Source organism: Corapipo altera, unplaced genomic scaffold, assembly GCF_003945725.1.
Source record: "Corapipo altera isolate COAL_440 unplaced genomic scaffold, ASM394572v1 49, whole genome shotgun sequence".
NCBI lineage: Eukaryota > Metazoa > Chordata > Aves > Passeriformes > Pipridae > Corapipo > Corapipo altera.
Genome location: NW_020884879.1, coordinates 10,153,350 through 10,214,297, shown reverse-complemented (window position 1 = coordinate 10,214,297; position 60,948 = coordinate 10,153,350). Strand labels below are relative to the sequence as shown.

The 60,948-nt window shown below is 39.6% G+C and overlaps 1 protein-coding gene across 2 annotated transcripts; it reads right to left on the bottom strand.

Annotated features, from left to right (window-relative positions):
• Positions 1 to 4,893: 4,893 nt before the first annotated feature.
• On the bottom strand, positions 4,894 to 29,028 carry TGS1 (trimethylguanosine synthase 1). 2 transcript variants are annotated; one of them, XM_027638827.1, is made up of 13 exons: positions 28,899 to 29,028; positions 28,079 to 28,143; positions 26,148 to 26,323; positions 23,439 to 24,291; positions 21,888 to 22,005; positions 20,847 to 20,933; positions 19,620 to 19,791; positions 17,907 to 18,261; positions 16,878 to 17,051; positions 15,793 to 15,936; positions 14,357 to 14,573; positions 13,192 to 13,270; positions 4,894 to 5,181 (listed from the first exon to the last, which is right to left on the bottom strand). In XM_027638827.1, the coding sequence occupies exons 1-13, from the start codon at positions 28,994 to 28,996 to the stop codon at positions 5,065 to 5,067; spliced, it is 2,655 nt and encodes an 884-aa protein (XP_027494628.1). In that variant the 5' UTR covers positions 28,997 to 29,028; the 3' UTR covers positions 4,894 to 5,064. The 2 variants fall into 2 exon arrangements, with proteins under 2 accessions (XP_027494628.1, XP_027494629.1); XM_027638828.1 differs by having other exon boundaries at positions 26,148 to 26,320.
• Between the last annotated feature and the right edge of the window lie 31,920 nt (positions 29,029 to 60,948).

Here is a 60,948-nt window from a genome sequence, read left to right as displayed (position 1 = left end):
GGCAGATTTTCAGATTAAGTTCGCACATACCAGGAAAGCAGAGTGTACAATTTGCTCCCTTGTTTGACATAATCATAGGCTGTCCCAGTGCCTGGAACAATTTAATGAATACTTAGGACAGGTTTTGCTGTCAGATCATAATACCGCCTTTCACAAAAGCTCTTGCCAGTGTTACCATCACTGTGTCTGACACTGTGACAACGTGAAAGAACCCCCAGAGGTCTAGGTAGTAGTGCACTAATATGATAAATGTGTTTATTCAACCTGCATCAATCTGTGATAACTGCGCAGAGGAATATCCTCCCTAATGTCCATTCTTTGGACATCCTATTTTTAGGATAGAACATTAGGGAAAAGCACTTCATTGCTCCCAAAACACCAAAGGCACACTGTGTGCCTCTGTACTCATGTTTATGCAGTGCTAAAAGCTCTGGTGCTGCCATTACACTCCCCTAATAAACCACAGGGGTTTCACAAGAAGGTTGCAGAGCAGTCTTGAGAAAAAGTAAGATAATGAGTTGAGGCACAGAGAGAGACAGGAAGGATCGCGCTGTCATCATACCCAGACTGCCACCAACAGCACTTTTTTTTCCCTCAGCGGTCTGAGAACCCAGAACCCAGAAACCCAGAGGGACATTTTAGGTTTTCAGTGAAGCCTGTGTTGCTGGGAAGCACCTTGAAATTTGCTCTGGTTTTGGAACTTTGCAAGGTGGCAGGCCAAAACCTCAAAATGCGGAAAGGAGGAGCTCACAAAATACATTTGCATGAGCCTTGAAGAAGGGTCCACAAGGGGTTGATGGCAAAACCAGGCTCCCTGACACCCAGAGATGCACCTGGTGTGACCACGTGCTAAAAAGACACTGATCCTTGGGTCTTTATATGAAGAAATCTGGGGCTGACCCTTACTTTGCAGAGAGTGTTTCACAGAGCTGTGTGTGCAACTTGACTGGGAATTCCCCCGGTTGAGGAAACTTGAGCAGAGCCCAGTGCTGTCAGAGCTCCCTGATGGGCTGCTGCTTGCCCCACCTCCACCCTGGGCAACAGCCCTGCTCACAGTATCAACAGGCACTGCCAAAGCCTCAGGCGTTTGTAAGAGACACCACAGGACCATGCTGAGTAGAGGTGGAAACCAAACTCTGGGGTGGACAAGCCTGTTTGCAGACTCAGCCTTTACTTCAGCAACCTCTCTGTATGGTTGCAGCTAGGATTTTCACTGCTCAGGTGAATATCCAGCCTCACTAGATTCAGTCACTTCAGCTGGCTTTAGCCATTCCTATTGCTTCCTCTCAGCTAGCGGTAACTTCTGCAGCCTCCAAGTAATGAATTGCTTTTTTATTTTTTTTTTTTGTATGAATAAATATGGGTATTTGGGGGACTTCACTTAACTGAATCAACACAGCATCACTCTTAAAAGTATTTTGCTGGAGTGTGGATATCAATAATACTCTGCCCTGATCCAGCAGGCTGGACTGCTTGACAGCTTCGTCATCTGACAACTGAAACAGAACAGGGTCTGAATTGATTTCGAGCCTGGTTTTAGAGCACTTAGTCTCTTGCCGCTGCAACACACACCTGCAAAGATCTCTCTTCTGTCTTCATAAAGAAATCTAAAACTTCCTCACACTGAAAATCAACTTTTTGTAAGCACTCTAGACCACACAAAGATATTCCAGTGACAGAAATACTAAGATACCTGCGTTGGAAAGGCTATACTAGCAATGGTAAATCAGTTCATACTACACGATAGGATTACCCTCCTTCCTTCGTATTTGGAGGTGGGAAGATTTATCACAGAATATGCTGAGTTGGAAGGGACCTACAAGAATCATCAAGTCCAACTCTTAGGCCCACATAGGACCATCCCCAAGAGTCACACTATGTATGAGGGGAGGACAGCTAAAACAAACAGTGACCATGAGGCATATGAAATCTGAGAGAGTAAACCAAGTGAAAATGACTCAATTTTCTACTGTGATTCGTTCAATGAGTTACTGCAAGTAGTTTTTCCCTTCTGCTATTTAAGGGGTTTCCCTCTGCTAAATATTACCATGGTCACTGTAGCGTAACATTAATTTGTTTATATAACCCCTGAGCTGCACATATAGACCCAGATGTTATTTCAGAAACGTTACACTTGGGGAAGATTTTCTAAAATGTGTAAATGAAAACTTCATGGAACAGTTAATTTTTTACCTTAACACTAATGGGGCCTCCTTCAGAGAAGGGCACAATGCTAACTGTCCTACCATGAGTAGACAGTTGCTCAGCCCTGATGATGCTCTGCTCTGGTCCCCCTGAACCTAAAATTAAGCTTCAGCCTTGTAATGTACTTACTCCTTGTTCCGTTGCATCTCCTTATACCATACACCAGAAAAAGAAACTGATTGGCTTGGTTTAATTCTGGATTTAATTAAGATAAACCAAAAGAGATGTGTTCAAGAGCACACTGGAAAGTGTAACACTGTATGTATTTATTGCATTTAGTTCAAATATTAGTTAACTTCCAAACCAAAAGTCTGCATTTTTCTATAGCTTATTCTGTAGCTTAAAATGGGTAAAAGACCAAACCTCTATGAATATTTACAGTAGCAATATAATTTCTTTGCTGCCCAATGCATAATTTACAAAATACTGCTTAAATCCCAAAAGGGTACTTAAGCATTGGCTATGAGCTGTCCAGAAATTTAACAGCATCTCAGCCCATGTTAATTTTTTCTGCAATAAAAAGCAAAATAAAATTTTATAAAAACTCGTATCATAATTTAGGCTGTCCTCCATGAAGTGCTTGTTGGTTGAATTTACTAACAAAAAAGTAAAAATAGTCATATATGTATTTTAGGCTTAACAGATTGATAGATTCAAAGCCCTGGGGAACTTCACCAGTTCTGTACAAGTGGAAAGCTGAGGGCAAACACTTATCACAACCCAGCAGAGTGGATTCCAACTTCAAGTTGTATTTTAAGAAAAAAAGACCTTTTTTACTTCTTGGTTAGAGACAGGAACAGCTATGAACAAAGATACTCTTCTGCTTTTGATGCTTCATGTGCTTGCAAAGCTTAGCAGAGACCTTTGAGAAATTGTTCCTTTTTACCATGAAGTTCTCAATCCTGGAAGTAAATATTAAAACAGTAAATGATGTACCTTTTATATTTCAGCCTCCACATTTTGTATACTGGGCATTGAACTACTTTTTGGAAAGTAAACGTAAATTCAGGGGCCTTTCCCCCTCAAAGCTTCCTTTTATAGAAGTAGCGTCAGCAAGATCTCAAAATGCCTCTAAGGCACCCCCTTAACTTTAGGGAGGGAAAGAGGACCAAACAATAAGACAAGGGTATTTCTATAAGCAGCAATAAGCCAAATACAATAAAATTTCAGTGTACAGAGTACTGTGACACATACAGTATAAATTAATCTAATCTTCATTTGGCCTCATGACTTTCTTGCATTTTTGTTTGTGGCTTGTAGTGAAAATTTAACAGCATCATGACATTCATATGCCACTGCCACAGTAGATTTGGAGCTCCTGTAATACTAGCACTCTCGCCAACTTCCCTTATCACCTAATAGCAAACTTCTAAGAAATACTATTTCCTTAATAATTCCCTTTAAATATTGATACAGAGTCCAGCACTATCACAACACTTCCTCCTCACTGTAGCACTGTGGCAAAATGTAGTGATGCAAATTAGCCAAATTATCTTCAAAGTAAACTAAAATACATTACATAAAGCATGGATGTAACAGTCATTAACAGTTTAGCACTTGTCAGATACCAGACGGATGGTAGAGTTTGAAAAAAATTATTTCCCAAGTGCTATTTTACTGCACTGTGAACTTGCACCAAGTCAGCCTGCATGTTTTTTAACGTCCCATATGCACACAAACACTTTGTTCTCTTGAATGATTTGAAGAGTTGGGTTTCATTCCTTAAGGGGGAAAATAGATCCTCTTATTTGGTTATTCTACAGTTATGCTATACTTTTCTTTGATAGCACTAATGCACGGTTTAGTGCTTAGTCTCTGCTGCCTTCAGCATCCTGCTGCACTCCAAGCAGAGGAGAAGCAGCACTAACCTGTCTTAAAAATTATTATTCCTACACTCTTATGTCAGAAACAAGCTCAACATTGAGACTGGGGACTTACTGCACAAGCATTTCAGTGAGAATGCCATATCCATGCCCTAGGCACTTCTTGCCTGCCTCCTTTTCTGCTTGGAGAAGTGGCCAAAAGCCACTCTTCCCCTCCAAACCACAAGTAGGAGCAGGGAGGCCTCACCAGGAAGAGCTGGGTTCCCTCTGCCTCCCTGAAGCCTGTGTGAGGATCCAAAATTTCTCAAAAACAGTACCTCTGTTTACTGGTACAAACTTCCAGTCAGGTTTCTTCAAAATATCTTTGCAATGAAGAGGACTGGCAAGGAGGAAGAAAATTAAATTTAATAAAATGGCAAAACCCAGAGAGTAGAGCTTTGCCTCCAGACACAAACAGGCCCAGTTCTCTCCTTGTGCTGCAACAATCCAGAGCACTCACTGGAAGTAACGTGTGAACCCTCATCCTACAAAGAAAACCTGGAAAGGTTTCCCAATGAGCATGGAGCCAGAGAGGTGTACTGGGGTTAACCTCTCATGGTGTACCTGACCATCTAGTTCCACCTGATGTTCAGGCACTTATGCTTCTCAAGCACAGACAACAGCTCCTGAAACACCTGGCAGCTTTCAGGCTTTTCTTCCTGACCCTCTGGATGCTTAAAAACAGAGCAAGCACAGAAGTACCACCTGTGAGAGCTGCAAAGAAATCATGAGTGCCCCTTCCATGGGTAGGGCTCAAACCTTGCAAGACTGCATTTTATAAAGATCTTTTTTCAAAAATTCACAGCTTCTCTACATTGACAAATTTGCCAAAATTGTTATAAAACATTTATTGACAGTAGCAATAAACAGACGAAATTTCTGTAAACAGAAATTAAAGTGGAAAATGGCTTTAAGTCATTTCTGACCAGCCAGCTGTACAAAAGCTTAAGCAAAGCAGCAGTCAGGGTGGTTGGGCTTGGAAGAATCCACACTGAGTTCAGGAGATGTCATGTCTTATTAGATCACCAAAATAAGCTGTTATTGTCTTCAGTTTGTTATTGAGAAAATTTTGTTCTATTTCAACTTTCCCTCCTGGGCCTGCTAAGGAAGCCACCTGAAAAACAAAGAATGAGAAGTAAAGCAATCAACGCATGGGAAAAGAGACAAAACTCCAAACCTTTTATTTACATGAAATAATCACCTAAAACTCATCTCTGCTCTTTTAATACTGGTGGGAAATTTTCCTTGGCACCTAATGCCTCTGATCCTCCTTCTACGCCTCCTTTAACTCACAGAAGTGGTTTGTGGTTTTCTTGTGATTGAAAAACCCTCATCACTCAAATCATGAAAATAAGAGGATTTCAGAACCAAAGATAAATACTCATAATTTTACATGCTGTGCTGAGAAAGAGATCCTAAATTCTGGTTTACAGGGTACTTGGCACTTGAGACACCCAGTTGTGGCAAGTTGTAAACTGTGCTTTAAAAGACTTCAAATCCTAAATTTTGGAGGAAGAGTAAAACCAATTTTAGGAATTAGAATTAGGAAGCATAAAGGTTGCACTGAAGAGCGGGAGGGTGGAGGGGAACAACCCAAACAAAACCAACCCCCAAACAGGCAGAGAAACTCACAAAAAACAGTTACTGTTTTTTGTTGTTGCTATTGTAACCAAAAAAAGAGCTGTTGTGTGCATTGATTGGAGTTGCAGGCAGTGCGGAAGGTAAGGCTGGGGGCAGCAGTGTATCTGCAGGCAGGGAAAGCCCGTCAAGGCAGTGCTGGTCCCAACTTCGTGTTTACAATCACTGGAGTGAGAATTTCACCATTCATGCTCCGTTGACCAAGCCTGGTGCACACCTTTAATGCTTAATGATTCCAGACAGACAGCAGATTTTGCATTTTGGACTGGAGCATGCAATACTCTCCCCTCTCCTGTTCCTACTCATGATACCTATAGTACAATCCCTCTCAGGAACATCAGCCTACAGGCTACCAATTCCTCATCAGGACAGACCGCACAGTCAGAAGGAAAAACACTAAAACTGAACATTGACTGCTTTTTTTTTTTTCCCCTCCATCTTGGACCCCAAGGACCTGTCCTGTAGTGGGGGTCCCTGCTCCACAGCCAGTTCTGTTTTCCCAGGCTGCCGCAGGAAAATTATTCCTGCAGTTTTCCTCTGCAGGGAAACTTCCCCGGTGGACAAAGTGAAGCCTTTGGTCTAGAAGCCTGCAGTGGATTTTAACTGATCTTTAAACCAAGATGTTAGCAGCTGAAACTTAAAGTTCAGGCTGAGTTATTAACACTGCTAAACTCCCTTGAGACTTGACTCCGTTGTGCAGGTTTAAACATAAACATGCTGAACTTCCTCTATTTTACTGTAAGTAAAAAATCAACCTACTATCAGGAGAAAATAACAGATTAATTTAAATTATACTCTGAGCCTTTATTGACTTGCCCAGAAAATCGCCACACTTATCTAGATCAAGCATTTACTTTTCTGTTTTGGTTTTATTTTCCCCCTTTTCATTTTTTTGTTTCTGTAGACAAAAACAGAAGTGAGAGGTTTCTTCATCCTTCAATTTAACAGTGATAGGAAAAACCCCTCCACGTTCTTGTCAGAGAGGAACCTGCCACTTAAGTAAAAAAGCAGAGGCTGGCTGACTTATAAATAGCACAAGAATCTGAAATTGGCAAGTGATCAGGAATGTTAATTTTACAACTTATCTGCTCGTACTTGAAATCCTAAAAGCAGTTAACATTCTGCGGTGATCCGTATCTTTATTTTAGGAAGATGTTAAGATTATACTTTTAATTTATTACAAACAAAAGCTGGATTGTCCCTTCCAAATAGCATTAAGAGGCTTTGCACTTTATAGCTAGTGTCATTTAAGTATTCTAAAATATTACTTGGATTAGTCAACTTAATACAATATTGAAATGACTGTCTTGGGGTTGTGCACTCCTGTTTGCAGGGCACAGTTTGTGTCACTTGCATATCTAAGTATGACTAATGCATTGATATTAAACACTAGTGTTTACTACATATTTCTCTTAGAAGACCAAGTAAAACAAGATGCTTCATCACCATGCAGACAAATGTTGCTCCTACGCTGATGGGTCACGTCCACCAAAGGGCAGCCGAGAATGTACATATGCCATGTCTAGTCTCTAAGTGCTAAATCCAGGATAACTAAGACTATTTCAAACAATGACTAGGAGTATTAGACAAACCCAAAGGTGACAAAAATTTAAATGAGCACATGGGCACAGGCTCCACAGTGACAGATCTGGCAAAGTACGCTCTTCAAGCCAGCCCAATATTCAGAAGAGACAAATGCAAATCCTCTGCAATGATGTTTATTTGTAAATTGCTGGTGGTTGCAAATTTGATTACATGGGAGTTGCCAAGTTTTCCTCAGAAGGGCTTAGTCAACCCTGACGGTGTGAGGGAAAGCTGCCACACACCAAGCTTCAGAAAGCTGCCAGATTGGCAGAGGGACGCCCTCTAAAAATAACAGCAGATTGAGGAACGATGCTTTGAGAAAAACAAAGGTGCTCACCTATTTTTAGAGATACTGACACACATCTCCTGGTTTTGCAGTGAATGGTAATTACAAAAAGGCTTTTTAATTTCTTTTAAAAACTGGACTATTCCAAAGTTTCTTTATTTTGCATTTTCCTGTGCAAATACAATGATTTCCTGCTGGCAACTCTCCTTATCCTGGTTTGTTCTTTAGTCCAAACCCATGTATGTAAGTGGACAGATATTGCCTCCTTTGCTGTGCTAGATAATTCTGCACATGCCACACGCTTCCCTAGGCAGAGGAAAAGGATGCAGCTTCAGTCATCGTCTCTTTGCATCCCTCTCACCTGGATGCTTCATCCTTCAGTTCAGTGACTACTGACAGAAGAAGTCCACAGCTACAGACACAGCCACAGAGCATTAAAAAAGCAGCCAACAGGTTTGGTCTGAAGTTTAAAACAGGAGACATTGGGAAAAAAATATGAAAGGGAAATGAACATAGAAGATTATTTCAGGAGCACAAGCTGTTTGAGGTGCAAACCTGCTTTATATTCTTCTTCTGTACTTTTGAATTTAAAGGTTTACTTGTTGGTCTCGCAGTTTTCATTTTGTTTCTTTTTTTTTTTAATCATACTGAAATTCCTTTAGTAAAGTGACTTCCTATCTGTTCTAGCCATCTTACTCCTAAGGTAACTGGACAAAAAGTTTATCCCCATTTTTTTCTCCCCTCCTAAAAACTTTTCTGATGGATAAGAAATACGAGCTTTTTGGCTTGACAGGCAAAAGCTTGTGAAGTCAAAAAGTGTGAAGCTTTTTGGCTTCACACATGGACACTGTGACTCAATTAATTTTACAGGTCTAGTAAAAAGAGGATTCCCCTCCCCCTGCAAACAACCTAAAGGCTAGGGGAAAAAAACTCCAAACTACTTAAAAAAAGGTAATGGTATTCTTTACACTGAACGTAAGAAAATAAAATGCTCTCAGGCAGCATTTTTCATATCGTACAGGTCTGCAGGTGAATTATGCCACTATTACAGTGATGCTGCCACCTTTTGACAGGCCAGATGTTTATTTATTTATCTATTTATTTATTTATTTACTGTTAACTTGGAGTAGGCAAACTACAGTTCAGAATTTAAGCACTATGAGCTTTAGGAAGATTGAAGTCCAGAAGTGTCACTGGCTCGGTATATGCTGTGGGTAACTTCTGGCTTTACCTCTTACCAAGGACAGAAAACAGATGTGAGTCTAAAGTGGGCTGCTTAAAAGCTGTCATTATTAACATGATAGTCACAGCTGAGGTGTATGCAGTTATGTTCACTTAGAAATGATCAGCCTGCAAAACACATCAACCCACAGTCCTTTACCTGCTAACTCCCCTAATATCCAAGCATCTTAAAAACATGATCAGATTAATCTGAGTTCATCTCCTGGCCTCTCATTCCCCGCTTTGCTCATTGTTCTGTTTACTCCTAAATAAAGATGCCATTGCTTGGTGGGTCTCATTTGGCAAGGTCTTCAGTCTAAACTCACAGCTAAATGAACAGGGTCAGTAATAGTCTTACTACCCAGCCTCCCATCAAATTTCTTAATTCACAGAGGTTACCATATGTTCATTTATTAAACTGGTCTCTCTGGTATGATCTTCTGTTCTCTGAAGGACACCAGAGAGAATTAAAATAAATAAATGAGCTTTACCCATCTTTACACTCCCTTCATTGAGCAGCCACTTTTAACAAGAGGACTTGCAAAAACAGAAACACAGCAAACATTTTCCCATCCAGGTACTAGACTTGCAGACAGAACAAGATTTCAGTGTCTAACTCCAGATTTTCTCAGAATGATTGATGAAGATGAGGTGGGAACAAAGACAAGAAAAAAAGGAAAATACCAGCATAATGTGGATTTTTTGTAGGACTATCAAGGTCAAGAGCACTTTACTTAATTCTAGGCTCAGACAAGAAACAAAAAAGCCATTCCTATCTTCTAGCAGTATTTGGAATATAAGACAGGTCTGAGACACAAACATTAAGGGCAGAAAAATCTGCAACAACAGTAAAGTTTCACAAAGTTAGGCATACCTATCACAAACAACAGTATGCCTGTCTTCAAGGCATGGTGAAGTTTTATATAATCAATAAGGCACAATACAGTATCTGAGCCACTAATGATCCACAGTCAGGATAATTAATAATCTCCTGATTCCTCAGTACTCTGTCTCTCAATCATGGTTAGGCTGGTAAAGATGCTGATGTGGACATCTGTAGCACAACATACCAGGTCACCAACATTTTAGGCTCATCACTTCATTGGGGGGAGCCATCATGCATCCTGACTCCATTCTGACCATCAGTGAGAGATCAACAGTAACTGAGTGTGCCTTCTGCAATGAGGTGATAGGAATATATACCACCGTTAGGAAGAAGGCCCTACACCAACAATTCTCAGGTTCCCCGTTCTTTGCTGTACATATTAAGATATAGAAGTATTACATGGCACAGAAAACAGTCCATGAAAGAGACTGGACTACCAGAGATGAATCCTTGTCTCTGAGGTGAGTATACACTTTTCACTCTGCACAATGAGGCAGAGCACAGCTTGTTAAACACTTCATAAACTACATTTAATCATCCTGTCTCAACAAGCATGCTTCTTAAGGCACTGGTGGAAGTCTCTGTTACAATGTTCCCTTTTTCTCTTTTTTTTTTTTTAAGGGTGTAAAAAAAACTTATAGAAAGAAAAGACTAAGGGAAAGATGCTGCAGAGAGATGGGTATCAGTAAGGGTATCACATGTGAGCTACATCATAGGCATTAATAAACCAATATTTTTTAATGTATGTGCATGCATATATATATAATTCCTGATTTTTCCTTAACAAGAAAGAATACTGTTAAAGACTGATTCAACCTAAAAATGGTCCTGCAAACATTACATTTTTTCTAATAAGTACATGTTTGTAATCAAGGAAATTTAATGCAATTCAGGGAAATGTTTTACATTTCTTGTAAATGCACCGACCATATTCCACTGGTTCGCTGCTCCCTCTTGAGGCAGAAGTACAAAAATACAATTCTCTTCGATCTCAGTGATTTTTTTCATAAGGAAATTAAAAGAACCCCCTGTCTCTCTGCAGCACTAACTCTACACAGAAAAGGCATTGCCTGCAGACATAATAAGCACTGTTTTTGCAATAAAATCGTGTGGAACAAGGCTGGATCTCTTGTCTGCTAAGAAAGCAATGAACACAGAGTTCTTCAACACAGCTAAGTCAAGGTCAGTTACCACCTGCTTTCTCACCACCAGCACGATCCCCGTTCTCCTTTAGCTATCTAACAGCTATCTTTCATAAAAAGAAAAAGCTAAGTGATCTCTGAAAGCCTTACATATGTGTAGGAGCATACTAAATTAACTTCTGAAGACACAGAGGAGGCAAATCCTACATGCCTGAGCAATGTTATCAGAAATCAAACTTAGGTTTTTAAGCTTCCATTCAAATCTAAGGCAGTAGATAATCTGTTCAGCAAATATCATTGTATCCGTTATTCAGTTTTTGGGTGTTAGTCTTCTGCAAAAAGTTTACTTCATTAAGTTTAAAGTTTACTCTATCAAGCTTTTATAGGTCCCTGGAGCTTATGGAGTACATTCACCCCCCAAGCTACATCACTACACCCCTGCAGTGGTGCCCACAGGCCCTTGCCAAGGCAGTTGATGCAGCAGAAATCGCCCTATCTGGTCCATGAGAAAAGTAAGATAGATAAGAACTGTGGGCAAAACCATGAGCAAACTGAGAAGAAAACTGCCTGTATTAAGGAACTTCAACAATAAAGGTTTTTTTCTGGAGATTCACGGTTGTGGAAGTGTAGTGGCAGTAAATTCAGAAGCTTCACTCTTAAATACAGCCAGAGATGTTGGCAGCCAAATCCATAAGCACTGTCCTATGGAAAAGCGTATCCACTAAGGTCACATTTGGTATTAGTCATGTTTGACACAAGTTTGTCCACACAGGATTAAAACATTTCCCTAAACAGGGGGTTAGACTGACATTCTCTTTCCTTGCTCTGAGATCATCAACTGTTTGGGTTTTTTTTTCTCATATTGACATAATCTCTAGAGAAAGGCATGATGAGCCGATTTCTCTTCCTGAGAGTAGCCCACAGCCTGGAACATTGAACTGAACTCAATTCAGATCTCCAGCCATGTACTTTTAGCAACTAAGCCATGGTTTTGAGCAACAGCTGCTACTCTTCAGCCATCTGTGTAAAGGCAAAGCCATGGATGTGCATCAACACCACTGAGAGCCAATCACACCAAAATGTAGAGGTGGCAAGACACCTGACCCAAGCACATGGAGGTGCTGAGCTCTTCCACAGAAATAGATGTGGCCTGCAGGGAGCACTCTTGGATGTTTTTGTGGGAACGTAACTGAAATGCAGATGTCTTGCCCATTTATAAACCCAGTAAAAAATGCTCATAAGCAGAGCAGAAAACTGCTAAAGTCATTCTTCATCATGGGAATAAAATATTTCATAAAATGCAGTGCTTGGAAGTTGAAATTAGAGAAGCTATGCCTAAAATTAAGGTCCCTGTTCAAAGACTTATAAGCCACTTTGACATTTCACCTGCCAAAAGTGCAAAAAGGAAATGAATCATCATCACCTGCCATACCAATGGTGCTGTGCACAGCGTGGGATCAGAGGGTGCTAATACTCAAGCCATGTGAATTTCAGCCTGTTTCTCAAGCCAGCTGTTTGCCACCAATGATTCCGCAAGCCACCATATGGCCTGACACCTTGCTTGCTCTAAGTCAGACAGAGCTCTTGGAAAAGGAAGAAATAATGCTGGGAAGTTGCGTGGCACGTTGCAGGTGAGGAGATCATCTCACCGATCCCTTCTTTGCAAAAAGCTACAAGACCTAATTAGCATAGAAAAGACACAGAGGAAACTAAACCAGACACTCAGGGGAATTGTTAGTCACCTAACTGCTTAAAAAAAAATTCTAACAAAAATCTCTAATACAAACTCCCCTACACCAGTGCAACAAATGGTGTGTTTATCACGAATCACTGCAATGCAAGCAGCCCATATGGAACTACACACCTGTGTAGACAGCATCAGTACCACCTCTGGTGGCACAGCATTTGTGTCTGATCTACTCATCAGTGACAGCAGTGACTGCAGGATACACAGTAATTTCCTGCAACTCCTTCATAAACTGAAAGACATCAAAGGCTACGACTCAGCAACTTATCAGATAGTAAGAGCTAAAATGTATATCTTTAAAATGTATCTTTTAAAAATGTATCTTTTTTCTTTTATAATTATGTATCTGTCTGGCTACTGACTTTGGATCTTTTGTATGAACCTCCCATCTGTTGCTTTAGGATGGGACAGTGCCAAAATCATGGAAATAATCTGCCACTCCCATTTCTAAACATATCAAAAGTACTGCTAACACAGAAATCATTTAACATGAGGGTCAAACTTAAAAAACCCTAACTCTCCACATTCAGTTGAAAAGTCTTACATTTGTCCTTATAATACCTATGTTTTATGCCAGCTGAGCATTTTGTTGATTACCAAGCCCTTATCCAGTAACATACCTGATCAAGATCAGCATTCCGAGGTAGAAAATACACAATGTTGTTGGTGATCTTCTTGGAGAGCCTGAAAATTTCAAATGTAGAAGCCAGTAAAGGAAAAAACATTCAAGAATGAGGAAGAAAAAACTGCTTTATATTCATTAATTTTTAAAGTAGGACTCAAATTCAGTCATTATGCAATTAAATTATAGTCTTCTGAGTGTGTGAGTAGGAATCTCTTCTGAAATGCAGAAATTACTATTGTCTAAACGCAGAAATTCTATTTTACCACTAGTGCCCTGGAAAGCAGAAAAAAGGCCCCAACACTCACTTTTTAAGAAAATTTAACTGAACTACAGAGAAGCATTTGAGAAATTTCAATGTTTTTTGTAGCTAATACATTTGATTTACATTTGTTTTCTAATCCATTTTGTGGCATCTCTCATACATGAATACAAAGACTTTCTTATGCTTATAAACATAGCTACATTTTAGCAAAACAGGAAACAAATGAGATTATTCTGGGACAAAAGACTCCCCACACTTCATATTTGATGAAACTATTATGCTAATACCTTCCCAGATGAATGTTCAATAGCCCTGTTAATAAGTTAACATGGAATTTTATACATTAATTAAAAGGGTTAATATTTTGCTTGCACTCTTCTGTGATTTCCCAAGTCACAGGCTGGTGCTATGATTGAGAACAGTTTTAGTAAGATATTTTAAATAAGATCTTCCCTTTATAAATCAGTCAAAAAGTGGAATTAATGACAAAGTCATAGTTGACATAACTAATTATTATTTATCTATCTATATATACCACATGGCTATCTGATTACTTCAGGGTATTTTAATAAAATTATATAAAGGAGTTAAAACTGCTGAATTAATGCTTTAAATTAAGAAGCTACTCAATCCTCTAATGGATTTTTTACTTTTAAGAATAACTCATAACTATTATTTTTTTAATAAAAATATTTAAATTTAGGTGGTCAAAGCCACATAGCTGTGCCTGGGGGAAGAGAATTAAACAAATGTGGCACTTCTGGGAGTTCAGCTGCTGACCGTATCATCCAGGCAACTGGATGTGCAAACCCCATGTCAAGAGCGGGAGGAGAAGAAAAAGAGAAAACCACCTGCAAATGACTGACAATCACAACAGTGTATAACTTGGAAAGGATATCCATCTGGGCAAATCATGGTCTGGATATCGAAGATTTCGGCAGTGGCATAATCAGGTCCCCCCCAGGGTGGGCTGAGGAACACCACATCTGCCCGCAGGTCGGCAGCCAGCACCATGAAGTCCCCGCACACGAACTCGATCTGATCCGCCACACCGTACACCTCTGCGTTGTTGCGCGCCAGGCTCAGCTTCTCGGGATCAATGTCGATAGCGATCACTGCAAGGGAGAGAGAGAGAGTGAACATGCGGGTCACCGTGGACTGTGCCACCCAAACACAGTCAGGACGTTTCAGAAGGAAGGTGTCCTTCTGTAGCCATCAGATACAGGTCGCATCTATAATCTACTGCTGTGAGGTGAGTGGCTACTTCAGTTTTATAGGTTGTGGCAGACATGAAGCTACAGCACCTCAGAGAGGAAGGACCTGCCAAGAGCAGAACAGCTGCATTTACAAACCAGCAAGGGAAGCCACGTAGCCAAGACTGGGAAGGCTCAGCTGCTATTGCAAATCTGGGAAGCTTTAGCTTTTGGCACTCAAACATCTGCTGCTGTGAAAACCCCACATCTCGGTTCAATAGTGGGTAAGGCTCTCCACCTGAGAGGAAGTCCTCCTTGCTTCAATTTTGGCAGGAGCCTGACAACTTAAATGGTGTCAATTAGAAACTTACTCTTCTCCTTTGTTAAAAAGAAACATTTATCTGTGGGTGATCACATTGAAAATCGAGTTTAAAAAACCCACACCTAACACAGCACAAAGGAGGTGATAAAAGGGCATAATAATAAATATAAAAATTTAGCCAGGAAAAACAAAAAGCTAAGCAAAATTTAGAAAATACTTGTAGAATGGATTACAGCCTACCAAATTTAATGCAGTAGAAACTACCATTTGTCTTGCTCAGAAGAGTTAGATGAACTTGTAATTTACCAGAGTGTCTGATGAGCAGACGAATATCAAGTAGGAAATGTTTTTACAGAAAGTACTCTCAGTGTTTCACTACAATTCCATTAGTTGGCATTAGCTCAATACTAAGTTATCACCACTTTTCTGTATTTGGTTCTACTGCACCTGCAAGTGATTCCATTCAACTGTTCTAAGTACTATTCACACATAACCTGCTTTTGAGTACACAGTCTTGGAGTAACAATTGGGAAAAGTAGCAGCTTTGACAGAAGTCCACTTTTGCCAGCAATCTTCAAAATATCTGACAGACTAGATACTATGCCACGTAAAAATAATGTTGACTAGTAAAACACAAATCCAACTCTGACTTAAAATTGAAAAGCAGTTTTATAGGCCCTTTTTGAAAACAGAAACGTCATATTGTGAGTCATATGAAGCAAAAAAGTTGTTGTTGCTACAGAAACACTGAAAAAAAATCTGCCAACAAAGCACATACCCAAATTTTTTAGGGAAAAAATACATACAACACCTACTTACCTCTTTTTGAGGTCAATGCAAACTGAATAGCATTTCCTCCAACCCCACAGAATGCATCCACTATGATATCGCAGTTGAACGACTGACTAACACGGACTGCAATATGCTCAGCTATTTTCTCAGGAGTAACAGAAAACCAACCCTCTGCAAAGGAAATGGAAGAAATGTATTTTTGCCTCTTATTTCAAGGTCACCTAATTTAAAAACAACCAACCAACCCCCACATACAACTGAAGGTTTAGCATTAATCCCAAGAATTTTGGCTTAGTGCATTCGACCAGGAAATACAGGCTTTGAAGATGATAAACTCCAGTCAGTCCAGTGATTTGCTAAGCAAACAAAGCCTCACTGAAGCAAAGAGATATGCCTTGATCTCAGTAAGTGCTTTGTTGAACTTGGTGCTGAGGATTCTGGCTTATCAAGGACAAGATCATAGACACAGCTCTGAAAAACTTTATGCATCAGGATTATGCTCTATAGCAAACAAACCCAGAAATATTCTCTCTTATCTGACATGTTATTTTCTTCACCACAATGCCTGGTCTGCCAAATAATCTGCATGTTTATGAGGGAGAGCATTAGAAATGAAAGGCTTACAAACCCAACAAACAAAAACAATGTTAATCGTAATTCCTCTTTTACCTATAAATTTATGATTTCAAGTGGTTTCTATGTAAAAAATGGAAAAAAGTCATTTTGAAAGTGACTGCTGAAAGTCAGAACAAAATAACAAAACTGGATCCATCAGCATATTGGAAGTTTCACAAAACTATTTTATAAAATATAGAAATAGAAAAATGTTATTGAGTTTCTGAAAAAGTCATGATCAGGTATAATGTGGGTCCAGTATGATCCTCAGCAAAAATCAGGACTAATGCAGACAGAGGTGTCCCACACCAGAAGCACTTCTGAAGTCCAAGACTTCTGTTCACCTGCCTGCAGGGGACTGTGGAATTTATCCAGAGGTGCAAACACACATTTGGTAATGTTCCTCCTTTAAGAAAATCAGTAATAAACTGCAAGAAGGGCCATTGGTTTGGATACATGTTATACCACAAAGTCAGCACACTTGGTACTAAACACACCTCTGTCCAGTTTAATTCCCTCGTCAAACCGAGAGAACAGCCGGTAGCGTTGTGCCCAGTACTTGACCAGCTCTGGATCAGCAGCAATCTCAGCAGGTATAGATCTCAGTGCAATTTTATTCCTTCTTCTTCTTTTCTTCTCCTTCTTCTTTGTGGTAATTTTTTCATCTACAGCTGGAAGACACTGCAAAAGTTAACAGTTACTGTTCTTGCAGGCGAGGAATGTAACCGGTAGGTAGGGGAAGGTTAAGATATAAGATGCTCCTGTTTAAAAATACTGCTAAATGTCCTTTATTACTGTTCACCAGATTATGCAGATTAGTGGTTTTAAGTTAAAAAAGAGCATCCTGTATTTCAAGGGATCAGTCACAGTCCTAAAAATCATAAGAATTCACCCATCATATAAGACTCTTAATCTTGTAGCTCTCTATGTAGCGAGCAAACAAGTTGATCAGAGACCAATTTAATGCCCTTATATCAGTAAAGAATAAGAACCAATCTAGACAAGAGTTTTACAGTAGGAATCTAACATAATTGAATTACTGTAGGAAGGATTACCTATGTATAAAAACCTGAATAATCCTCTTTTCCTTTGTTTAGTGTTAAATAGAAAAGTTCATAATATTGATTTTTTTCCCTCTAGAAAATAATTTTAACACATGCTCCATGGAGCTCAGCATTGTGCATTTGAAATCCAAAACTTGATGGTCTGTGCAGCTACCTGAAGTCAATCACCCTCATCCTTGCAGAGGGGAACAAGACATGAATTAGAAACCTGCTAGACCATGTTGAACATCAAAAATTACTGTTTATCTTTAATGTCAACATTAAAGACAAGACCTGGGATTCTGGCACTCCAGGAATAAGCTACTTTGACTAGCACGGCTCTCAATCTTGCTTATTGCCCCTTGGACCTAATGAGTCTCTTTAAATAAACAAAATAAGTAAGTGGTGCACAACACTAACTTGGGAAGGCACCATTAAGTCCACTGCCAATTCATTTCACCAGTTTGTAGGAAACTGATGTACCTTGGCTGAAGTCCTCTGTGTTTGCCTGGAGGTAATCGGGAATATCCAGAGGGACAAGCTGCCGCCCATCACCACACTCTGGCCCCGCTGCACCCTGCTCATTGGAGCCACTCTCTGCAGCTTCCTGTGCCTCCTCCTCAAGGTTACTCCCTACAGGTTCTGTGCAGGCTGCACTGGAAGATGGTGGTTTTTGGTTTTCAGCGTTCAGCATCACAGTCTGTGTGGCAGTAAGGCCTTCCTGACCCTCTGAGTCGCTGCTGCTCACAGACAATGCCTCTGATTTACTCTGAGGGACGGCTGTCTGGGATGTAGCTTCCTCCTCAGGTTTACTAACCCGCTTCAGGAACATTTCCACCTGCAATTGTCAAATATCACAGATAATCAGATGGTACTGCTAACCAGTTACCTAGGGCACAGTTTAAAAGTCTCACAGTTCAAAAGCACCTGCCATTGCAGGCACTCTCTACCATGTGTACTGTGGAAACAGTAAAATATCCAGAGTCAAAACATTCAAGAAGTCCTTAAACATGCCCCCTTTTTTTTTCTGAAACATAAATAGTTAGACTTGCCACAGCACAGGTGACCAAATCTACTACTTTTTAATTGACTATCTTTCTCCAGTCTGCATTCAGAGATGTACTCTGCCTCTCAGGGAAGAGTTTTTTAGCATAAACAGGTAAAATTACCTTCATACATTAGTTGCCTCATCTCCAAGATGTAATGAATGGTGCATGTGGTAAAGGGTTCTGCTGCACAGCAGAGAGCTCAACATTACCTCCTAACCAATGCACAGATGCTACTCCAAACTCTTCAAAGGCACACGCAGATGCTCTCTTTTACATTACAGTTGCTCTGAGTGGCTCTCGACCCGGAGCAGTCCCTTACCTGAAAGTCTGAGGAATTTTTAACTTTTTTTCTCTTCACATAATTAAAGCTGCCCTGGAACTATACTGGCCCCAGGTACAAGACCAAAAATTAATCAAAAATTATAGCAATGGGACTGGAGTTCAGTACAACATGTGTTGTCACCACCAGGTAACAGTGTTTTACACTTAGGTGTCAGGGAATGCCAAGCACCCCAGAAGAAGGCAAAGTAACATTAAAATCTGTTCCCTCAGATTTTCAAAGAGATTCAATTAAGTAAAATGTACAGTGAACAAGTGTTTCTACTTGTTATTAATTTCTGAGGTTTTTTTTTAAAAAGCATAAAGTTAGAGATGAAAATAAATGCAGGTATAAGCAAAACTGTTGATACAAATTACTAAGAACATGAAATACACTAATCTACATAAACATTTTCTGTCACTGCTGAAATGCCAGCACTAACAACTGGCCTCACATGTAATTTAAAACCAGAGATACTTTTAGTAACTACAGAAACCCACACACACCTCTAAAGGTACATGCACCCACATGTTAGGAATTACTTTCACATAACTTGGCCATTTAAGCTCATGTTCCTCTTGACAGATTGCGCCCAGGGTCCACCAAAGCCCTTCTATAACCACCCTGATCTAAATACTCTTCATATAGGTGATGAGCAGGGAGGAGGAGGAGAAAAAAAGAAAAGAAAAAAAAAAGAAAAGCAGTGGACTAACACTTAAAAATGCCATCTACCATGGGCAATTGATTTGTTTTTCATTTTCATAATTCAACAAGAGCTAAGAAGCAGACAAGTATATGAATTACAACAATGTTAACAATTAAAACTACCTTCTTCAAAGTTTTGCTTTTTTTGCATGTCATTTCAGATTCCTCTGTAAAGAAGATGTGTGTGTTTTTGCTCTTCCTTGGTTTACGCATGTCCAAGTATTTGGACTTGAGTTTTGCTTTTTTCTCCAAGTACTGCACACTTCGGTGGGTGAAATCTGGAATTCCACCATACCTGAAAGTAAATAAATAGACAGATAGACAAGTATTTAGTTGGGTAATTTCCAGTCTGGAAGCTTTAATATGAATGTTGATGTCTACAAAAAGACAATTTAGACTAATTTATTTCTTTATAAGAAATTTGCTCCACTTAAAATATATGTCATGGATGCAGCTGCAAAACAATGTACCTTCAAGAAAACTTTAAAATATTTTTATTTGAAAAACATTTAACCAAATTGAGTTTAGATTTTTAATTTTTTTTTAATACGTTTATAACTGTAGATAGAAGCAATTTCCCAGATCAGTCTGAAGAACGGGAAATGAAAAAAGATCTTGATTAGCAGAATAAAAGATCTTTTTGGTGGCTGCAAAGAATTTCCAAAACAGCTACTTTTGTGTTCTGGCAAATGCAATAAAAAAATAACCTACCAAAAAAACCCAACTTCCCCCCAAAAAGGAAATATGGACTGCTGACTTAAATAATTTCTATAAAGTAGAACAGAAGTTGTCAACTGCAAAACATGTTTCTCTTTGAAACAGGTATGTAATAAACAACTGCATTTTGCAGAAGTGCTAAGACCTGTGCCCCATGATGTTCCTCCTACAGCACTGACCACTGTAATTTTAGGTCATACCACCAAAAATGAAATTTCTCTGGTCAACACCCTGGCAACACTTTATTAATACAGTAACATTTTACTAGTATAAAGCAACCTTATTCTAATATAAAACAGATACGAATTATTATCTAAGCTCACAGGACTCCAAACTGAGAGAACCATTCATTGTCAGAGCCTTTAAGTTCTAATTTAAGTAGCTGACCAGCCATTTAACATTTACATGACTGAAAGTACAAGTTACACTTCTGCTTCAAAGCACTTTAACTAGTCTCTGTAACTTTGCATCTCTCTCTCTCTAGCCAAAGGATGACAGTTTTATTTAGAGCAGAGACGAACTTTGGGAATTATCTTCAAAAATTTAACAAAAGGGAAATGGATGGTCTATTTCAATAATAACAAGAGAGTTGACTCGTTATGAAGAAACCTTGAGTTCCTCATAAGTAATTACTTTTTTCCTGTTCCACACTTGAAACCCAACACAGAGCAGGTTTCTTCAGGATCTTCCACTGGGTTCTCATCCACATCCAGTTCATGACTAGGAAAAAAACACAGATGACAAAGTTACTTACTGTAAAAAAACCCACTTTTACTTTGCAGATATACCACTAAAAGTCTCATGTATTGAAAACATTTAAATGTGGGCTTCACTAAGCTCCTCCACACACTGCTGAAACCAAACAAAGCAGACAACACTAGTATATTTATGTGCATGAGTTTTTGGGTTTTTTTACCCAATTCTAGGCTCATATGTTCTTTTATTGGGATTATAATATTCCAACTATTCTGAATGACCTCTTAAAAAATTTAATATTAAGACCTACATGGAACTGATGAAGATAGCATTTGTTCACTCTATTTTCAAATTGCCTTCATCATTTATTACGTTAACTATATTATTAACTATTTTTAGTGCCATGGCAACTGGAAAATACTAGAACAAAACCAAAGCTACGTGATTAACAGCTAACAATTTCATCCATTCCTCCACCTTTGAGTCTGCAAATTTATTAGAGAGGAAGAGCCATCTCATCATCTTTGAGGCTATAGATTTTTAGAGAAGAAAGAAAAAGACAGTGACAAGACAGAGATTAGCTATTTTATGACTGCTATAGCTCTGAATATTTTACAGGCAGCATAAAATTCAGTTAAAAAATACAAATTATTTACTATTGTTCTTGTATTGTCTACACTAATTAGACCTAGCAAGTTCTTCTGTGTATTGTAACGATCTTGTATCCTTCAGTGACACAAGAATAGTACTGTCACCTTGCACAGTCATTGAGGCGATACACTGTTTTCATAAAGCAACAGAAGAAACATCCACTGCTTGTTGCGAGCCAAAGTGATAAAGGAGTGATGGAAGACTATGCCATTTTGTACTGACGTTTTAACTCACATCCTCAATCAAAGATATAGTTACTATAAATTCAGGAGGCTTCTGGACCTGGGCTTCTGGGGGAAAAAAGCTCATCTAAATTTCATGACTTGCCTTCTCTTGACTTTGACATGTCTGTATTCAGGAGGCTCTTCATCCTCATCTTCATCTTGGTCATGAAGCAGCAACTGCTCTTTTTCATTTGAATTCAGGCTACATGACTCCTGTGAACCTAAAAAAAGATATATCATATTTCCTTCTGCATAAATCAATTCCTTATCTTCCTGTCCCCATAGTACTTCCGCAGCTACAGTTAGGCTGTCATACACATCTGAATCTGACAAATAAGGCACACACAAGTGCTGAACACACATATCTTTACCTGTCTTTGTCTGAGGGACAACATACCAAAAAAGCTTCTGGTATTAGTTACACTGTAGAGTTAAAAATCTTGTGTAGGACCAACTTGAAATTATGTCAGCTCTGCAAGAAAAATATAATGCCTACAAGGTAAAAAATTTGAAACAGTTTCTTCCTTTACGTAAAATTTGGTTTCCATCCCATTAGCTAGGCAAAGGTACTCATATACATTTAATAGCAAAAGATTTTAAACACTCCTCTCGTTTCTTGTTGGAAAGGAGATTTTCCTTTCATCTTTCCCATTCCAACTCTACTGTAGGATTAAGGTGGGACCACACTTGCTTCTTCATCCCTTAGAAAGTCACTAGCAGCAGACTCAGAGGTTTCCCACCAAATTGAAGTCCCGAGCTGCTGACAATTCATGTTTTATCCCCCCTCTTCACAGAAGAAAACATCTAATAGTCAGGAAAGATGTGACACTGCTGTTTACAATGAACGCTGGCAAGAACTGGCAAGCAAACGAGATGGTTCTCTCTCTGCATGCTGAACTAACTGACTGCCAAAAAAGATGTGGAGCCCCATCTTTTACATCCCTCACAGAAGTACTGTAAGGAACAGCCACTGGCTTTCACCACAGTACTACACTACTACCTGGCACTTTCACATGTTAGCACTAGTTATGAATACATGAATTTAGGGTTTAAAGATGACTGCAGTTCATTGCTTAATTGATAACTCCATTCTGGAAAGGACCTCTGGAAGACATCTGTCCACAGTAACAAAGAACAACAAAAGAAAAGTCTATTTTCAAGTATGGCATTTTTAGATAGAAGGCAAAAAACCAAACCAAACACCAATCCCGGAACTGCAGAACTACTCTTTTTTTCTCAGCAAGTTGTTCTTAAAATGTGTCAGATTCATAAAAACATCAGCCTGAGTTTTCAGTCGTTTTAGACTATCAGTAAGAAGAGACATATCAGCTGCACGAAACAGCTGCAATACCAAGATAAATAAATGTGCATTAACAGTGCTTTCTCACCACTTTCTGTAGTACATTTGAAGATTTATGAAGTACGTGTTCTGCTAAAATCACTTCTGGTTGAAGAACACATTCAATATACAGGTTAGAGATGAGAGAAATCATCCAGAAAAGCAGAGGAAGAAAAAGGAATCAAGTATACAATCATTCCACAACACGCTTGATCGACTTTTTTAAAATGGCACAATACAGATGTGCCCTTGTTTCTGATATATAACCACCTAGAGAAACTCTGATAGAATCAATTTTAGCTGATTTTGTATTACCTGACTGGTTAACACTTTTATTTTCACAAGATGCGCTCCTTTTCCTGGTTCCTCCATCACAGGGCTCCTTCTGACTTCCAGTGTCAGACAAACTGTGCTCTTGATGACCTTGGTGGGCTACTGTTAGAGCTGCACTGCTCTGCTCCACCTCGTTTAAATTCAGATTTAAATTACAAATTCCAGAGACGATTTCGCTGTGGAGCTCAGCACTTGAAGGGAGTGTTTCATCACTTCTGGTGTTAGAGGGAGACAGCTCCAAGCTCAGCACTTCACTGCATTCAGGCCCTGGGTTAACCAAGTTCATTTCTCCCGAAGGACCAGTCTCCTGTGTAACCCCATTAACTTCCACCTTGTCTCCATGTGAGCTCTCAACAGTCCATCCTTGATTTGTCCAGTACTGAAACTGTTCCCAATAATACCAGTACAGTTCATTATAATGCTGCTCCCATTCTCCCTTGGTGTCCAGACTATTCCAAGGCTCAGGGGCTGTGATGGTTTCAAATGATGAGACCTCTTGATGCTTCTCCAACCAACTTTGCCAAAGAAGGCCCTCTCCATACTCACTCCAGTACTTCTCCCATTTTTCCTTAAGTTCACTGGATAAAGCTTCATTTGCAAGGTTTTCTGAACTTTCGCAGTTCTCTTCAACTACAATCTGAGGTTTGCTGCTCATCTCACATTGCTCTGTAGCTGGGGCCAGTTCACCAGAAATGGCCTGGATACTACCACCACAACCTTTATCCTGGCATTCCTGGCCCCTTTTATCCTCATGTTTTTGCTGTAACTCTTTTTTCTTCTTCTTTTTCTTTTTCATAAATTTCATATTATTTCTCTTTTTATAATTTTCTGTTGCCTAAAATAAAATGGAAAAACACTCTTAGAAGTCCACAATGTATATACAGCCTCATCCTCTCTCCGAGCACATTTCTCCTTCGATTGTAACCATCCCTCTCAGTGCAACCCTACTTTTATTAGATATCTCCCCAAAAAGGCAGTAGAGTTTTTGAGTCTGAAATGGCCCTGCTGCATAACCTTGTCTGACGCTTCTGAGGAAGTTGTGAGAAAGAGCTGTAAGAAAGTCTGTAGAAAGACACACACAAAAAAAGGCAGAATTACAGACAGAAGCAGGGCTGCTGAGAGGGAAGTAATTAGTAGCTCAAGGATTCAGAAGGAAAGACATCAACATGAAACACTATAAAATCCTAAAGAGAAGCTGGTCAGGAATTAAGGGGTCACAGGTTTGAGCTCAACAGCATCTCAGTAACATCAAGGACCTGTTTTAGGGGGCTGTGGAGGCTGACCCTTACTTTCACCCGTAGCTGCCTGACCCGCAAACACTGTTCAGTGTCTTATTAGGACAGCGAACATATAATGCTCAGCCTCACAGAATGTTAAATCCTTGCTATCTTTGGTTGCTGTACACATAAAAAAGCATCACTTTATACTCATAAGCTCTGTAAAGCCCACAGCTGAATCTCTGATATGTCTAAAGACACTGATCCAAACAGAAGTACAAGGGAAAAACAGCCCCCTCTCTTAAGAAGTGGCCCTTTCATTTGTGCAACACAACCATTTCACTTATTACAACAAACTCGGCTACTACGCTTGTTAAGTGGAACAGAAACCTGTTACAGAAAGGAACACTAAGGTAACTTGGTGGTTTCACTAAATACAACTCCACTTGTTTCGCAGATGCTTCCTGTGATTAAAGAATTCACACAGGCAAAAGACTGAAAATGTACAGATATTACTCCAAACGTCCCATCAGCTGCAATCCCTAGTTTTGTTGCATTGACAAAAGCATAAGGACGTTATATAAGGACATTAGAATCAGAGAACTGGCACTAATCTCTCATCTGCATCCCTCATAATGTCATGTTAAAAAACCCAGTCCAAAGCACAATGCTTAGCAGTAATCTAGTAAAAAAAAAAATATTATTTTCCCATTCAACTTATTTGCAGTATTACTACGTAGTAACAAAAATTGCATATATATCTTGGGTTCAAAGTTGCATGTCTGTATTGTCTATTTACATGCCATCAATTTAAATCACATACAAGTTTCTCCTATTTATTTACAAATTAATCAGGTCAGAACCATGCAGTGCTCTGCACAAAGTGCTCTCTCACTGCCAGGGAGGTCTGTATTCCATAAAATGGACACTGAATATCCCACAGTCTTTTTCTCATCTGCGAAAACTTTGGCCCTCTTCTAAAGCTCAAATGTTCTCTGTGAGAAGCAGAGCACGAAAGCCTCCTTTGGAACAAGCTGTCCTTTGGAACAGCTTGGCTTTATCAGCTGCAAGGGGGATTTGAAAATTAGTTTTTTATGTTAGCATCGAAAGCTAAACAGTTAAAGCAGACAGTGTGAAATGCATGCTCAGACTGGAGTGTTCTAGTTTCCTGATACATCAGCACCAGCATTACCACCGCTGTTTTAAATCAGGTCTCTCTAGTCACTCGAGCAATACAGCAGATATGGAAGCATAAAGCACAGCCTTAACCCTGCTTAGTCAAACTGGCAGGTGGATTTTGCAAACTGGACAGACCAAGGTGCTGTGTGCTGTTACAAGGAGGCGAGGTAGGCAGCTTAAAGGCAACTCGAATACATATCCATTAACTGCCATCCCAAAAATAAGTGAGGAGGCACATCCTTACATCTGGAAACACAATGCACAAACAGAACAAATAAAGAAAGCAAAGATTTACCACAAAGTCTCTCTGGGCTGACTGCCCACCAAACTGAAGAGGCAATCCCATGCTCTTCATAAGCTCAGCTTCTGAGTCTAGTTCAACTTCTTCTGGGTCCAGCGCATGATTAGTATCCACCTTAAATCTCACATTGGGACAATGGTTCTCCTCCTCAGACGCTTCTTCTTCCCCTGTTAACAGTTATATTACTTGTGAACATAATCTGGTAGTGATACCTCAGTGCCACACTGTGGCACACAAAACCCACCAAAACTGCCTCTTACGCTTCCTTTCCCATTTAAAATCTTCCTCATAAATACCTCAATTTCTGCATAACTATCAGTAGGAACCAAAATGTAACTTTGACAACAAAAACACTGCTCAGGGTCTGTCTGGAACGGAGTTAACTTTCTTCATAGAAGTCTCTAGTGCTGTGTTTGGATCTTGTGGCTAAAACAGTGTGGATAGCACACTGATGTTTTGGCTATTGCTGAGCAGTGCTTGTACAGTCTCATAGTTTTCTCTTTTCCCCACTCTGCCCTCGCTAGGGAGTAGGCTAGGAGGGGCAAGAGACTGGGAGGGAACAAAGCTGGGACTGCAGATGGAAACTGTATGAAGGGATGGTCCACACCACATAATGTGATGTGCAGCAGTAAGAACTGGGGTAGAGGGTGAAGGTGCTTGGGGTCAACCCACCACGAACATTCACCTCAATAACTTGCAGAGCGAAATGCAATAATGCCCTGTAAACAACAGAAAAACTAGGATTATGAAACAAAAATTCTTTACTGGAGTTCTTGGGGTATATGTCACAGCAAACTTAAAATACAAGAAATTTTTGGTTTTGTTACAAATCTTTCAAAACCACACTGACAGAGATAACATGATTTTACAGAAATGTAATGTGTGAACTACAGAACCAAATTATCTTAGATGTACCTGATCAACTGCTTGCACATTATCAAATTGTTAAGCAATATCATATGTATACAAAGTCATAAGTACTACTGAGGAAGCAAGAACTGTATATTGATGGAAATTATGAAATCAAAAGCTCTTGACACAGTTGATAATACTGAAACACTTTTGGTTTTATTGTTTAGGATATATTTACTGCTGAATTATCATATAACACAAGACCTTTCTGTTTTTAGCTGATTATTCTCACCATAATTCACTCATATATATGCACAAAAACATGGTTTACATTCTCCTTCTTCACTCCTCTCACACTGCCTCCATCTAATCTGTGCTATTAACTATCAGTTTTTATTTCTGTTCAGACTTCCTTTCAAATCAATCTAATATGCTGCTGGATCTACCAACATAGCAATAGAAAAAACAGATACCAAAAGAATTATGGTTCATGTAGACATACGTGAGGAATTCAGGAGGATGGAGTGAGAGAGTGGTCTTGAATTTGTCAGAGTATACACCATGAGAATTCCTCAAAATAAGCATGCCAAGGGAGAGACTTACTCTTCTGATCCTCCTCATACAATCCTTTGTATATATGCAAATCATAATTTCCCCCATCATTGCTACTGCTTCTTCTCTACTTCTGGCCCAGCAGACTAATCAGCAACAGCTAATGTCCTAGGCTGGCATAGAGGCAGCAGGACAAAACTGCTCCCAGGCAAACATCTAGGATCTACAGACTCTCCATTATGCGATTATTCTTGAGTTAGTTGAAATTATGATCTGAGAACAGGTCAGAGACCTGTGAGGTAATCTGTTCCATGCACCAGGGGAAAATTATGTGAGGTGGTAAAGTCTATCTGGACAGGAATAAATATCACACTTGGTTTGACACAAACTTCCACATCAAGATTATGGTAACTTGAAAGCTATGCAAGTGTTAAGCTATTGTTCAGAACTTAAATAACCACACATAACTCACTTTAAGTATGACTGCACATCACATTGCATAGTACATTTCATTATGTTACCTGTACTGTCATTGTCATCTTTGACATAAAATCCTTTTAATCCCAGTTTATATAATTTTCGATCTCTGTAAAAATGAAGACAGACATTGATGCAGAAAGCCATCACTGAAACAACGGGTTTTTTTACAGTAAAAATAATCACGCAATGGAAAAAACATCCCCAGAGGTCCGGTAAAGTCCCCATCACTGGAGGTTTCAAGATGTTACTGGAGGGGATACTTAACAAACTCATCTAGGCTTGCATTCCCATGAAAGGCTGCACCAGGAGACCTTTCCAGGTCCCTTCCCACACGGGCTGCCCTGTGACTCTAAACACGCAAAGCAAATAAAAAGAACAATCCGGAAAAAGTAATACTTTAATTAAAGCCTGACGGGAAAAGCCCATAAGAGAGACGCCCAGAAAACGTCGCAGCTACGCAGAACATCTCGGAATTAAACTTTAGGGTCTCCTTCCCTCGTTGAGAAATCCTCCTCCTTTCAGGACGAGGAGGATCAGCTCGGGATCCTTTCAGGATGACATCAGGATGATGTTACCCCCGCGCCCGTTTGGGAAGGGGAGAAGGGGACGCGCATCCCCGGCTCCAGGGGGGAGCGGGATGCGGCCGGCGGGGCCGCTCCGGCAAGGGCCCCCACGGGAGCCGGCGTTTGGGGGGCTCCCCTCGCCCTTTTCTGCTCACCCCCAGCTGATACCCTCGGGTAAACATCACCTATCGGGGTCCTTTTGGGCGCATCCCCCTCCCGCCCCCTCCCCCCGGCCGCAGCAGCGCGTCCCTTCCCGCACCTCCCCGGCGGGAACCTCCCCCCGCCCGGCGCTACTCACTCAACGAAGGCGCGGGAGCAGAGGCAGAGGATGCTGCGGGCCGCCCCCGCCCGCAAGAGCAGCTCCGCCACCAGCGTCCCGCCCGGGTCCTGCACCATCCCTGCGGGCAGCCCCACGCCGCGCACAGCCCTGCCGCCAGTTCCGGCGGAAGGCAGCGGCGGGGCCGAGCCCGCCCGAGCCCGCCCCGCTGCGGCCGGAGGGCGGCCCGAGCCCCGCCGGTGAGCGGGGGGTGGTCGCTGTGGCCGTGGGGAGGGTCTCCGCTCTAGGAGCAGCTGCTTCACCCTAGCTGGGTGTCCCGCTCCGCCTGTCGGCGCCCCGGGCTGCTCCGCTGCGGGGTGGCTGGGCTTTCGAGAGCTGTAGGTGCGGGTGGAGGGCAGCCGCGGTTATGCGGGTTCTTGTGCTCTCGGTGACGCCCCGCGAGGAGTATCTGCGTGTTATTGGGGTTCAGAGTGAAAGGAGGGGAGGAAAGGGCATCGCCACAAAAACCTGCAACAAAGGATGCTGCAGCCAAAGTCTGGTAAAACCGGGAGTGGGACACAGAAGTGGAAAGCCTGAACAAGGTATATTGGAGTAGTGGCCAGAGCAGAATCATAGAATCACAGAACGTTTGCAAGGGAGCTTAAAATCACTTGATTCCAATCCTCCTGCCGTGGGCAGGGACACTTTCCACTAGACCAGGTTCCTCAAAGCCCCATCTGGCCTGGCCTTCAACACTTGCAGGGATGGGGCATCCATAACTTCTCTGGGCAACTTGTTCTAGTGCCTCACCACCCGCATAGTGAAGAGGTAACAGGAGGGCTTAAAATGATGAGAGAATGGGGACAGGGCAGACAGACGGAGTCAAAATGAAAGCAAAGCCTGGTGAACAAAGGAACCTGGGAGGAGGCAGGGTGAGGTGGGAAGGTCGGAGTGAGGCTCTGGAGGCAGGGTTTGGATGGGGAGGGAGGAAAGCATTGGGAAGCAGCCAGGTGTGATAGGGTACAGCGATAGAGATAACTGGGCTTTATTCACAGATTTCTTTCCTGTGAAGACCTGCTTCAGACACCGGATCAAGATATAAGCTGGGAAAACATCATTGTGGAGTTAGGCAGACTGTGTCTGATACCTGCTGACTTGTTGAGAGAGTTAGGGTGTTCAGGAGGTTGGTAGAAGACAAGGGAAGGTGCACTGTTGAGCAGACCACAGGATACTGCCCTGTAGAACCATATTTTATCCTTGCCTCTACTGCAGAGACTTTATATGATGATGCACAAGGTTTGACAGATTTCCTACATAAAACACTGAGCGATGGACTATACAGCTCTACTTAGAGCTTATCTGTAAAATGCACGAAATCCATTTCTCTAAAGACCATTGCAAAGCCTGCAATCACTGGGACAGGGTTTCTCGGATAATAATTGTGGACTTTGTGATCTCTTCTTATCTGTTAGCCTGCCTACTGGACACTGGGAGAGTATGAGAAAGAAATGCATCATCCACACTTTTAGGCCCTCTACAAGGTGTTTGCTTTTGACAAGCTGGGAACTGAGCTTTACACTACTTACATTCAGTGTGTGATGAGCTGTGCAGTTTGTCTGCTATGCTGTCTCATTCCATTTGCATCAGTACATTTTAGGTAATAAGGCTATACAGCCTCATGAGGGTGCAGGAGGTCCTCAGGATTTTTAAGACATTTCTTGTAGGAAATATGCAAAGAGGATTGACCATTCAGGTTACACATTCAGTAGCACAACAACCATCCAACAGCAAATTTCATCAACTTACAAATAAAATCTTAATTGTATCGTGAATCACGCACCATCTTACATCTGATATAAACAAAAATATTAAATGCCAACATTAGTCAGGACTTGGGTATGTCTATCTCTACAGTAATTAAATGCTTTAGAAATACGGGGAAAGATTGCAGCAGTTCTAGCATTTGTAAGGGTATAACTGTGTCTGCAATTAGGATGATATTTCAAAACTGAAAATCCAGTAAAATGAAAATCTTTCAACACAAATTGTTTAGCAACAGCCAAATGCTGTGCATAAAAGTTGAATTGTGAATTGCAAAATATTTTGAGAATTATTATACTCCCCTTCTTAAGGAAACAATGTTATATTTCTAGTAATATGCAGAGAATACTATTATATAAGAACAAGATGGCTATTCTTTTATAATATTAAAGTCCAATATCCTTCAGTCCCGAGGAGCAGCCACCAGCAGGTAAGGCTAGACATACGTGGGAATGCCTCCTAATACCCTCCCATTCCCCAGCCATCTGCAGCTGATGGCCTATGTTTTCTGCCTGTTTAGTAAGACAGTGGATTTCTTCTCACGATACTTTCCAGTTTACCCCACGGCTCTTGCATAAGAAATAACCTTTTTCATTTTGAACATGGTTTCTCTCAGCTTCGATTGCTGCTTCCCCTCTTGAAAGAGTAAGTGAGCAGTTGATCCATACTCTGCTACTCTGCTGATGGATTTTATAGATATCAGTCATATTCCTTTTAATCTCTTTTCTAAGATGCCAAGCCCTGGCATATTCAGTGTTCCTTCTCTGGGAGCCAGTCTATACCTCTGGCTTTCCTCACTACTCTCTTCTGACATTTTTCTGGTTGTACCATATCATACTAGAGATATCCTCTTTGGACCACAACTGCATGGATATGTCTGACCTAGGCAGGGCAATAAACTTGGAGTGTGATTTCTTGCAGACATGATTTTAAAATGTTCCACTTAAACTAGCAAAAACATGCCTGTAACAACACTTGTTTCAATTTAGGTTGCACTGGCAAATAACATATTTAATTTAAAATAAAATATTAAAATAAAATAAACCTGTCTTGTAGGAAAAGAATGGACTGTTTCACACAGAGCTGGTATGGGGATGGCATGTTTTTCTACTAGAACATGAAATGATTTACTTGATCCACATGAATGACACCAAAGCAACCTGTGCCTCTGTAGCCCTGCTCCCCAGGCTACCTGCCCTTCACTGCCCAGCCTTGCTTTCCTCTGGCACATCCTGTTCTGAAATACTTCTTCACTTCCCTTACCTCTTTTCTGCTCTTTGCTCTCGTACAGAGTCTTGGGCCTCAGCTTCAAAGCCCTTCTTGGACCTACCTGTTGTTATTTTTTTAATATATCTTAGTGAAAATCTCCATGTCCCAGTGATCCTGGCTTTGCTGCTTTTAACTGTGCTTCTCAGAATGTGACCTTGCCTCTCAGCTGGCTTTAAAGCTTTGCATTATTTCCTTCCTTTTAAATCCGTTTTCAAGACTAAATTCCATGACAGATACTGATCAAATAAAGATAAGGTGAGGGATGCTGAGAATAGCATCTTTAGCTGTTAAAAATGAAACAAAAGCAAATATATGCAATGTTTATAAAATAGAACATATTCTCACAGTAGCTCTTACCTGCTCATGTAATACTAAGTTCCACCCTTACATGCACATCTCCCTTACCATATATGAAGAGTGCTGGAGCAATAAGTCAAGCTGAGGTTTATTATATGTTTATGTAAGAGCTCATAGAAAAGAACCTTCACTGTTTTCTTGGAGGAAATTATTGGATTAGATATGTGTCTGAATAGAATAAAAATGATTATTTTATCAACATCTCAGTTTACAGATTATAGGATTAAGAAAAGTATTTAAACAAAGTAAAATGTTCTAAGTTACATGTTACCAAAGACAAGTAATTTTACCATGTCTCTGTAGTGGATAAGCTGAGAGAAATATTTGAGAGTGTTTAACTCAGTGCATTGTATTCTCATTTAGCAGGAAGGGATATGTAGACTTGAATGCTCTACATAAGAATCTCTAATCTCTGTAATTCATATATAGGAAGAATTGATTCAGCTGAAGTAACTGTATGACTTTCTACAATGTGTACCCTGCTTCTGGTTGATCCAAATGCCAGCTATAATGGTCTTTGTACCCGAGTTTTTCCTGTCTGGTGTTCCGTACCCTTTCCATCTTTAGCTTCCCATTTACAATAGAAAGGATGGCTTAAAGAGACATTATTCCAATGAACTGTGGGACAGAAGGTGGCAAATGGTAACATATCTGTGGAATTTGTATGGAAAATTATGCCATGCTAAGTACGGTTTTTTTCTTTTAGCTTGAAAATAGTTTCTAGTAAAGAGGAGGAGATGGAGGAAATGTCACTTGACCAGTTGCAGATGTACACGGAACAATTAGATTAAGCTTCAGACACCCTCCAGTCCTCTAAAAAGGGATTAGCCAATGTACAAATGACCAAATACTCACATACTATTCATGACTTGCAGAATTAGTAGTCTCACAGTAATGTCTCCTTTTCACTTTTTTGGTGAATTGAGAGTCCACTGAGCAAATACAAATCAGAAAGCCAGGATAGTTTGACATATGGTTTTGTGCCCATCTCTGAGAGAAGGTGTTTTTTCTGTGTCAAAATCCCCTTTGACACTTAGATATGATTGATCTGGCACATGAGAAAGTAATTCTATGTGGCAACATTATCTCAGTGGGAATTAAACTCTGATAGTCACGAAAACCTTGCACTTCTAATTCTTGTTCAGCATTTAACAATTTTTGCTTTTATTTTGAAATACAGAGGATCATTTAAGTTGGGAAAGACCTCTAAGATCATCAAGCCCAACTATTAACTTAACACTGCCAAGACCACCACTAAATCACATCCCATGTGCCACATATACAAGTCTTTGAAATACCTCCAGGGATGGTGACTCAACCATTTCCCTGGGAAGCCTGTTCCAATGCTTGGCAACCGTTTTCATGAAGAAATTTTTCCTAGACCTCCCCTGGTGCAAGTGGAGGTCATTTCCTCATGAAAGAAATGCCAGTCTGAACATTTAGCCATTCCAGACAGATTCAGTATTTTTTAAAAACGGTTGATTAAACAAATGTTTAAAAAGACACAGAGCAAACATGGTATCCAGACATGTTATTTAAGTGTGTTACTTACTATATCATGGATTTTTGAACCCCTAATTGCCTTCTTAAAGACACTTTAAGTCTCAGCCTTCTAATTACATTGTAATTGTACTCGATTGTGTCATTAGCCAAATCTGTGGGAGATGCAGGTTCTTGTAATCATTGTAGTTGCCTTAGCTGTTATGGTTTTTGGTATTTGCAATTGCAATGAAACAATAACACTGTTAAACAGTAATTACTTCTTTTTCACAGAAACAAAGCAAAAGTGCTTAAGAGAAAACCTATTGAAAAACATGGAATAAAGGGGTGCTTCAGCCCCAGCTCCACATTCTGTGATTCTAGGACAGAATATGATTTTTACTTGCTCTTATTTTTATACAATTAAGGGCTCTGGGTTTCTTTGTTGTTGTTTTGTTTACTTTTGTTTTGGGTTTTGTCTGTGTGTGCATTTTTTGTGGTTTGGTTTTGACTTTGTTTTTTTGCAGTAGTGACGTATTTTCTGTTTCTCTCTCGTATAAACCAGGCCAAATAAGCATATGTGACATTTTACCAGACTGGAGAAATTGCCACAGAATAGATAACTGGTTTGATGCAGCACTGGGGAGTCCCACTGGTTGTTGCTAGCATCTTTAATTCCTACATAAAGAATCTTCTAGCTCTCACTTGGAGGCAAAAGCTGGAAGGACTACAAAGATAACTGATAACTTTTATAATGCTTCTACTGTGAATTTGATTGTCCCTGGTTCCATATGTTTTCACAGCCCAGATGAATACTCTCAGCGCCTGCTGCCTTCAAAGCGCCTTTGAATCATGTGGGAACTATAATTAATTGGAACAGTACCTGTTTGGTCTAGCCATTTATCAGACACTGTTAACCCAGTACTTCTGTTTCTGCCCATTGTAGTCTTGGGTTTAACTTTTTGTATTGTACCATAGTAAATGCAGTTAAATCATATCCAGTTGCATATCCCTAGATGATGGGGCAGATATTTTATTTTGCTAGCAGCCACTGTTCATTTGCACCTTTGGAAGTGCTGCTGACGTAGTTTAAGCCAGAGGAGGCCACATAATAAAACTGTGAACGCATCGGGGACATCTTAAAAACTAGTTTGAAGGAGTGTAACTTTAAATCTTCTCTATTGTAAAGCATATTAATCTTGTAATTGGGTTAGTTTTTGTATATATTCCTATAAGTAAGTTTTATAGTGCTATATTACAGGTTTGTTTTCCAATATAGCTTTGAAAATAATAACTTTATGTTTCTCTGTTGCTTATTAATTTTTACTTGTGGATTTGTGGACTTTTTTGCCTTGTAGAAGAGCCCGAATCATAAACACATTATATTAAATAACATATACATACCGAGTGAAATGATTGTTTCTTATCTAAAGAGTGAGAAGTAACTTTACGTGAATAATGCAAGACTTTTTATGCTTTCAGGCCAAGAAAGTGATGTCAAAGAAAGACAATTCAAAGGACATGGCCACAGGCAAGAGCTTAGAGAAACCATTAACTTTTCACCTCAACAGCCACCACTAGCCAAAAAACAAGATCCTACTGGTTTAAGTAACTGCAGGGTAACAAAGCTAATGTAATGGATCTAACCTCCCAAGAAACAGGGTGGCAAATCAGGGATGTGCCCTTGTCTATCTGCAGTAAAGCAGTTTAATGTTAGTCCTTCCATAATAAAAAAGGAGGTCTTCCATATAGGGATCTTCCTCTGAAACTGAACTTATTCCTGCTGAGGTCCTGATCTGCAGCTACAGGGATGTCCTTGGTTGTGACAGTGTTTGAAATCAGGGCAAGCTCTAGCAGTAATAGGCTGGCCATTTGCTAGAGCTTCTTTTTAGGATAAAAACTTAAAGTGACCAGTAGCTTTATCATTTTCTTTCTGTTAAATTCATAACAATTACGTGTGTACTTCTTTCATGAGAGGTTTTTATTATATGTTTTAAACTTATTTTCTGTGTTTCATGATTAATATTTTCAATAAAATTCTAGGGGATGTATTGTTTCTTTGGAACTAATCACTGAAACCTCTTGCTTCCAGTTCATACTTGAGGATCCAAAAGCTTTAGTTACCTTTTCCTTTTCAATGCTTTTGATGAATGGGAAACTTTTATTTAATTCTGCTCTTTCTGCACCCTCTTAGCCAATCAGTTATTTTTAATTTCCTTAGTTATAGCCTATGACTGTAATAAATTATAGACATATGGTTCATCTGGGAGATATTTCCCCAGATTCAACAGCTGGGCTGCAAATAACACTTTTCAGACTTCCTACTGAAATTTAATTTAAAAATAAATTTCCATTCTCTAGTACAGGCTTATATTACAGGGTGACCACATACAGAGAGGAGTAGCACAGGAATGCACAGAAATACAACCAGCAGCTGTCTTTGAGATAATCAGAGCATCAAGAAGAAGTGTGTTATCTTCTAACTACATTTATGCTAGGAAATGAAATAGTCAGTCATCTGAGTTAAAGACCTATTGTAACCTGAGTGCGATTCAGGGGTACTAATGCTAATTGCTCATTGTGTTTTTAGTAGTATATGACTTTTTCAACACCAGGGAGTGTGGCCAGGAAGACTTGATTCACTGAAGTGGTTTAACTCAGATCAGGATCTAATTGGTTTACTGATTTATTAATGACACATAATTAGCTGACACTCTCTGAACTTCACCTTCTGGATCAATATCAACAGGCTGACAGATAAACCAGAGGACAAAACATTTGCAGGATGTTAAAGAGCCCCTATAAATTTCTAATCACCCTAATCTCCACCATTTCTAATCCCACAGGAGTTTACTTAGGTGTGTGCACCCCATCTCACAGGCCAGGGGATCTCCCGCTGGAGATAGGGGTGCTTTGTCTTTATGTGTACCAGTGCAGCTCCCTGCTGCCAGCTAGTCCATGTGCTGGCAATAAGGCACTCCATGTGCTCCAAGCTGTGGGTCCTTCTGCTGCTGCACCTCATCCTGTCAGCCCTGTTCTCTGCATGGGACAGGGAGGAGATGGGGCACGATGGCAGTGGGGTCACTCCTGGCAGCATCTGAGGCAGGGGTCAGAATGCTGCGTGCCTTCCCACTCCCACATTTTACCCCACAGTCACAAGTTTCCTCCCATCTTTTATACTTCTCAATCTGACTATTTTCTCAAAATCCTCTCGGTAATCCCCTAGTGGCTGCTTAATCCAACAGATCCTTATTGTAAGCAAACATTGCCATCGTTCATTTCCTGCTCTGGGGTAACCTCCTCTCAGATCAGACAGTTTGGGTGTCCTGTCTTCACGTGCAGTTTCCACTCACATTCCTGTCATACCACCAGTCCCTATTCAGGACAGGTCCATCAGGAGGTTTTGTTACCTTGAAACTCACATGTCTGAGGCTGTTTCTAGATAGGATGGGAGATGACATGAGGTTCTTAGCAGGTGGCAATGTAACAGTAAAGTCACAGGGAGAGAAATTTTGATGGTTTTTGTTGAACTGCTTTTCTATTTAACATTATAAGACAGTTTCTGTCTAGTTTAGCTAAACTTCAAAAGACTTACGTCTTGTTTTCCAAACAAGAGATACAGAATCAGGCAATTCAAAATGAGTTTCTCACTCTGAACTGTATTTAGTGTCTGTTTCAGAAAAGAAAAAGTGAATTTAGAAATGGAGTCTGAGGCAGCATTTGGCAGGTCATTACTCTCATCCCTCTATTTTTCCACTAATGTTATTTTAAAGTTTATTACTACAACATTTTTACCTTAGTGTGAATCTATATTTCTTAATATGCTTGTTTTAGCTGTGGTTTTAGCAAAAGGTATCTATATGATAAAGTAACATGTAGAGAGATTATCCTTCATGTTGCTACTATATGAGGATTAATACTGGGAGGGAGCTGTGAACAGTAAAATAGCAACTACCACCATGTGAATTGTCTGGAGTCTTCAGGGCAGGCATCATATTTGGGGAAGGAATATTGGCTGGGACTTAGAAGGTCATTGAGTTCACACTTTGAATGTGAGTCTAGTAGCATCAGGAGTTGGTGATTTTTGATGGCCCTGTAAGTTCTGCAGAAGTACTTTGCAGGAATCCCTGCGAATGACCTGTGCAGTGGCTTTCAGTCCAATCTAATAATTTAAAAAAAGGATGGCTTTCTGCAGGACCATTAAAAGGATGGTCTAGATTGCTCAATAGCTCCCCTTACCACTTCTTCAGCCCTCTGGTTTAGGAGCAGAAGCTGAAGGAACCAAGTGGAAGTTCAATAGGGTAGTGCTGACAAGGAAGAACCGTTAGTACAGAGAGAGGGAAGGTAACAAACCAGAGCTGGATATGAAGATGGGCACAGCCAGTTGCCCAGACCTTACTCCCTTCTGCCTCTCCCTAGAGCCCTTCTGACCACAGTAAGGCTGCTGAGGACACCCATTCAGGGTGGCATTAGATGCTGGTTTGCAGGTCTGCTCCTGGGAGAGGAAAGACAATAGTGTGAACCCTGGGACCAGGAGAGAGGTGTCTGTGCTAAAGCCGAAATCAGGCCAACACCAAGGAGACAGGCTGGGCAGGGAGGTCTCATTAGGTTCCCTGGCACTGCTTCATGTGATGCTGCTCCCCTGAGCTTTGGGACAGATGGTGGAAGAAGCCAGAGTGGAGGCTGGAAGGATCTGAACAGAAGCACCGCCAATGCAGGGTATTACCAACCTCCAAGGGGGCTTCTTCTGCCCAAGAGCTGGCCTCTCCCCCTCTTCTGAGGCTCAGCTTGAGGGTGCAAGAGGGCTCTGATACAGAGGATTTCTGGAAAACACAAGGAATTCTGGAAAAAGCATTTCCAAGTGCCCATGGCAGCTGGGCATACAACAGACATCTTTAAATGCATAAAAAAAGGACTTTAAAAGAGAGGAAAGGTCTGAGATGAAAGCAGGGTCTTTCACACCATGTGAAGTATCATGGGATGCTCTGGGCAAGGTATCATTTGAATCTATGGTATCAGATAAAGCAAGTGACATCTTTATGAATCAGGGAAGTGCAATAGCTGATATAAAAGTCTGAAAGTGACATCCCACTAATCTTCATGGATTCTTATGTAAGTGATGAGAGATTAGACCACCAAACCGATTTTTAAAATGAAAATAAATCAGACATGAGCAGACTCTTCTGGAAACACCGTCCTTAAAACATTTCAATAGATTTTGCAACAAGTCTTGTACTGCTAAGGCCAGAACAAGAGGAGATCTAAAGCCAAAACACCAGATGCACGACATAGCAGTTCATGAATTTTCTTTTCCTTTCAAAGCAGTTCTGTGCATATAGGTGCTTCACTTTCGGCACTTAAAGAAAAATCCTAGTAAGTGATTTTTCACTGTGGAGTTCACTCAACTCCTTTGCTATTGTCAGTCAGATTAGACCTGTCTGTACCACAGCACTGGTAGCTTGTGAGTATCTGCAAGCAGGAGGGGTTTTCCCAACGGATTTCAAAGGTTTTTCCTGATAGCGGTGTAATATTGGGTGTTACTACAGTGACTGCAGGGAAATGATCATAGTTTCTTCTGCTTATCTGTTGCCAGCAGGATTCATTTCCCCCAGCTCCTTTTACTTGTTGAAGCCTTAGCCATGTTCTTTCATTACCTCTCACTTTCTTTTTTCCCTCTAACACTTCTTCATACCTGTGTCTTAGCAGAGTAAATCCTACTATTTATTAATGGCATTCTTAGTTGTAATCTCTGTTAGCAGTTCTGGGCTCCTTTCCAGGCTACTTTTGGCTTCATTCATTTTGAAAAAGCACTTGCAGCAGAATTGTGCATCTTTGAACTTGGTGTTCAGAAGTTGAAAACAAAGAAATCTTACAGTGCACTGAGATGTAACCTGATGTCATGAAAAACTTCAGAATAGCCTTTTGGCTTTGTTAGTAGAGTGTTTTTAAAGTAATTTTGATTTGAAATTTCCAAATAAGTATTAGTTCAGTTTTATAGGGAAATGTATTTTAATACTTATTTTAAATGACAGCTGGTCAGAAAATAGACTTTTATTTTCCAAAGAACGACATTGGAAATGTTCTTTCAAATCACTGCTATTTAAACTGTTAAGCAATATGTAATGAGTGACTGCAGCTTGTTTGAAACTGGCTTTGCTGTTTAAGAATAAAAATAGTTCCTGATTTTTATGATTGGTTTTTATTAGGAATTAAATATGAAGAGATGTTCTCTGGTAACAGATTCTTTTGTACAAAAGGAAAGGGACTGCCCAGTATTATCTAGTTATTATAACTCCTTCCAAGGGAAATGTATACTAGGTATTCTTCTGGGAAAGGTATTCTAGCTGGCAGAAGCCTCTGCATCTGTGGAATATTGCTAAAATGTCATCAAAGCCAAGGCAATGTAACAATACAAGACAGTCTGTAACCGTTCAGCCTTTGTAAACTTCAGAAGATGCTGCAGAAGTCTCTGCAAATTCTTGAATTTTTGAGCTGGAAATGGAAGTGCAATCTCTCACAAGGCTTTCAGTCACAATGCTACCAAGAAAACAAACAAAAGGACTGTCACAGGTAAATTGCCTTTTTTGCCTTTTTTTTTTTCAATAAAGAATGTTGAAATTGTGTGCATGTTTTGCTTTTAGAACTGCCCTTTTATTAGGAGTCTTTTTTTGGTTCCACATTTCTGAATTAAGTGTAAATTTTTTTGGTCACCTTCCTCTGACTATTTGCATGTGCAGTGCATCCTTTTTTTTTAATAATGACAACCAGAGAAGAAAAACATGAATTTTAATACCTCTAATAGGAAGTTGTTCCTTGCACGTGATTGTATTCTATGTACAAATACCATGTTGTGCGTAGATCAAGAAAGAAATAAAGTCTCAGGTGCAGATTTCTTAAGCAGCTTCTTTGCAAAGTGTAATGAAAAGTTTGATCACAAAAATGGATGATTCTCTCACTAGGATAATCTCTGGTACTCAGCCTGTGACAATTTCAGATTCATTTTCTCAGTTTTCTAACTTCTGAAGCGTTCTTACTTGCTTCATGTGCTCATTTATTTTGGTGTTATTTTAAAGTGTGAATTTAAATTCCAAATGATAACATGGTACATATATTCATAAGTTATACAAACTGTTGCTGAAAAAGCTGTTATTGAATTAGCTTGTAATAACTTCACAAGTGTCACAGAAGCACCATAATCAACAAATTTTAGGCCTCTGTAATAAAATGAACACTACACAAGCAAAGCATGCCATATGCTATGCTCTTGGTTTGTCTTCACAGAATTTTGACCATATTGGCATTCTAAAATATTTGAGTGCCAAGACTCAGTGATAATTGTGAAAACATTTGATTCTTGACTGCCCACTGAATCTTGAGCAATGTGTACTTTCATCTACTGTGTCCTCAGCATGTTGTAAGGAGTTACGCTGTAGGACGCCTTGCCTGAAGCTATTATTGGAAGTTTCGCATTCTGAGCACCTGACCATTTATGAACAGCGTGATGCAGAAACCACACTGGAAGGACCTTTGCTTATTGCTTATTACCATGATGCTGTTCTTATAGATTATGGTTGATTTCTGCATTAACACAGCTTCACTCTGCCACTCAGAACTAATCACTTTATCAGCAGGATATTAGGTAAATACTTCTGTGGTAGGATGTTTAGAGCCTAAATTTGTAATCTAAATTCGGATGTCAGCTTTCACAGCACAATATACAGGAAGGATTTTCTGGTTTTCTGCTCAGTATTTCATTTATGCTCTGTTCAGACACAGATTTGTCAGCTGGAAGAATGAATAACTTAATTATTTTTACAATCATTTGATGTCAGATTTGCAAGCAAAGGTGTGCACCATTTTAAATAACCTTCTACATCATCATAATAAATGGATTTTATATGCAGATTTTATATGCTATACTGCTGTGTACAAGCAGAAAAGGCAAATACAGGTTTTAGGAACTGTGCAAAGAAAAAGGGGACGGCATAGCTATGGCAAAAGCAAGAGGAGTGCAGAGACAACTTATTCAAGGAATGACCCAGACAGAGGATGAAATTCAGCCCAAGGATTCAAGTTCAGCTCTCCATGACCAAGAGTCCAGTTTTGTGAATTATATTCGTGGCTTAGAGCTTCAAGAAGATTATTTTGAGCTGCGAGACAGTACTTGAGCTATAGCATGTAAGATAAGAAAAATAATAAGACAGGCAAAGTATAACTATTGAGACGGTAACATAGTAACTGATGGACAGAAAATAGCAAGAAGAAAATTAGAGAATTGGAAGACAATGGTGAGCATAGTAGTGCTTATCTTTGTTGCATGGTAGTCCCAGCTATTCATCTTTTGTGTTAGCCAATAAATAATTGCTGGGTAATCTTGAGCTGTGTATTTACTGCTCATAAAATCTCTTGGTGAGTGATGAAATATGACCAAACCTGAAGAGCGAGAGTTACTGAGGGTCTTTCTATAATCTGCTGTATGTATACAAGATAGTCTGCAGAACATCCAAGTCTGGACTGTTAGAAAGCTGCATGGATTCTGCCTTCTGCCCTGTGATTCCTCAAGAGAGCAAAACAGACTCCTCTTTTACAACATGACATATGTATTTGCCCTTTGCAATCAGATGCCAGCTTAGAACCATGCCATGCCTCTCCATGAAATAACCTGTGGGTTTAAGATACTGTGATCCTACTTTTTTGTAGAATTATAGGGACTTTTTTATTTTTGCAACAAACCAAGTTCACGCTGCACATATTTGACACCGTGCCACTAATCTGCATGTATTTTGTATGTTTGATTCTTTTATCAGCTTGCTTATCAGATATGTGATTGTATTGCTATTTCAGGATGAGGCATAGATAATGTAGTAATAATTATTTTCATACACATCTTTATCTCAGATTATTACAACTGGCAGTTCTGCCCTAGGACCTGTTTTTGTTTGAGCCTTTATCCCTTCTTTATCCATTCTCCTATGAATATATCTTAAGTAATTCAGTGTATTATGCTTGTAATGTATAGTTATCAAGTATAGATCGTTTACTTATATAATATTATATAATAGCTTCACTCAGTCAATATTTATCATGAAAAAATTAGACCAATGGATTTATATTACCTTATACAAAAAGATGTTCTTTAAGATCAGGAAGGGAAACTGTACTTATTAGCAAGTGTTCTAGAACAGGGCACAAACCAATGTTTTTTCTTAAGAATATAAGACATGCCATGCTACAGTCGCTACAGTGACTCCAGTTAGCACAATATGCTCTATAGGACTTGCTATTCAGTAAGACCACATGAGCCTGGTCATTTTCTGCATTTTTTTCCTGTGTATTTCTGCCGCATGCAGAAATGTATCAGGAGTGTTAGAGTGTACATTTCTGCCTGTCATGTTTCATGCCTGTTTAAGGATCAGTTATTCATGACTTTGTCTAATCCCTCTTTGAATCTATTGATAACCTCTGCTTTTATGAGCTTCTTTGGCAGTGAATTCCAGAAGTCCACTATCTGCTATGTAATCAAGTATGTCCTTTGTTTAAACAAATCTCCTATTAGTTTCACTGATCTTGCCTTAGTTCCAGTGCTGTGGGAGTTGATGAAAAGTTCTCTTTTGACCTTTCCTGCTGCCTTTATGGCACGATAAACCCCAAACACATTCCTCTCTGCCTTCTCCTCTGGAAACTGAGGACTCTCAGAGGCTTTTTTTGTCTTCTCAAAAGACAGATGTTTCATTCATTTCATCATTTTAGTTGCCTTTCCCTATACCCTTTCTAACTTGACTATGCCCTTATGAAATATTACTACCCGAGTTACACAAATTACTCAAGACTTGGGTGAACCATATTTTTGTACCATCACAAAGTGACATCATCTGCCTGGTTTTTTGATTGCCAGTAAACATTCAGCTAATGATTGCTAACAGCCGTCAAGGATAATGCCAATGAATTATGACTCAAATGTACCTTCCTTCGAAAAGTACTTTGCAGCTGATCATAAACAACTTTCAATTGTTGTAATTTTTTAGTAAAATGAGCCATGTTGTTACTCAGTCTCTGTGAATTATTCAAGGAACTTTCTCTAGAACTGATTTTGAACCGCTTTGTTCAAAAATTTTGAAAATATTGATCACTTAATACAGGGAATAGAATAAAAGAGTACAAATGTTACTGAAAAGAAAAGTACCTCCCTAATAACATTTCAAAATTTAATTGACAGATAGGAATCTTAATACTAGAAATGTATGCATTCTAAGTTGTTAAGAAACGTATACAGGAGGCTGGTCTCTTAGGGATAAACATTGCTTAAACTTCAAGATAATAGGGTGAGGAGTGAAGGTCTCATTGCACCTCCAGGTGGGAGTACCAGGATAAACACAGGATCAGAGAGCTGTGCCTTAAAGATAAGCCCTTTCCTTATAATCTTACTACTAAGATGAAACTGCATTAAAAGTAGAGGCAGTAGATAGGCATAACAGATATGCATAACTGGTTGTATTCTTTCTTGGCAATTGGATCTAACTTTATTTTGTTATGCTGTGCAATATAAACCAGCCTAAAGTCTGCCAGAGGTGAGAAGTCCCCCATACTTTAACATTGCCTTATGGTCTCACTTAGGTAGAAATAATATATAATGTGTAATTTGCCCTACTAAAATGTCTATTTCTGTTATTACTTCCCCTGCTGCTTTCTCTGATAATTTCTTCCACTCGCTCTCTGCATCAGGTGCAGACCTTTTTGTGTTTATATGGTACTTAGCATAACTAGGTTCACAGTTCTTTTAGGTACTACTTTAGATACTAATTAAGTCTTACAAGGGTTTTAGCAGGAGTAAAACAGACTGAAGAAGAGAAAAGAGGGAGAGAGAGAGAGTAGAACACACCACTGGCGAATCGTAGCAGGTATGAGGGGAAAAGTTGCTGGGAAGGGATCAGATGAGACTTTATCTTGCTTTCAAGAAAAATATTCTAACCATATTCTAACAAAGTTGCCCCACAGTATGACCTGAAATATACAGGAAGATTGATAACAAAAATTTGCTAGCAACATACATGTCAAAGGGAATGTTGCAACTACATTGGTTATCACCAGAGACACTGAGATAAGACAGAAGGAAGGGTGAGGGATTCAGTTTTTTCTGCTTAAAAGATATGACCCTTTGCCCTAGATTAAATAAAGAAAAAAAACCTTGCAACATACAGAATTAAACATGAAGGAGATTTGTTTAAGTTAAGGGGCAATATTGTCACAAGATAAAATGCTTATTGTGGTAATAAATACATGTAAACTGGAAACAGTATCTGAAGACCAAGTTCTGGAATAATGTCCTGAGTATGAAAAACCGAAAGGGTTTTAAAACTGAGTTTGAAACATTTTTTTAAATATTATATAGAAAATCCTCAGGGAGAAAATTAAGGTCTTATATATTGCATGTGTTACTACCTCCAAGAGGGTAAGAAAAAGAGACTTTTATTTACATTTGTGTAACAGAATGCAAAGATTATATTGATCTATGTGTCAGTTTCTGCTGCTTGTCTTTGGAGTAGGACAGTTGGCTCTTCCCTCTCTTTCCTAATCTTTCCACCTCTTTCCTAACCTTTCCACCTCTTTCCTAACCCTGGGCTTGCAGGACAAAATGTCTTTGTGTATCTATTGACATTAAAGATGCCAAGGTGTATTTCTGGTGTATACTCTTTATGTGCTCTGCATTAATCTGTTTTGCCAGAATGGCAGTCAATAGAGAATCTTTCCCTATGTCAGTCTGGCAAGGACAAACAGGTTTTTCCCACCATCTGGGAGTTCTTTTCATCAAATTCCATGTTATTGCAGATAACTCTGTCATTGACAACTCCCTTAATCTGTCCTGTTCTCATCCTGTGACACTTAATTGCTATGGCTCTTGACCTCTTATTAAAATTCTTAAGCTAGCTGATGTGGAAGCATCATGTGCCATTGCAAGTGCAATAGATGCTTCATGGGCTTCTTTAGTAGCCATATGTTCCAGACATTTCTGGAGACTAGATTTGTACAGATCTTTTCAGTTCTGTGTTTTTATATTACAAGTGGGAATTGAGTAGTTTGTTCCTATTATTCTGCACACTGGTGGCTCTTTTTAATTTTTTTTTCCTGGAAAGTACAAATTTCATTTCTGCTGAACACAGTGGAAATGAAACAGAAAGACAGCAATATTTATCCCACCTAATTTTACATGTTTAGATTTTTTTAATCCTTAATAAAACAGACTGAGAAAACTTAATCCCTGGGAAGATTTCAGAGAAAGATGTTGCAACAAAGCAAGTTTGATTTGGACATACAGCCTTGCTTTTGGACATTTTGCATTTCTCAGAAAGGATGTCACCTAGTGAACCAGCCATTGGTTTGTTACTGACTAATCTCCTGCTTAAATTAGCAACCAGAATCCACAAGACTATGAACTACTATTCTGAATTCCTCAAAAGTCTTGGACAATCCAACAAGAGATATTGGAAAACAAAAGAGTGATTAATTCAGTGGTTACCCAGAAAGAGACAACAGATTTTAAAAGGAGGTTGAATGAAATGACATATTTTATGGAGTAAGAGAAGGAGAGATGAAGTTACAGTGTATTACTGTTTTACCTATTTGATCCCTCTAGTTTTTAAACTCTTCAGTACGGATAAAAGTTGTGTGTTTTTTCAGTAAAATTTATGCAGTTTGACTAAAATTCAGGTTTGAATAGAGAATGTTACCGTGCTAAGATCTGGGGCTGTCAAAGAGATAGACAATCTGCACTAGCTGCAAAATATTTCTCTCATCTGATTAAGATCAGATGGAATAAAAGCATTCCATGAGAGACATTACTGCTCTTGTCTGGGTAAAGAAAATCACTAGCTGTACTTCAGGATCTTTTTCTGCCTGAACAGGAGACATTGGACTTTGAAGTAGTTCTGAGGAATCAGGCAGTCTTTTGTCTCTTGGAGTTTCTCTACAGGCCAAATAATAATATAAAAAGAAAACCACCGAGGAAGTACAACTCAGCTTACATATATTCTTAGAGCAGAAAGAAAACATCAATCAGATCAAACTTTTTGCCAAAGGTTAAAAATTCCATTTTTCCAAAAAAAAAAAAAAAAGGATTATTTGTTACTTTTTATTTTTTCTGTTTAGGTTTATTTGTTCAAAACTCTGATGTGATTTGTTCATATGGCAAATGAAGTGGCTCTTATTTATACTCCTTAGTAAATTGTGTGTGTTTGCTTTCACTAAGCAATTAATCTTAAATGCTATTTACTGAGAAGAAAAACAACAATAAAAAATACCATTAAATTCATTATCATTAAATTAAAAAGGAAGAGAGAATTCACAAATCAAAACAGTGTTCTTCAAACAGGAAAGCAAAAGAAGGTGGAACTGTATATGAAAACCTCACATTACACCAATATAGATGTTATGATTACAGAGCTTAAAAGATATTTTCAGTAGAAATTAATTGTATTCCATAGACTAACTGCTAAAGAAAAAATAATAGTGTGAGAAGTGAAGATGTGAATTTTTAGAAGATGTAAGAAAAAAGAAGACGATCTAGAATTGCATTTCATCAAAACCAGTTAACAATGCATTCCAGATTTAGCTTGTGAAAACCGAGGGAACTGTGTCCGCACTTCTGATAAGAAATTACAGGTTGGAGAAGAAATATCCATGCAAAATGCGACCATTCTCTTGGCTTCTCTTCTTCTAGTATATCAAAAGAGGTATAAGATCAGTCCATTTCGGTTGAGAAACTGCCACGATCTCAGGATGACCAAAAGAAACCAAACTCTTTTAATCAGTCATGAATTAAAAGTAATATTGTAGCCTTTCACAAAATGTATTTGGAGGTCTACACTCTTTGAGAGCATATGTTGACCCTTTTACAAAGTCCAGTGCCGCTGACCTTCTGGAGTAAGTTTTACTTTCTTGGAATGTAAGGGCTGAGACCACTGTCTTGTCAGTGGAGCTGCATGAAGATCCATGGAGGCTGCATGAACATATACATCAAGAACTCAATACTATCTATCTGAAATGACTTAGGAAAAACAAACAGTTAAAAAAATACAAAGAAGACTGAAAGAAAGTTCCCCAAACTAGAAATCAGTAAGACACATTTTGGGGACGAGAAGGAAGCAAAACAACTCTGTATTATGGCTATGGTATTAGTCAGGAAATTACTGATCTTGTCAGAAAAAAATCTTTGAACCCATTACAGTAGCGATGGTCATAGAGCAACTTTAAAAATACAGTTAGTAATTTAAGCCAGATATATTTAGACAGGGAAGATTTTGCCAGCCAAGATGCTGAGACTGAAGAACTACAAATGCTTTCTTGCAAGCAAGCTAATACAGGGAAATAATTTCAGTTAATGGGTACTAGTGGCAGACCCTAGGTCTTGCAGGGGAAGTCATAGGATTGAATCCTCATCCCTCTGGACTGCATGTGAAATGATTGTCCTTGAGAGAAAATCAGAGATGGCCAAACATCCTTTAGAGCAGGGATAGACAAGATGACCTCTTGAGGTCTCTACACTGTATTTTTATATTTTTACACATATATCTCAGGGTTTTAGTTTTTAGGTGGTTGGGTTTTTTGCTTTGGTTTTTTTGTTTGTTTGGTTGGTTGGTTTTGGTTTTGGTTTTTGTTTTTTTTTTTACAGGACTTCCACTGAATTTTATGTGAACTTGGATATGGTGTGATAATTTGGGAGGACAATAATAGGGTAGATATTCTGATGTCAGGATGTTATGAGTCTCAGCAGAGCTTTTTGAAAGTTTCAGACCACTGTTGTAATACCTGGTTATTTTTTTCAAAATCCTGATGATCCTTTTGTGGCCATAAGGTATATACATTGTCAGAGATGAAAAAGACATTCTATCCTCCATACTAAAGACTTGTTTTTCATAACCAATTGGGAAAAGTGGCAGTTATCATCATATGCATAAGTTTTAGAAATGCCTGAGGGACTCCTTTGAACTTTACACAGTAATAGTATTATGTCAATAGAACCTGATTTTCTAACCTAGAAGATGTCCCTTTGTTGTATGCTAACGAATTTTGTCAGAAAACACCTCTAACTTCCCTCAAAATCTCCGTTTATTCTGGGAGTAACCATCTTACTAGATTTCTCCAGCTTTGTACATAAGGCAGGCTACCTTCTCTGAATCTGGTGCCAGGCCTTTAATTCTGAACAATTAATTTCCCTTTTAAATTATTAGGAGTAATTTTGTAGAAGATAAGGAAAATAAAATCTTCAATAACAAATAGAAAGAGGGGAATATGAAGTGGTAACCTTGTATTAAAATACATCCCATCCTGTTGAATTTCAACATGACATTATTTCAACAGACAGTGCAACTCCCACTATTACATGGAGGGAAATACATCTATAATGCATGTAAAGCACTTCGGAATTTTTAATCTGGTTTTATAGAATTCGTAAGTCGTTTATGCAAACAAGGGCTAAATAGGAAGGACATTAAGATTTGCTGATGTGAAGTCACAAGTTGCCAACCTCTGGTTCACTACTACAACACTGGCTGATCTCTTTTGCAGAACAAGGCGTAATTTTACTCTTATAGGACACACATATTTAGTTGATGCAAGTGGGTGCAGATGCATCAAGACACTAAAGGTACTAAAAATTCAGTTAACATCACTGTTGTTATTATAAAAAATTATTCTTAAATAGGGATTTTTATGAAAGTCCTCTTAGAAAAAGAACAACCCCCAAAATCTCAGTCTGTATCTATACATATATAAAATATATAAAGAAAAATATTGATGCAGAATGGCTCTATAAAATGTCAACCGTTACACAAGATTATTTACAGCCACTGCTCTACCCAGGATGATTAATAAGATTATTTCCACATCTGGATGGTGTTAATGGAAGAGTTGATTATTTGTTATAACTTTGATTAAACAGTTTACGAAGTATGACTTCAGTATCATTTATATGACTTACAGTGTTTAGGTAAATGACAATATATTGGTTTCAGAGGTGGTCTTGACCCAGAGATATGAAATCAATTAGTAGTTTGTTCTCTAACTTTTACTTGAATGAGCCTGGTAAGTTCTGAGCAGGATAAAAAGGGATCCTGAATCTCAATGAAGTCCCTGACCTTAAAGAGCTTTTTATATTAGCCACATTTGTGATGGTCAGGAGATACTTTATCAGTGAGGCATCATTGCATGGAGGCACATTCTCTGAGGTGAGAAAACTAAGAAGAGAAAAGTCTATGCAAATGTTAATTTTTTTTATTTAGCTACTATCATCTGCACATTTAGCAGAACTGCCTTGTTGGGTGAATGATTCAAACTAAGACACTGTTCTGCTAACCTACAGGCTATAGGGGACAAGTGTTTTGTTAGGGGTTTTTGGACTATATTACTAGAAAACAGAACATCTGAAAGTCCTGTTAACTGAGTACGCCATCCAGAAATCTACCTATAACTCATGATGATGTAAAAAACATCTATGTAATGACAGCTGCACTTAACTGTAGACACTTCTCAGCAAATATTCTCTATTTTTAAGAGTACCTTAAAAAGGACATCTTTTTCAGGCACTGTTTAACTCATTAATTTAACTACATGTTCTCAAATATAAATGGTAAAAATTTCTGTAGCTTCCTACCTGAGGACGGCACGAGTAAGGACATCCTATCAGGAGCAATGGCATTTTGTTTGCAATTTCAGTTGTTAGGTTTGGAGTTACGTAGAAAACCAGTACCATTGATGGCTGGAAACAGGAATGATCTCAGCTGGGGGACTGAGTCGCATAGCAGGCAGGCAGTCAAAAGGCCTAGGGCAGCAGATGAAAGAGGATATTAATTCACGATTAAATCTGTAGTACTGTGACCAAATCACCACGGAGTGCACTCTTTAGTATTCACCTTTTACCTAACAATTAGTGTAATAACAGAACATTTAAAAACATATAGATATTTTTATAATCTTCCACCAGAATTAATTATTTCACTCCTTAGGGATTAACAAACCTTTTCCTTGGCCATCAAAGGTCAGTAGGCTAACACTATTTCTGACGTGAGATAGTCCTGAGTCAAAGCTGCTACTGCATTAAAAAACCGGCCAGACTATACCAACTGCTAGGTATTCTCAGCAGTAAAGTAACTGGAGTCTTGAAGGTGTGCAATCCAGGTTTCCACACTGGAGTGCCCAGTTTGCAGAGCTTGATGAGTTTTCACTCCTGAAGTGAATGTATCACTCATGATGATCCCTCTTGCTCTTTTCATGGCCGCCACATTAGTTCATGGGATGGAAATTCTGGATCTCTTTCCCCCCATGGCGTGGGGTGGCCCGGTTCTAGTTCCATTTCCATCTGAGGAACCATTTCAGATGGCTTAAGTGGATGGGGGGGGACTCCAGAGCCAGGGGTTTCTTCAGGTCCTGAGCCTGGAGGGGAGAGGTGCTCTCCCCTCCCCACGTGGTCCCCTGGCAGCCACAGAGACAGCACACAAGGTGCAGAGAGGAGGCAAGAGAGCGTTTATTGTTGGGGGGGTTACATTTATAGGGTTAGAAGGACTCACAGAGTAACCAGTTAGAAGTCTCAAGGGGTTTACAGGAACACCCAGTCACAGGAAGGGGTTAACAGGGTCCAATGAGAACACCTTAGGATATCTTCCCAGGACATTCCTGCACGGGATAACACTTGTTGTGGGGGGTCTTGGGAAGAAGAAAGCATGAGTTAGCAAAGAGACTACAAAAAGCCATTTTGAAACATATTTAAACCACAGTTTTCTCATATACTGCAGATCTACTGCCACACTTCATGGCTACCACATTAGTTCATGGGATGGAAAATGTCTAGCACCAGCTAAACTCTTTCCTGATGCCAGAATCCCAGATGCCATGTTCATAGCAGATTCTAAAAGAGAAAGGAAGAATGCCAAGAAGCAAATACCCACAAGGGTAACGCACTTTAAAGGAATGCAGCTGGGAGAAGTCACTCTCTTTTTTAATTTCATGTGGCTGTAAGGACCTGAGTGTCCAGGTCGATGGCAAGTTGAATATGAGTCAGCAGTGCCTTGGCAGCCAGGAGGGCCAACCGTGCCCTGGGAGGCATCAGGCAAAGCATCACCAGCCAGGCGAGGAAGGGGATTGTCCCACTCTGCTCTGCACTGGGATGGCCTCACCTTGAATATTGTGTGCAGTTCTGGGCACTGCAATATAAAAAAGTTATTAAGCTCTTAGAGAGCATCCAAAGGAGGGCAACGAAGATGGTGAAGGGCCTTGAGGGGAAGCTGTATGAGGACCGGCTGAGGTCACTTGGTCTGTTCAGCCTGGAGAAGAGGAGCCTGAGGAGAGACCTCATTGCAGTTACAACTTCCTCGTGAGGGGAAGAGGAGGGGCAGACACTGATGTCTTCTCTGTGGGGACCACTGACAGGACCCAAGGAAATGGCCTGAAGTTGTGTCAGGGGAGTTTTAGATTGGATATTAGAAAGAGGTTCTTTACCCAGAGGGTGGTTGGGCACTGGCACAGCCTCCCCAAGTGGTCGCAGCACGAAGCCTAACAGAGTTCAAGAAGCATTTGGACAATGGTCTTGGGCACATGGTGTGACTTTTGGGGATGCTCCTGTGGAGGGCCAGGAGTTGTACTCAATGATCCTTGTGGGTCCCCTCCAACTCACCATAATCTGTGATTCTTGGGACACCTTCAGGACCTGTTCACAATTACTGAGTTAGGGGTTTCATAATCCCTGGGAAATATGGAAGCCTTTTTTACTAGAGGAACTCTTTCTGGAGGGCTCAGTAGTGGCACGGTAGTCAGAAACAGTATGGATGCAGTTACAGATAATTACAGATGGGACATGGGCAATGTGAGAATGGCAGTATATCCTCAGAACAGTGACGCCACAGATACAGCTTGAACACTGGTGGCGTGGGCTGTGATGACAGAGCATTCCACCTTAGCAGTTGCATAAAAAACCTTGATGCAATCTGCTGTGTAGTTACACTGTCCACCTGGGAAAATAATAGTGTTACAGGGGTAAAAAAGATGGACCTCTTGGTATCTGCAGCATACACCTCAGTTTCAGAGTTCTAAAGTTTAGGAGAGAGCACAGGTAATGTCTCTGATTCAATTTTAACATCTAGAAAAAATTTGTACCCAACAACAACAAAAAAGAATACTACATTTGAAGAAGCAGCTACACTGGTTTTTATCTCTTCCAACCTCATGGTATCTGTTATCATTGAGAAAAACATCTTCCTGAATACCTGTAATGATGGGTAAATTTCCAGAGGCTCAATAGATGGATACAGGGAGTGTCCAAATACTGACATCAGGCCTTTAATAAGTGACAGTCTTTTGCAGATGGGAACAAGTTGGCCAATCCCTTTAAAAAGTTGTGTATAGTTAAAATATGATAATATTGAAATATATATACTTGTGGAAATATTGAAATATAGAAAGGCCATGCAGTGGATTAGGTTAACTGCCAGATCAGCTACCAGATGATATAGTTCTTGACTAACCTAAAAAATGGTAGACTCCTTCCATTCTAACCGAGTGTTCAGAATGATTACAAAAAACCTGAGCAGGTAGAAAGGGGTAAGAGCATATTACAGTGCTTATTACAGAATACTCTCGGGAGAAAGTGTGAGAAGGATGACTTTGTGGTTCAAATTATTTGATTTGAGGTGGCCGTGCATGGGCATGTTTATATGTTGGGTATGGGAATGAATATGTGTGAAAATACAATACATATTTTAAAAATGAACTGCATCTAAAATTAATTACATTTTCATTACATGAGCAGCATTTTAAATATGAACTACATACTTTTAGAGAAATCTTATTTTAGACCCTTCTTTAAGACTGTGAAGAAGCCCTAGAGATCCGTGAATAGTAAGTAGCCTTTCAGTAAGTAGCCTCACACTGCTAGAGCACTGTAGAAAGAGATCAAATGCAGATGAGAACCCAAGATCCTGCTCTGTTGAATTGGCAGTGTTACTAAAAATATCTGTGGCACAGTGAGTGAAGTAAAAATGAATGTGGTTTAACACATTGCAGTGGGTCTACTAAATTCAGATTTTATTCTGATACATGCAAAAAATTGTATTTTTTCCTTTGTGGATGACCCTATTTTAGAAACACGTTGAATTATTTTTTTAACAAAGTCAAAAACTTGGGTTATTAATAAGTTTTTATTAGTAGCCACTGCAGCTAAAAATGTGTCCTGGTTTCTAGTAGCTCGTACAGTGCTATGTTTTGAATTTAGTATGAGAATAATGTTGATAACACACTAATGGTTTAGTTGTTGCTAAGTGGTGCTTACCCTAAATCAAGGACTTTTCAATTTCCCAGGCTCTGCCAGTGTAGGTGCACAAGAAGCCAGGAGGGAGCAGGGCTGGGACAGCTGACCTGAACTGGCCAAAGGGATATTCCATATCACAGAGTGTCATGCTCAGTGTATAAACTGGGGGGAGTTGGCTGGGAGGGGCCGATCACTGCTCAGGGATGGGCTGGACATTGGTCAGCGGGTGGTGAGCAACTGTGTTGGGCACCACTCGTCTGTTTTATTCCTCTCTCTTTGTTATCTCCCTTTTAATTGATATTATTGTTGTTGTTATAATTATTCTTTATTTAAATTATTAAGCTGTTCTTGTCTCAACCCACGGGTTTTACCTTTTTCCAATTCTCCTCCCCATCCCACCTGTGGGCCAGGGAAGTGGAGTGAAAAGTGGCTGCATGGTGCTTAGTTGCTGTCTGGGGTTAAACCATGACAAAATGCAACCTTAAGTAACAGTAAATCTAAGATAGAAAAAAGTCACTGTCTGGTAAATCAGCAGTTTAATTCTTTACTAGTCATAGAGGTATTGAAAAATCCTGGTTTGATCAGATAAAAAAAGTGTGGCTGATCCCTGAAAATCTAGAAATTGAAAATTTAGAAAATCCCCCCTAAGCTGAAGAAGCACTTTGAAACTTCTTCTGAAAGCAAAAGGGGATTGAAAGATATGCAGGGGAGATAAATGGTTTAAGGCAGTCTAACTAAGAAAGTATGAGGATTTGATTCACTTTATCATTACTAAAATATAAGCTTAATTTTTTCCCCATTTTTCAGTTAATAGCATTGTCTTTGTGAAATTACTTGAAATAATGATTTATTATGGTTTAATTGCAAAAATTACATTTTCCATACTCCTGAAGAGCTCCTAAATTTTTTTCTTGTGTAGTGAATTGAACATCCAAAATTGCAACAAAGTAAATGGATGTGTATCGGTGATTACTACTAATTTTAATGGAATATTAAAGTGCTTTAATTTATCATCTTTCAATTCCTCCCAACAGACACTCCTCTATCTTCTGAAATGTCTGTTTGCTTTACAAAAGACTCATGACAAAATAATAATAATAACCATCGTGTTGGAGTGTTGTGAGGGAATCTCTATCGCTAGATTTTTTTTCTTTTAGATGGATACGGACAAACATCTATGAAAAAACAGACAGAGGTGGCACTGCCTTAAGCAAGTGGAGAGATCTGATCACTGCTTGAGGTGACTCAGTCCCTTCTAGTTCTGCTCTGTCCATAGAGTGTTGAGCCTTTTCTTCCTTGAATAGAAGACTGGGGCAACATCTTTGTCTGTACAGTGATACCAGAGATCATTGCCACTGCCCTTCAACATTTAAGTCCATCTGGTGTGGTTGCATTCACTTCTTTGTGTTACCAGGACTAGAGACAGAAAAGTCTGGCCTACCAGTGATAGTAAGACCTGGTCTCAAATAAATGAAAATATAAAATAGTCAAAAAATTTTGTCATTGTCTGTGTGAGAGGGTGGCTTACTAAAGAGATGGTTCAAATGTCTTAGTGACACTGGACCAAGCATGTTATTGAGGCATTAGTCTGTTGTACTTTCTACCATAAGAAAACTAGTAGGAAACTACAGTTTCTGACTCCTCATCAACCTACAAGTGACGTTTGTCACATTTGTGGCTGAGTTTTCTGGGTTTTTTTTCACAAATGAAACACTCCTGCAATTTGAAATGATGTTGCAATATTTTCTCATTTGTCTTTAAATATATTCCTCTATGAAAAGTAGTGAGGTTTTTCTCAAAAAAAACCCCTCAAACAGGCTCTAGGGTTTTCTGTCTGCTGTGCCTTAGTCAAGATAATAATTCATATAACTGTTTCTTAGTGATGAAGAAGAAAACATTTATAAAATTTTCATTTTGGGAAAAATACTTGAAGGTACATTTTCATAAATGTCCAAACCAGATAATGTCTTGTTAAGCACTTTTCTCTTAAATTCTTGAAGCATAAAGCATCCTAGGCAGATCCACTCAGCAAAACCCATGCTCCTGTAAGGTTTTATGACCTTTCAACCCTTCAGAAGGCTGCCCTGTTTGGTGTGTACATCCTGTGTGGGCAAGCTGAAAGGGTGTATAAAGGGAGGCATGTCACCCACCTTTGATATTACAGCTCATCTACTTCATTTTCATCTGTGCAAATTCTACCCACTCAGGCAATTGCTACATATACACCCACTCAATTCCTTGCAATAGAAAGAATGTTATTACTACAGTATTTAACTGAAGTCATAACTAGAGCAAAGCTGCCTAACCTCTTGACAATCAGGACCTGAATTATATTCCAATATTTATTTTGGGATTTGATGGTGAATACGCCTTATAATGCTTAAAGTGGTGCACAATCAGTCAGGAGCAAAGGGACCATCAACTAGCTTGTTCTGAAGTGAAGACCTCAGTCCTGACTGTAGTCCAGCCACGGTATGAGCCTTACAACCCTAAGTAATGGAAAGCGTCTAATGAGATAAGGCCGTATTTTACTGTATCTATATGTAAGTGAGTTTAGAAAATAACCATATATTCAGGTGCACATAATAGTTAACAGCCACCTACTTTGCATACATATCTGTCAATAACATCACTACAGGGCAAGTACACTAAATACACTTCAGTCCTGCTAAAAGATGTACACTTATGGCCATCACTAGTATTTTGACTACTCACACCACACTGGGCTTGGTTCACTCAGCTTAGAATGACGCTGAGTTATCAGAGGAATTACGTATGCATGCTTTTGCTGAGGTACCATGGGTATTGCAACACAGGAAACAGTGTGCAACTACTGCAAACATTTCTGAACCTCTGTTTGTATTTGGGATGAATTGTTTCTTCCTCCCTCTTCTCTGAACTTTATGACAGCAGGTTGTGACACGATTGTCATAGTCTCGAAGAACATTTCTATCCACTGAACTATATATTGCTCTTGGTTACTTTACCAACTGCTTATTGAGCTTAAAGCCATTGACTTGAAGGCTAAAGAGTCCACTGCGACACTGGAGTGAATGGAGGGAAATCACCAGATGTATTTCTGACTTGGATTTAGGCTGACCTTCTATGAAGCATAAAAAAATGTAGCATGTCTGTGTTCAAAAAGAGCGCCACCAGTTAACATCTTAATGGCACAGGGGTTGAACTAGATGATCGTTAAGGTCCCTTCCAACTCAAACAATTCTATGATTCTATGATCTGCAAAGACTGTTCTCTCTATATGCTGTATTTCTCTGAATATACAGTACTAATCAAACTACAACTATAACTAAACAGAAAAACTCACCCTATTTCCCCTACCTCTAGGCACATAAATAGCTAAAGGCCACCAGTGCTGTCAATGAAATTATATGGCAACTGCTTAATGCCAGGAGACTGGAGGGAGAGAGAAATGCAAGGGAGTAGTGAAGGTTGTGGGAAGGAATGGGTGAGGGTTGTGAAACATCAGTAGAGTTTTACGGATGTGAAGAAACTGGGGAACAGGGTTTTTTTTCAAAGTAGCCATGGTATGAAAAAGAGCTGGGAATGGACAATGGCGTTTCCAGAGAATGAGGCTGTGGAGGTTCAATAGAGTTTTGGGTCAACGAAGGGCTGCTGGGAAGGGTGCATCTAACCAGAAAGGGAAGCTTTCTTTGGTGACACTATGATAAACTGGGCAAAGAAACTAGGAACCAAGGTGGTGGAGACAAGGCAGAGTTTGTTCAAGTGAGATGGATTAATGTTGAGAATAGAAAAAAGAGATGTGGAAAGGAGATAATCTCAGCCTAAGAACTAGTTTGGGAAAAATCGAGAGTAAGAATAATGCAGATTGAAATTAGATAAGAAAGAAAGGAAAAATTATACGAATGTCAGTAGAATGAAGATATATTAGAAAAGAATGCAGAGGACACTTTCAAAATATTAAGGTACAGAGAAAAGAGAGATAACAATACCTGCTAGAGATAATGTTTCTTTATAAATTGGAACAGATCCAAAAATTCCTGATGATTTGTTACATCTCTGCTATCAGGAAATGATCCGTTGAAAACCATCAATTAAGTATGTATGACAAGAAGGCAGATTGAAAACTAGGCTCTAGCGAAGAGTTACCCTTCCATCAAGTGGCAAAATCCAGTTGCAGTGAGCAGGAGTTTCCAGCGTTGTGGGCTGACAACCACTGTCCCTGCCAGCAGTCAGATGCTGAATCTGGAGCCAGCTGGACTACACTGACACTGGTGGAAGAGAAAAATGAGATTGAGGATATGAAAAAGAAACGAGGAGACTTGACCAACAAAGTAGCCTCAGCTCTCATAATCTTGCATATGTCAGAGGGATGGCTTACATAGAGTATTGGACCAAGGAGCTCTTCCTGGAGCTAGAAGTGCTGTTGATCAGGTCAACATTGTCTGCTTCAGGGCAAATGAACTGAGTTTTTAGGTCACTGGAAATTAATGTCAAGTGACTTTTTGTCTTCCTCCAGGACAGCCACGATATTTGTAAGCACAGGCTAAGGTTGAGCCCTCAAGCAGAGTTTGGCTTGACTTCTGATTTTACGTAGGCAAAAACAGAACAAGCTTTCATACTTAAAAAAATGTCCAGATTGCCTTGCCTGAGCAATATAGCTCCTTCAGCCATCTACAGTCAGTAAATTCAATCCATTTAACAGCTTTCCCAGAATGTTATTCGGGAATGTTTCCTTCAGGATCTAAAGAAATAGCTCCTTTTCTTTATCTTCATCAGTGAAACATCTCTTCTAGAAAATAAAAAATAATTATTCTTTATCTTGAGTCCCACCTCTTCAGCTTCCAGGCCTGCCTGCAAACAATCCCACAGCTGTGGTACTATCCTGATTCCCACATTGTAGCATCAATGATTGATATGTCTAGAATAACGATTTTGAAGAAGACAAAAAAAAAGATTTCAAGTTCAGCTTATTGAAATTTGAGACCTTCAACACAGTCATCTCTTCCCATCACTCTACAACATTACTGGCTAAAGTAGAATCCAGTCCTAAGGACCCACAAAGCCCAACATGCCACGAAGGCCATGCTCCAGAACAGGGTCAATTACTAATCCTGTTTAGGTCCTAGTATTCATGCCCAAGCAAGTATTAAAAAACAGGAAACAAGACTGAGGCACTTTTTTAAAACCAACACCAAGTAATCACTTTCTTTCAGTAAGAAACTTTACAGCCTCCAAACACAAATGATCATTTTATGGTAAGCATAGAATCACAATCATTTAGGTTAGTAAAGATCTTTGTGATTGAGTCCAATCATTAACCTAATGCTGCCAAATCCACCACTGAACTATGTCCTATGCACCACATTTACATGTCTTTTAAATACCTCCAGGGATGGTGACTCCACCACTGCCCTGGGCAGCCTGTTCCAATGTTCGATAAATCTCCCCAGGCACAACTTGAGACATTTTCATCTCTCTCATTACTTGAGAGGAAAGGGATCACAAGATTCGAGGTGTGGCCTCATTGATGCTGAGTACCGGGGGACAACCCCTGCCCTAGTCCTGCTGGCCACACTATTGCTGATACAGGTCAGATGCCATCGGCCCTCTTGGCCTCCTGGGCACACTGCTGGCTCCTATTCAGCTGCTGTTGACCAGCATGCCCAGGTCCTTTTTCACCAGACAGCTTTCCAGCCACTCTGCCCCCAACCTGTAGGGCTGTATGGGGTGGTTGTGACTCAGATACAGGACCAGACACTTGGCCTTACCAAATCTCATACCATTTGTCTTGGACAACCATTCAGACCCCTCTGTACAGCCTTCCTACCCTCCAGCATGTCAACACTCCCTTCCAGCTTAGTGTCATCTGCAAATTGACTGAGGGGGCACTTGATCCTTTCATCCAGGGTGTCGGTAAAGATATTAAAGAGGACTTGCCCCAATACTGAGCCCTGAGAAACACCACTTTTGACCAGCTGACCAACTGGATTAATCATTCCATGTTATGCTGGAACAACCCTTGATGAAAGGGAGACAGCTCCAAGGACAACTCACCTGCAGTGTTGTGCAAGCAACACCAGACTGAGACTGCCAAATTCTGTAACCCATTAATTTCAACTTCTATTTTTCTTGCTGGAAAACTTACTGTAATATAAAACATGCTAAAGTTATACTCCCATTAACTCATTTATTCTGTGCTTTGAATGACTTTTAACTGAGTTGTTTTTTTACTTTCTTGCTCCCAAAATTATTTAACAGCAACAGGTATATCTCATTTGAAATTTCATTTTGCTAGGTTAAAAAGGCCACATGCCTCTGCCTTATTCTGTGCACTTTTTCTGTCTATGTTTCAATCTAAATTAAACTGTATAAACAAGGAGGAAATAGAACACAATATTTCAAAGAATATCTCAGTCATGCCTTCTGTGTTAGCTGTAACACGTCCCTAATCCTACCCAGAACTCCTGTAGAATAAACCCTAAGGTTATACTTACCCTTTCCAAACAGCTTCATGCCGTTGGCAGGACTGCCTGTCAGGACTAACAATTAGAAAAGGAAATGTGAGTTTACCATTTCTCCACTTCTTGAACTCCTATTTTCTTAATGCATATTGGTCTGGAACACAAATTGCAGTGCAGATTACAGTAGATTCCTAATTATTCTTGCTTTCTAAAATATAGGTGTTATATTTGCTGTTCTTCCCTTATATGGTATTCTTAACTTCATGAAGCTACTAAAAATTCCTTACTACTGGGCCTGGAATTACATCTGCTAGACATTGTTCTTGCATAGATTGAGAAAACTAACTGGTTCTATTCTTACCATGTCTGAATCTTGATTTTTTCATTCCCATTTTGTAATTTCTCCTCCTTCATCTTTAGTATCAATCTGCCA

Coding starts and splice junctions, on each gene's coding strand:
- TGS1 (XM_027638827.1), bottom strand. CDS start 28,996: ATGGTGCAGGACCCGGGCGGGACGCTGGTGGCGGAGCTGCTCTTGCGG. Junction 28,144..28,898: donor TGCTCCCGCGCCTTCGTTGA/GTGAGTAGCGCC, acceptor TCATTTTTACAG/AGATCGAAAATTATATAAAC. Junction 24,292..26,147: donor CAGCCCAGAGAGACTTTGTG/GTAAATCTTTGC, acceptor ATTTTATTTTAG/GCAACAGAAAATTATAAAAA.